This window comes from Zea mays, chromosome 1, assembly GCF_902167145.1.
Source record: "Zea mays cultivar B73 chromosome 1, Zm-B73-REFERENCE-NAM-5.0, whole genome shotgun sequence".
Classification (NCBI taxonomy): Eukaryota; Viridiplantae; Streptophyta; class Magnoliopsida; order Poales; family Poaceae; genus Zea; species Zea mays.
Window position 1 is genome coordinate 19,439,690 of NC_050096.1, and position 71,353 is coordinate 19,511,042.

The 71,353-nt window shown below is 46.5% G+C and overlaps 4 protein-coding genes, 1 long non-coding RNA gene and 1 pseudogene across 6 annotated transcripts; 4 read left to right on the forward strand and 2 right to left on the reverse strand.

Moving 5' to 3' along the window:
- Window positions 1–21,224: 21,224 nt before the first annotated feature.
- On the forward strand, window positions 21,225–23,162 carry LOC100283435 (homeodomain-leucine zipper transcription factor TaHDZipI-1). The gene is made up of 3 exons (NM_001369664.1): window positions 21,225–21,580; window positions 21,804–22,225; window positions 22,395–23,162. The coding sequence occupies exons 1-3, from the start codon at window positions 21,529–21,531 to the stop codon at window positions 22,899–22,901; spliced, it is 981 nt and encodes a 326-aa protein (NP_001356593.1). The 5' UTR covers window positions 21,225–21,528; the 3' UTR covers window positions 22,902–23,162.
- An 8,191-nt stretch (window positions 23,163–31,353) lies between these two features.
- Window positions 31,354–32,432, forward strand: LOC100275925 (uncharacterized). The gene has a single exon (NM_001165450.2). The coding sequence runs from the start codon at window positions 31,628–31,630 to the stop codon at window positions 32,159–32,161; it is 534 nt and encodes a 177-aa protein (NP_001158922.1). The 5' UTR covers window positions 31,354–31,627; the 3' UTR covers window positions 32,162–32,432.
- A 4,878-nt stretch (window positions 32,433–37,310) lies between these two features.
- LOC103644464 (L10-interacting MYB domain-containing protein-like) lies at window positions 37,311–38,593 on the forward strand. The gene is made up of 2 exons (XM_008667667.2): window positions 37,311–37,701; window positions 37,775–38,593. Exons 1-2 carry the CDS (start codon window positions 37,381–37,383, stop codon window positions 38,318–38,320), a joined length of 867 nt encoding a protein of 288 aa, XP_008665889.1. The 5' UTR covers window positions 37,311–37,380; the 3' UTR covers window positions 38,321–38,593.
- Window positions 38,594–39,013: 420 nt separating this feature from the next.
- On the forward strand, window positions 39,014–39,985 carry LOC103631836 (protein ALP1-like). Its single transcript, XM_008653619.2, has 2 exons — window positions 39,014–39,427; window positions 39,512–39,985. Exons 1-2 carry the CDS (start codon window positions 39,106–39,108, stop codon window positions 39,940–39,942), a joined length of 753 nt encoding a protein of 250 aa, XP_008651841.2. The 5' UTR covers window positions 39,014–39,105; the 3' UTR covers window positions 39,943–39,985.
- A 797-nt stretch (window positions 39,986–40,782) lies between these two features.
- On the reverse strand, window positions 40,783–41,050 carry LOC109943599 (uncharacterized). The gene is made up of 2 exons (XR_002266638.1): window positions 40,983–41,050; window positions 40,783–40,846 (listed from the first exon to the last, which is right to left on the reverse strand). It is a non-coding gene; the product is annotated as an uncharacterized lncRNA (long non-coding RNA).
- A 254-nt stretch (window positions 41,051–41,304) lies between these two features.
- Window positions 41,305–41,677, reverse strand: LOC103631837 (zinc finger pseudogene; annotated as a pseudogene). The gene is made up of 2 exons (NR_156463.1): window positions 41,588–41,677; window positions 41,305–41,481 (listed from the first exon to the last, which is right to left on the reverse strand). The product of NR_156463.1 is annotated as a zinc finger pseudogene (transcript).
- Between the last annotated feature and the right edge of the window lie 29,676 nt (window positions 41,678–71,353).

Here is a 71,353-nt window from a genome sequence, read left to right on the forward strand (position 1 = left end):
AAGCCAACTGAAGTGTGCCCTGGTCTGGCGCACCGGACAGTGTCCGGTGCACCAGGGAACTCGACGCTGAACTCGCTACCTTCGGGAAAATGGAGGCCGCTCCGCTATAATTCACCGGACTGTCCGGTGTGTCAGCGGAGCAACGGCTACTTCGCGCGCAACGGTCGACTGCAACGCATTTAATGCGCGCCTACGCGCGCAGAGGTCAGAGCACGCGCAGCAGGCGTACCAGACAGTCTACAGGACTTGTCCGGTGCACCACCGGACAGCCCAGAGGCCCCACCAGTCAGAGCTCCAATGGTCGAACCCTAACGGCCGGGTGACGTGGCTGGCGCACCGGACTGTCCGGTGCGCCATTCGACAGCAGCCTCCACCAAACTAGCTGGGGCTATAAATACCCCAACCACCCCACCATTCATAGCATCCAAGTCTTCCACCTTCCAACACATTACAAGAGCTATAGCATTCAATCCTAGACACAACCAAACAGATCAAATCCTCTCCCATGTCTGGAATCACTCCAAATCAATAGTGACTAGAGAGAGTGACATTTGTGTTCATTTGAGCTCTTGCGCTTGGATTGCTTCTTTTCTTTCTCATTCTTTCTTGAGATCAACTCACTTGTAACCGAGGCAAGAGACACCAACTGTGTGGTGATCCTTGCGGGGACTTAGTGTCCCGTGTGATTGAGAAGAGAAGCTCACTCGGTCCAAGTGACCGTTTGAGAGAGGGAAAGGGTTAAAAGAGATCCGGTCTTTGTGACCACCTCAACGGGGAGTAGGTTTGCAAAAACCGAACCTCGGTAAAACAAATCCTTGTGTCTCACTCTTTATTTGCTTGTGATTTGTTTTTCACCCTCTCTCTCGGACTCGCTTTTATTTCTAACGCTAACCCGGCTTGTAGTTGTGATTAACTTTGTAAATTTTAGTTTCGCCCTATTCACCCCCCTCTAGGCGACTTTCAGGTGATATGAGTAATCTTGCAGAACATTGTTTTAAAATCTCATTATTAGCCAAACAACTTCTAGATTTTGTATTGGATTTTGTACCATAATCTTGCAATCTCAATATAAATTTATAATAGAATTTGTATCCGAATTTGTGCAGTATCCAACTGCTCAAAATATGTGGAAAACCAAACACTGCCTAGGATCGCTGGAGATAGCCTGTGCGGAGATCCAGGAGGAAGTAGTACTCGTGTGTTTGTCTGCTCGGTTTTAGTGAGCCGTACCATCTTATGTGGTGCGGCCTTTCCTTTCCCTTTTAGAGCTTGTATAATAAGATGGTGTAGTCGGGATGTAAGGAAACTAGGAAAGTCACATCAAATTTGTGGTGATGTGGAAGAAAGAAAAATAAAGAGAGAAAAAGTTAGTTGTTCACTGGTAGCCTGATGACCAGGGATGGATCTAGAATTTTTTTACTAACGATGTCACACTATAAATAATATAATAAAAAGATTCTAATTTCATGTCAATGTGTAACCCCATATAATACAACATTAAATTAAAATATCATTATTTAAATAAAGTCAAATATTTACCCCCAGAAGCATTATGCAGTGTGATTCTTCATCTTTTGAAGGTTATCAATTATAACATCATCGGGAATTATACTACTATAGCGGGCTCAACAAAACATATGATGCAGTCATTCATAGTCATACTTCATATAAAATTTGTCAAGTTAAATTATTAATTGTCTACACATGTACAAAATAAGCCACTAGGGCACGAAAAAGAATTAAATACTCAGATACTGAAATATTTGCATCTGCCATGATGAACTCAACCAGCAGAGGCCAAACTGGTTAATGTTTGCAACGTGTGTTGTTTAGTTCATTTAGAAGAATTTATATCTGCCTCACCATGTGTCCATGTCAAAAATCACTGAGACCACGCATGCATTGTCAGCCATGTTCATAACATTTTGAACATGCATTAAGTACTACCATCCGTATTCAGAACAGTCGTGCGGTAACCAGCATGCAGAAGGCAAATTGATCCATAGGAAGAAGGCAAATTGATGCGAGAGGACTGAGGTCCAGCTACATCATGAACTGTTGTCATCTACAGTAGGTGCCAACAAATATCATGAGTTTTGTTAAAACCATTGCTGTTCTTGGACAGCAATACGGCCAACGTGGCTCCGTCCATGCTGATGACAATGGATTGCACACAGATTCTAAGACTCCATGTGAGAGGAAGAGGTGGACTAGGTATTAAATATGTAGCTTGTATTATTATAAAGTTATTATATGTATAGGCTTCTATTTGGGTATATATAAGACATGATAATATTATAAAGTTCACTAAAGATTATATTATTAAACTAGCTGTGTCGATCAAATCCATTTTGCTGGTACGTCGGCGGGCCCTCACTCACACACTATGAAAAACGACAGTGGAAACGTAGGAGCACGCAGGCACAGCAGTAGAACTAGCTCGCACGGAAAAGCAAGCCTACAGAGCACAGTAGGGTCACGGCATCTCCTTCGTGCTCAAAAAGCTCGGACAGTTGCCGGTACCACTTTTATCAGTAACGGCTACAGGACGTGGGCACGTGGCGAGTTTTGCACGGTCTCCAGCGCCTAGCGCAAAAATCCAACCATGCACTCAATGACACGCACGTTTCTGAAGCGCGGAGCGCAGCAAAGGTCAGGAAAGCAACCACGCGTGGCCAGTGGCCGGCGAGGAGGAGGATAAGACTCGAAAGCTGCACACTGCGATGGTCGTTTTCGCTAATCTGGCCTTTGTCGTCGCCTCGTCGGCGTCTGAGATCACTCCAGATCAGTGAGATGAATGGCGCGCGGCTCCAGAGAATGGTGCCATGTCTGACTTTTCCACGCATGTGAAAAATACGTCCAAAGGCTTCACTGTGCGTTATTTACACACGGACTGTTGCGCGCACGGCGCATCCGTCGTATGTGTGAGTGTGACCGCATGGGTTGGGTGGGCCGCCGACACGAACAGCTCGGCTGGCTCGGCACGGCACGCCGTGGCCGTACCCGTAGTACGCCGCCTGCGGCCGGAGATCGACAAAGCAAGGCACGCACGACGAGGCAAGGAAGCGGGTGAGAATCGCGTGTGTCGTCCCGTCCTCTAGGCTCTCACAGCCTCTGCCTGTTTCCCCGGACGACGCCAAAACCGAGTCCGATTCGTCTACTCCGCGGCTGATGCCTCTGCCTGTTTCCATTCGGCGCGTCTGCTCAGGCATCTGAACCGGCCGGTGACACCTAGGCGCGCGCCCTTCTTCCCTACTCCCTAGTATCGCCCCCGCGCGCTGTGCCTCACCTCTACCCGTCCGCCTGTGCGCAACTGCCGACGTGTTCCCGGGCGCGCGGGCTCCGGCGCTCGTCCACCACCCCACCCGGCGTCGCGGCCACGGCGTCGCGGCTGTCACGGTCCGAGACCGACGCACCACGGGGCCGGTGGTCAGTAGCAAGGACCCGGCAGCGGCACGCCGTGTCACTTCTAAAACTGTGGGCTCAGCAGCGGCGAAGGGGAGGGAGGCTGCGCGTGGCTGGCGGTGGACCAGTGTAAAGCCCGCCGCGCCGATGCAGCAGGAGAGTTTTTTTTTTTAGTGCGCGTGGCCAGAACCGGCCAGAAGACTGGTGGTGAGCGAGACTAGCGGGGCAGTGGCAGAGCACTAGCGAACACCAAATGTCCGGTAGCGATCGAAAGCTGCCGTCCTGCATGGCATGCCAGCCACGCCGTCGCGTCGTGCATGGATCCAGACTTCCAGAGCAGCACAGGTCGAGTCAACACAACAGCCGCTCCTTTGCCTTTATTACCACGTGGCATGTCCGTTCCTGTAGCCTGATAAGGCTGGCGTCGGGCCCGGGGCGGGACCAGATTTGACGACGCCCTACAGTTTGTAGTAGCGGTACTACTGGACGTTGCAAACGGTACTGTGTGCGTGCTCTGACCGGAAGCCTGCCCCACCCAGCTATGGTCTCGGGTCACCGAACGTGGGGCATCGCCAACCGGTGTGTATACAGGATTGGTATCCACACCTCCGAACCGATAGACGCCATGGGCTATGTATGCGGCGTCGACTGTCCTCTCCTTTTTCTAGTTGGTGACTGCCGGTGGCGGTGGTTCTCCGCGCTGCCGTTGGTCCTCCCTCCCCGTCCGTGAACCCTCCCAACCTGATGCTGTTCTCTTCTTCGGGGTGGCGAGGCCGTCGTTTCCCCCCGTGTCCGTGATTCCGTGAAGGCCGGCTGCAGTGGCAGACAGGCGCAGCGCGCCGCTTTCTTTCGATCGCACCCGTCGTCTCAGCAGCAGAAGCAGCAGCAGCTTTTCCACTGTCCTGACAGGATCACTCACACTCCTGCCCATGCCATGCACTGATGACCGATGCACGCACACCTCGTTTCGTTTTCCAAAGTTTTCTACTCCGGGCACGGGCGGTCTGCTGGGCAGGGCTGGGCCTGGGCATGCGCAGAACTGGTGGATGGCATCGCAGCACGGCCGAACCGAACGCGAACCGGAACAGAGCTCCGTCCCCGGCGGCGGCGCCGGCCCGGCCAATGGAGAATCGTCGTCGGGTCCGAGCCGAGGGACGTGGGAAGAAGACGACACACACACCCACACCCACACGTCGCTGCCCGTCTCAGGTCCTGGCACTAGGGAGTGGGAGTGTGTGTTGGCACTTTAGCCATCCATCCATCCATCAATCAATCGGTGTCAGTCAGTCAGTCGGTCGGCAGTGCCCACGACTTTTTTTTCTGCGTGGGGTGGGCCCAAAAGAGGTTGCTTCTCCCTCCCTCCCTCCGCGCCCTGCTTTTTTCAGAGGTCTAGGAATAGATTCCCCGGCTACCCCGTTCTGAGGGCGCGGGAAATCGGACGCAGTGGCTGGCGTTTCGTACAAGAGATAGGAACTCGGATAACAGCGTCCATACATTGAAATGTTCGGGCTTCCGGAACACGTCGTTCGGATGTTGGGCAATGCTCATCTGTTCAGGTTGTGCTCGAATAAAACGCAGCAGCCAGCGGGACAGTCTTCACCTCACTATCTTTTTGCGTCGGTGGCCTGTTCCTTTTATGAGGAGACCGATGGTTTGGCAGGGCCCCCGATCTCGATCGAACCGCCAGCACGGCACCCACACCGTACCCCATGTCGAGAAGCATGCAGAAACCATCATCGTCTTCGTGCACCCCTGCGAAGAGTTCCGTTGTTGTGCTGTGCCTGTGCGTCACCCTCACCCTGATGTTGATGAAACCAGCCGAGCCGGGTAGATCACGGTGTTGACAAAGCGGCCGGGCCGGATAAGGTAGCCTTTGGATCATCCACGGTCACCCCGAAATTTAATAAAAGCCGCCCTCTCGCCGTCTCGCGTGCATGCATGCATGGCCATGCAGATGCACGAGCACGACACGAGGAGAAAATCTTGGCCGAGGCCGCCGTACCGAAGCATTCAACTTTCAACATCGCTACGCCTACGCTAGCTAGCTAGCCTGCCTTGCTGCGTGCCGTGCCGTGGGAAAAGATGAACACGAGAGAGCATCGCATCTAGAAGAACGTCGATCGAGAGTGCAGCAGCAGGAGGAGCTGAGGAGCGCCGTGCCTGGCGTCTGCCTAGGCCCTAGGGTTTCGAGCCGTAGCCTTTTAGGCTGCTAGCTCCAACTGCAGCAGCATCAATCGCTAGGTGTATAGGTTGAGCCGCCGCACTTTAGGACCTCGCGCTCGCGGTCCTCCTTTACTTTAATCTGTCCGTGGGTCCCGGGACGGTTCCTAAAGCGCTGCTCTGAGCTGGGCTGCCGGCTCGGTGGTGCCGTCTCCGCCGGCACAGTGCCTGCCACGTTTCGCCACCACACAACACAAGAGCTCTGCTCAGCTTCGGCATACGGCGGCTTACCGTACCGTCTCTTCGATCCTGTGCTGTGTCTGAATCTGATGATGAGCTCCAGCCAGCACCCCCAGCCGAACCAAAGAACGTGGCTCTGCCCCCGGTAGCGGTAGCGGTAGCTCCTTCATCAGTTCCTGCAGAACATGGACATATGCACCAGCACCATTATTCGCGGCACAGTACAGTACAGCTGCACCTGGAGGAGTATTCTATTTAATTTACGGGGGTAGGAGCATGCATAGAGAATAGAGATTGTGTTTTAGATGTCATGCACATGCATCTTACATACACCACGTCGCGGGACTACTGCACAGATAGGTTTCCAACTCTAATATTTATTTAGTATCCGTTGTCCTAGCCACCAATAACGATAGATGCCTCCAACAGACAGGTAGTGTTTAAATGCAATATAGCTAATAGTTAATTGACTACAAAAATATTAGTAAACTTAGCTAGCTAACAATATATTAACTAATTATTAGTTAATTTACTAAAAATAGCTAATAGCTAAACTGTTTTGATGTATCCAACTGATTTTAGCAGCTAACTATTAGCTCTAATACATTCAAACACCTCATAAAACTCAGATAGTAAAAATAGGTTAGCAAGTCGATCATAGAAAATATCTATTTTTAGTTTTTTAAAAAAAACTTCAAATATCTAATTATAGGGGGAAAAATGGCAACTTGATATTCTGCTCTTATATGGTTACAGAGTTTTCTTAGTATTTTTGGAAATTTTGCATTAGGCGATTTATATTTAACTAGGTGCAAATGAATATATGTACAAACTTCATCTTTCACATATTTGTAGAATGCATGTGTGTTGTGTAAATGAGTTCAAGTACAACGGAAGAAGTTTTTTTTTATCAAAATCTTAAGGTAGATGATATATAATAATTGTATCAAATGTGAGGCTAGCTCCAGCAATACACCCTAAAGGGTTCTGTACCCTAAATATAGAGGACCAAATGGTTCTCTACGCTCTCCAGCAGCGTCCTCTAAACGATCCTCTAAATTTAGAGGACACTGCTGGATTCTCTATATATAGAGTTTCTCTAAACGGTCCTCTATCCATTTGAATACTTTAAATTACCGGTTTAGCAAAACTAAAATATGTACAATACATTTGAGAGCATGACAAATACGTATGTACAAAAAATAAAAATAAAAAATGTCTCTAATATATATATTTGAGTATAGAGGACGTGATTTAGAGGACGTTGTTGGAGAGGAATGAGATATAGGGGATAGAATCTTTTAGAGAAGACTGTAAAGTACGGATATAGAGGATGGATATAGAGGACGTTGCTGGAGACAGCCTAAGTATTTAAATATGTATTAGTATGTTATAATTGATATGAATACACCTAGACAGTATATTGTTTTTTAGTACCAGTTGATCGCCAGAACCGTACCGTAGGGCGTGTACGTGTACCGATTAACGTGTGTGAAGAACGGTTCGTCAATTCCGTGGAAATGAAATTGCCGTGACGCCGACGTACGTACAGCTAGCTATTGGTAGTCGACTATGGTGACCCGGGTTCACATTGAAGGTCTGCATTTTCATATACTGTATCATGTCTGTATCATACTACGTGCCAGTTGGCGTTGTTTAACATCAGGCTTTAACTTGTTTGAAAGGGCAACATGTCATCTGGATGAAACGCAAGTCTTTCTTTTTCTTTTTGCAAAAGGAAAGGAAAAGGTTGCATAGCCGGGAGAATTTTTAAAAATATTTGGTTTTTGGACGGTTCACTTGCATTGCTAACTAAAGTGTGGCAAGTAACCCTGGTACGGTTATACTACCATGGATACTCTGTGGCTGTGGCTACATGTTCTGGATATGATGGGTGTGAGGTTAAATACTATGACATCGTTTTCTCTGCAGGGTGATATTACTGTAAACAAACACTACAAGTGTATTTGGGAGGAAAGAAATGGGAGGAGATTTAGGGTGTGTTTGGCATGGCTCCAGAGCAAAGCTCCAACGAGGAGCTGGCCAGGGCATGCCAAACACCGTAACTCCAGAGTTGTAAACTCTATGGAGTTTTTGGAGCTGCAGTACAATTTTTTGGAGTACCTCTTTTGCTGCTCTGAAAACTCCAAAAAAGCAACCTAGTCATGGAGTTTGGACTTATTTACCCACCACTGCCACCGGTTATGAGAAACAATCTAAACTCTGGAGCAGAGCTGCTCCACCTAGAGTTTTGGAGTAGAGCTACTCTGGGGTGGAGCAGAGCCATGCCAAACACGCCCTTAGAGTTTGTTTGGAAGCAAGGGGATGGAAGGGACCAAAATCTCCTTATTATTTTAATAGCAAGGAAATTTTAACTCATTCAATCCCCTCCATTTCTCCGGCTCTCAAACAAACCCTCAAGAGGCTAAAATTCTTTTACTATAAAAGAGATTAGAACCCATTCATTTCTCTCTAATTCATTGCTTCCAAACAAGTCCTACGATATTAATTTTTCCCGCAATACAATGCTAACGTTGAAATGCTGTTTTTTTATCTTGTGCATCATGCTTGCTTAGTTGCGCCCATGTACTTGTTGATGCCTCATCGAATTCTACCATCACACGACGAGTCCATATGTTACATTTTTTAAAAAAAACTTTTTGTTCACTCTAGCTTCTGCATGCGATGGTTGTACACACCTGTTGTATTTCGTGTTGGGTGGCGCATAATATTTGTACTCTATGAGCAATTTTCACTAGTACAAATAAGTTCAAAACCTGCGGCACGTTGAACTTTTCACTGGCGGTTTCCGTTATCAAACGCCAGTGAAAGAAACAGGTGGGCCCGGCTTTAAAAACCGCCAGTGGAAACCTATTTCCACTGGCGGTTATCTTAACACAACCGCCAGTGGAAATAGGATGTTTCCACTGGCGGTTGTGTAACACAAACCGCCAGTGAAAATTGATTTCCACTGGCGGTTATCTTAACTTAACCGCCAGTGGAAACATCCTATTTCCACTGGCGGTTTTTAAAGATAACCGCCAGTGGAAATCAATTTTCACTGGCGGTTTTTAAAGACAACCGCCAGTGAAGTGTCTGTTATAAATACCCCTCTTCCCCCGACAGTGAACTGTATGCTCGCAGCCAACTTCCATTGGAGGCGATTTTGGAGGTCCAGAATTCACAAAATACATGGGGAGAGGTTTTGATCTTCATTTTTTGGAAGAAGATTGCTAAGAAAGGTTGGTTTATGTTGCTAATGTCAATTTTTATTCATTTTTGCTCAATTTTAGCCACATTTTGGATCTAGGGTTTCACCATTGGAGAGAGAGTGTATCCTCTCTCAATTTTAGCCACATTTTAGCCACATTTTTGCTCTATTCGCTCAAATAAAGTTGTTTAATATGGTTAGATTTTGTCTATCCTCTCTCCTTTTTCATGTTTAGTTCTCAAATCAGTTTATCCATGACATATTAAGTTGTTTAATGAATGGTTCATGTGTTGTGTGGAGAGAGAAGAAGATAGGTTTGATAATTAAGATTGTTTTTATTAGTTTCTATGGTTTAATTATGTTTTAATTGCCAATTATTGTTTATCTTTGCTCAATTTTGGAACTAGGCCTTCACCATGTGTTAAAGAGAAGAGTATGGCTAGGAAAGTTTAGTTTTATGTTCCTCTTGCCAATTTTTGTTCATTTTCCTTAAATTTAGCCACATTTTGGATATAGGGTTTCACCCCTTCATCCTTCCCAACAGGTGGTGATGGAGAGGACATCCTGGATGTATAACTTATCAAGGCTAGATCCATCATACATATCCGAGGTCCATAAGTTTATTGATGTCGCTACGAACCATGCTTGGAGAACAAAGACAAAACACATATATTGTCCATGCATGGACTGCAAAAATGCTACTGTATTTAATGACACAGAACAAATCATATCTCATCTGGTATGCCGAGGATTTATGAAGGATTACACAATTTGGACAAAGCATGGAGAGGGTAGCTCTTCGCCTTATACGACTGGAAACCCTGAGAACATCGACGACAGATTTCAGTTCGTTCACGAGACACACCAACCTCTTCCACAGAGCGAACATGTAGTGCAAAATGTTACTGATCATGGTTACGCTCGAGGAAATGAACATGATAGACCTCATGTTCTGCCAAGTGTTATGGATGAGGAAGATGTAGAGTTGCTAGAGGCAATGTTGCGTCGTCATACAGATCAATCGATGTTCTTAATGAAAGGTATGGAGTCCCTGAAGAAGGCAGCAGAAGAGCCTTTGTACGACGAGTCTAAGGGTTGTACCAAAGAGTTCACGACGCTCCGGTCTGTGCTAAAGCTGTTGATGTTAAAAGCTAAATATGGTGTGTCTGATGCTGGCTTCAATGCGTTCTTGAGTATTATCGCAGACATGCTTCCAAAGGAGAACAATGTGCCTGCTAACACGTACTATGCAAAGAAACTAATCAGTCCGCTCACTATGGGTGTGGAGAAGATCCACGCGTGTAGAAATCACTGTATCCTTTATCGAGGTGATGATTATAAAGACTTGGAGAGCTGCCCAAAGTGCGGTGCAAGTAGGTACAAGACGAATAAAGACTATCGAGATGACGAAGAGTGTGTTGCATCCGTGTCTAAAGGGAAGAAGCGAAAGAAAGCCCAAAAAAATACTTCAAAATCCACGAGCAAAGAAAAAGAAGTAGACTATTATGCGCTCAAAAAGATTCCTGCTTTGGTGATGTGGTACCTCCCCGTCGTCGATCGATTGAGGTGTTTGTTCGCTAATCCTGAGGATGCCAGACTTATGAGCTGGCATGCTTCTGATGAGCACAAAAACGATGGGAAGCTTCGACATCCAGCCGATGGGAAGCAGTGGCAAGATTTCAATGACAACCACCGAGACTTTGCCGATGAACCGAGAAATGTTAGGTTCGCACTGAGTACTGATGGAATGAACCCATTTGTTGAGAGGAGCAGCAAGCATAGCACATGGCCGGTGATCCTCACCATATACAACCTTCCTCCATGGTTGATGCAGAAACGGAAGTACATTTTGCTAACCATCCTTATTTCTGGACCTACACAACCTGGAGTTGACATGGATGTATTTTTGGAGCCCTTAATGGAGGATATGAAAATATTGTGGGAAACAGGTGTTCAAATGTTGGATGAGTATCGTAAAGGTTCATTCACGCTGAGAGCAATTCTTTTTGTTACGATCAACGATTACCCTGCTCTCTTCACATTATCAGGCCAGTTTAAGGGAAAGGTTGGTTGCACAGTATGCATTGATGGAACTGCTTACGTATCCCTTGCTGCATCTAGGAAGATAGTTTACATGAGGCACAGACGCTTTTTATTGGAAGGACACAGGTACCGCATGCGAAAGATGGATAAGTACTTCGACAATAATGGTGAACTACATTCTACTGCTCCATCGGGTAACAATAGAGGTCATAGAGTTTTTGAAATAGTCAGGAATATCAAGTTTGTTTTCGGGAAGAAGACAAAAGACGGAAAAACAAGGAAGGATGTCAAACCAGCTTCGGGGGCTATATTCAAGAAGAAGTCTATTTTCTTCGAGTACTTGCCTTACTGGAAAGAGTTAGATGTGCGGCATGCGATCGATGGTATGCACGTTCAGAAGAACGTGTTTGAAAGCATAATGGGCACCTTGCTAGACATAAAGGGCAAAACAAAAGAAGGGCTCAATTCACGCATGGACTTGGTAGATTTAGGCATAAAAAAGGAACTACATCCCGTTCTTCAAGAAAATGGGAAGTACCATCTCCCAGCAGCAAGCTACAATCTCAATGTAGATGAGAAACATGCGATGTGTGTTTGGCTTAAGAATTTGAAAGTCCCATCCGGATTCTGCTCTAGCATACGGAGTATTGTGTCAATGAAAGACCTGACAATCACCAACTACAACTCACATGATTGCCATGTCATGCTGACTACATTCCTACCTATTGCCATCAGGGCTATAAATCCTTTGTTTTTAAAGATGGCAATCACACGGTTGTGCTACTTTTTCAACAGGATTTCACAAAAGGTAATTGGCCGTGATGAGTTGGCATCTCTTCAGGAATTCGCAGTGGAGACAATATCACAGTTTGAGATGTGTTTCCCTCCATCGTTCTTTGATATTATGGTGCACCTTGTGGTGCACTTGGTGCCACAAATAGAGGCATTGGGTCCTATGTACTTGCATGAAATGTGGACGTATGAGCGTTTCATGTCAATACTGAATGGCTATGTATCAACCCGTGCTCGTCCTGAGGCATCCATGATAGAGGGGTACTGTACCGAAGAGGCCATTGAGTCCGGAGGTCCATTCTGCAATAGTATCCTAAAAGACCAGGTTGCAATAGGTCTGCCTCCGTCACGACACGAGGGTAGACTGTATGGAAGCGGGAGGATGGGACGGAAATCTTTCATCCCACCGGATTACGATATAGTACTTGAGGCACATCAGAGCATCCTACATCAGCTAACGATAATGGAGCCATTTATCCAACAACACATCAATGAGCTTCGCGAGCAAAATCCTGGGCATACGGATGATTGGGTAATGAAGCAACATAAGCAGCGATTCAACACATGGCTAATGGCGAAGGACATTCCACGTGGAGAAACAATAGAAGAACAAACCATCAAGGGCTTGGCATCTGGACCATCACGCCAGGTCACAACATGGCAAACCTATGACATTAGTGGATTCACATTTTGTACCAAGTCCAAGGACAAAAAGAGCATGTCACAAAACAGTGGTGTTCGATGCGAGGCCATAGATGATGAAACTGGTGAGATTATAACATATTTTGGCTTTATTGAGGACATATGGGAACTAGACTATGGTACATTTCAGATCTCGGTTTTCCGATGTCAATGGGTTGAAGACAAACATGTCACGGTAGACAACTATGGGGTCAGAGTTCTTGATCTAAGTAAGGTAGGTTACAAAGATGACCCATGGATCCTTGCTAATCGTGCTGCACAGGTCTTCTATGCTGAACAGATCATTTCTAACAATGAGAAGAAAAGCACCGACAAACCGAAGCATGTAGTTTTTCCTGGAAAACAACAAGCTATAGGAGTTGATGGTGTATCTGATTTAGAGGATTTTAACCAGTTCAACGACATGTCTCTTTTCATAGACCATCCAACCAAGATAAGGAACGTTGAGCGAAGCATCCCACGCAATTCGTTGCCCTGGGTACGCCACGATGGACAAGGCAGAACAATAGCTTCCTAGATTATATACTTGTCATGTAATTGATTATTGTTAGGACTTGTCATGTAATTGATTATTGTTAGGACTTTGCACATCCAGAATGCCCGTTCTTGCACTGATTTTACACAGAGCAGAACATCATGCTGGAGCCTACCGATCAATATGTACTGTATATATACATGCATGGTAATCTGACTTGCCATGAAAACTTCGGACTGGAAGGGTAGGCAGCAGATGTCGCACTCCAGCGCGTCCTTCTCCACGGATAGTGTCACAGTCGCCTCTTCCTCATCTTCCAACCCCGTCTCTTTAGAGTGCAGCCTTCTTTAGAGTGCGGCCGACAGAGGAAGCCGTGGTCTTTTTCCCAGTCATGGTTTATCACCTAGAAAGGTAAATAAAAGCAGAGAAGATTATTCGACTAATATATATCAGGCAGTAAGAAACAACCATCTCCAACGGTGACGAGAGACGCAAAGCCAAGAGACAACATAGGATTTAATTCATACAGTGGGAGTGAAGACGAAGATACGCGAAGCAAGGAGACTACATAGGATTTAAACACTGCAATTGAATGCTCTCACTGAGTGGAGGAGCCGAGGAGGCCGCGCAGGCCTGCCCGTCAGCCGTTTCCGACGTCTCACTGAGACGTCTCGACCTCGGATCGAGGTGCTCGAGGATCGGGGTCCACGTGAACCCACCGGCACCTTCGGCGGTTTCTGCTTCCTAGCCCTAGGATTGGAGCCTTCTCTAGTTCTCTTGAGTTGAGCCTCGACTACTCCGGCGGGGGAAAGTGTACTGCTGCAGCAGCACTGGAGCGCAGAAGTCGAAGTCTTCTTTGATCAATCGAGTCAATCAAAGAAGTTGCATTTTGTTGTCGTCTCACCAGGCAGGCTATCTGATCGGCGACATGTCTGAATGTCGTATCAGGCTTTATCGATCATCTCCACAGGTATTATATACTCTACTTCTCATTGAACTCTAGAGGTGCCCACAGCATTTTGTGATAAAGAGGAGAGAGAGAGAGAGAGGAGAGATAGAGGAGAGAGAGAGAGGGAAGAGATAGAGGAGAGAGAGGAGAGATAGAGGAGAGATAGAGGAGAGAGAGAGATAGAGGAGAGAGAGGAGAGATAGAGGAGAGAGTATACTTAATATATAAAAACTATACTAATTAAATATATAAAAAGTATACTAAACAATATATAAAAAACTATGTTAAAATAATAACAAAAAACAATTTCTACTGGCGGTTGTCATATAGAACCGCCAGTAGAAATGGCTTCTACAGTCTGTGGAAGCCATTTCTACTGGCGGTTCTCTATGACAACCGCCAGTAGAAATGGTTTCTACTGGCGGTTCTCGTTGTCAACCGCCAGTAGAAATGGCTTCTACAGTCTGTGGAAACCATTTCTACTGGCGGTTCTCGTTATCAACCGCCAGTAGAAATGGCGCCTATATAAAGGTGGCGCGCGGGAGCCGAAAATTTTACAAGTCCCTGGCGCCCTTTCACTTGAAAGACGACGCCGTCAGGCTGCTGGATTTCGACCCCGAGGGTTTTCGCCGGCGATTGTCCCCGCGCCCGTCCCCACGCCGCCATTCCCGCCCCAGCACCGCCGTCTCCAGGTTTTTTCTCTTTCCCCTAATCTGTACCGCCGCCGTCTACTACCGCGCCGGGCCGCCGCCGCCGCCGCCGCGTTTTAGTACCTAGGGCACGCGCCGCCGCCGAGAGGGAGGAAGAGAGATGAAGGAGAGGGAGAGGGAAGAGAGAGGAGGGAGAGGGAGAGGGAGGAGAGAGGAGGGCGCACGCGCCGCCCGCCGCCGAGAGGGAGGAAGAGAGAGGAAGAGAGAGGGAGAGAGATAGAGGGAGGGAGAGGAGGGTGAGAGAGAGAGAGGAATTTTATACATTGTAATTTTATGTGTTCAAATGTATGTTGAATTCATATGTGTTCAAATGTATGTTGAAATGTATGTTGAAATGTATGGTGAGAGAGATAGAGGGAGGGAGAGGAGGGTGAGAGAGGGAGAGGAGGGTGAGAGAGAGAGGAATTTTATACATTGTAATTTTATGTGTTCAAATGTATGTTGAATTCATATGTGTTCAAATGTATGTTGAATATATACATTGTAATTTTATCCGTCACAACTCGATAATATACGTATCCGATCCGATCCGAATTCGATCTGAACTCGATAATTTCCGTACGACTCTCCCTCTCTCCCTCTCTATACGTCCTATGCGACTCTCCCTCTCTCCCTCTCCTCGTCCTATACGACTCTCCCTCTCTCTATACGTCCTATGCGACTCTCTCCCCTTCCTACACGATACTATACGACTATACGATACTATATGGTTAGGGTTTAGGGTTATGGTTAGGGTTAAGGTTAGGGTTAAGGGTTATAGTTAGGGTTAGGGTTAAGGATTAGGGTTAGGGTTAGGGTTAGGGTTAGGGTTAAGGGTTCGGGTTTTGGGTTAAGGGTTCGGGTTTTGGGTTAGGGTTAGGGTTTAGGGTTAGGGTTAGGGTTAGGGTTATGGGTCAGGGTGTTAGGGTTAGGGTTAGGGTTAGGGTTAAGGGTTCGGGTTTTGGGTTAAGGGTTCGGGTTTTGGGTTAGGGTTAGGGTTAGGGTTAAGGGTTTAGGGTTAGGGTTAGGGTTAGGGTTTTGGGTCAGGGTTAGAGTTAGAGTTAGGGTTAGGGTTAGGGTTAAGGGTTCGGGTTTTGGGTTAAGGGTTCGGGTTTTGGGTTAGGGTTAGGGTTAGGGTTAGGGTTAGGGTTAGGGTTGTGGGTCAGGGTTAGAGTTAGGGTTAGGGTTAGGGTTAGGGTTAAGGGTTCGGGTTTTGGGTTAGGGTTAGGGTTAGGGTTAGGGTTAGGGTTTTGGGTTAGGGTTAGGGTTAAGGGTTTAGTGCCCGCGAGGATGTATTTAATTATACTATTTGTTAAGATGAATTTAATTATTGCTTACGTTAATATGTGTTAATATGTATTTAATTATTGCTTATGTATTTGTATATATATAGCTCAATGAGTTCTCCGATCAAGGACCAAGGATTAGTGCCCGAGCACATGGACAAGAGTGTTGCTCAAGAACAATCTAGCAGTGAAGGATATGAAACGCCTAGCGACCCTTTTCCTACCACTAGCATAGATAGGGCCGCTCTCCGTGAGTTGCAACGTGACCCTACTTATGATCCACGAGAAGCTGAGGTAAAAGTACGCATCTTTAGCTTCGTATGTGTACCCTACTGATTTCACATGCATGATCTCTTGTGCATTTTATTACATGAATAGGAGGTCGTGTCTGAATTTCGTGCGATACTCGAAGAAGCCGTGGCACGATACGAAGACGTACCAGAGCCGACCCAAGACGCACCGGAACAGACCAAGACAACAACCGAGACATCAAGGAAAAGGAAGCAGAGCGATCGAAAAAGAGGTGACAGGGGGCTGAACAAATTTCCCGACAAAACATACAAAATCTCAGACGTGAGCCCGAAAGGTCAGCCCCTAGCTCCAGAAGAGGCACTACCTAAGTTTCGGAATGCACTTGGGTTTTTAGTTAGAGATAATCTTGACATAACAATACGACAGTGGAGAGATGTGTCAGATGATGTCAAGAATCAAATATGGAATAAGCTATTAATGAGGTTCGTTCTGCCTCGGGGTTCAGAAGAACTCGTGAAGGAATACACGATGAAGCAGCTTGCAATAAATTTCCGAAACTAGAGGTCTGAGATGAACACAAAGTTTGCAAAGAAAGGTCTGGACCCGATCAAAAAATATAAAATCTCAGCAGGTCAGTGGGCAGTATTTCTAGAGCAGAGGAGCAGCCCTGATTTCATATCTCTAAGTGAGGCAAATTCAGAACTATCAAAGAAGAACAAGTACCGCCACCACCTAGGCACAGGTGGTTACAAGCGTCAGCTTCCTAAATGGACACAAGAAGACGCCGAGAAGAAGGCTGCAGGGTTGCCGACGCTGTCCGAGCAACTTGGTGAAAGGGCGGCAAATTGGCTCCGTGCTAGAAAACCAAGGGAAACCGAGACCGGTGTATCTTTTGATGATCCCATTGTCGAAGAAGCGGCAAAAAACATATATACAATGGCAGCTAAGCAGAGCGAAGGAACTTTTAAGCCACAAAGGGAAAGAGACATCCTAACGGCTGGTCTCGGTAACCCGGAGCATCCTGGTCGTGTACGAGGAATCTCGTCTAAGGAAGGATGGAAGGAAGGATTCGGACCACAGTGGGAAGGTCTGTACAAGAAACGTGATCGATACAAGGAAGAGATCGCGGATTATTTTAAGGAGGAGGCCAAGAAAGAGTTCAAAGCCATGATGTCTCAAATGCTATCGAATCCTCCTCCAGAATTGATGCAACAGTTGGCGAGTGCGATGTCTGTTCAACAGATGACCACTCCACAGATACAAATAATTCCAGCAGCTCAACCGCCGGCTTCCACAGATTGTACGACATTACCAAGCTCTGTTGCTTCAACGGGAAATAAGGACCGTTATCCAGTTGATGACATCACAAGGCCTGTGGCGTGCACACTGGTTATAAGATATGGTATTAACAATAAACGTACAAAGATAGTAGCCACAGGCCTTGCGATCCCAGGACGCAAGTACCATGGAAACGATATTCCAGATGATTATTGCAAAGTAGAAGTGACGACAGTCGTCCAAGGATACGAGGACGACATGCTAGACATCCCTGGGCCCGAAGATATCGAGAAACTTGGACAAGCTATTAAGAATTTTATCCTTTGGCCTCGAAGGGATGTCGAATTGCTTGATTTGTCGAATTTGTCGCAGGCGTCGCAGGCCCAACCGTCTCCGCCTTCTCAAATTGCTGTTCCTATTGTACATCCATCCTCACCTCCTCAAACTTCACATGCTGCTCCTCATCCTTTTTCTGACCCACCGTCTCCGCCACAAGCATCACCATTCAGGGCTCCACCACCTTCTCCTCCCCATCCTCTTGGTGACCCACTGTCTACGCCACCATCAAGGGATCCACCTTCTCCACAGCCATCAAACGATCCACGGCCATCAAAGAAATCTAAACTTCCTATACCAAAATTGGTGTCCCCGTATCAGAAAAAGAAGAGTAAAGCTACTACTGCTGGCACAGTTAGGTTTTTGAAAGGGATTGGACGGAGCCTCACGTCACAAACTGTTGATTTGGCCGAGCACGAGGAGTCTGCAAAAAAGGCTGAGGCAACGGCCGCAAAGATAAAGAAGCCAACTAAGGCAGATTACAAAAACGTGCCTAAAAAATATGTGCCGGGCAGACCTCTGCTACCTCTTGACAAACTAAGAAAGGTCCCGGCTGGTGTTAAAAGGTTGCGTGACTGGTACATGCGGGCATCATCGGTTGGCATCGACACCATCAGTGTGCATATACCAGACCATGCTTTTATTGGTTCGAACCAAAAGGCCGTTGTTACATTCGAGGACATGTGGTTAATGATGAACCTTCAGAGACTCGGCGTGCAACTTGTAACGATGTTTGCATTGTAAGTGTCGCTCATACTTCCACATATGTGTGTTATTATTAGTGAGCTGTATAAAATTTCAATATCTGACATGCACGTGTGACTTGCAGAATGCAACATGATCAGCAGGAGATTCTTTACGGTACCAAGCCCAATGCTAGTGCCAGTAAAAGGGTTGGGTATCTCAACCCAATACTTATATCCGAGGAAAGCCACACTTTTAGAATCGGGAAAGACAACGATGAAATAAGGGGAAAGACGGACGAAGAAGTTGAGAAGCGTATAAAGGAAATGAAGAAGGATTTTGAAGCTCGATACGCCACATACATAGGACATGCAATGCTTCAATTTCAAGACAGGGAAGCCATAATGGCCCCGTACAACTTTAAGTAAGTGTGATTTTGCATAAATAAAATTAATAATTTCAATACACATGCATCACAAATTTGATTCGTACAGGGACCACTGGATATGCTTCCTCATTTATCCTAAGGTTGGAAAGGTGCTGGTGCTCGACTCCTTGAACTTCGACCCTTCGACATATGCAACATTCCTCAGCATCTTAGAGCTGTAAGCCTTTTCTATGCATGCATACTTTTATCGATTAAAATTTGAGAATAACATGGTGATTCTATTTGAGATCACAGTGCTTATAGATTCTATAAGATGAGAGGTGGAAAGTACGACCTGTCGAAAAAACTCGTGCCACTAGACATCCATCATCACTGGCCGGTAAGTATGTGATTTTATGAATACATATCATACACAATGTTGCAACTAAATAACCAATCTCCCGTTATGTAGTGCCACAAGCAACCACAAGGATCGGTCCTATGTGGATTCTATGCGTGCGAGTTCATGAGAGTGAACGGACGATACATCACGAACCCTGACAAGGTATTATTAGTAATAGTTAAGTATGTATTTATGTCATTAAAGATGCAAATGTGTTATTATTGAGTATAAATAGATGATGTTTATAAAATTCCTTTACAGCAATTTCAACGAGGAAACCCGGAGAACTTGACCGAAGCTGCATTGTATGGCATAGTCGAGGACCTCTGCACATTCATATTGAAAGAGGTCATTCCCGCAGAAGGAAAATATCACGATGCTTCCGGGACATTAGCTTTGCCAGAGTTCAGAATACTAACAGAAATTAGTAGATTATCTCTTAGCCGAGATAGTTATTAGAGCTTAGGTGAAAACTTATGATGTATAGAATGCATGAAGCATATATGGTTGTAAACAGAATACTTTGATGTATATAAATGTATGATAGAATTTAATTTCATGTTGCTTTCAATATCAATATAGATATATATATATATGTTTGTGTGTGTGTAAATAAATATATATATAATTCAGTATTGTTTGAAATTTTGAAAAAAGGCGGGAAAACTTCCACTGGCGGTTTTATAAAGAAAACCGCCAGTGAAAAGTGCATTTACACTGGCGGTTTGCTTTATAAAACCGCCAGTGTAAATGCATTTCCACTGGCGGTTTTCTTTATTCAGCCGCCAGTGGAAATGCACTTTTCACTGGCGGTTCGTTAAGAAAACCGCCAGTGAAAATGCACTTTTCACTGGCGGTTCCAAAATAACCGCCAGTGGAAATGCTGATTTCCACTGACCCCTAGCACTGGCGGTACTGAAAAACGCCAGTGTAAATATGTTTAGAACCGCCACTATAGAGCTTCTGTGTACTAGTGTTTTTTTCACTTGTACACACCTGTTGTATTTCGTGTTGGATCTCCCACTTCTTCTGATCTCCTCGTAGCAAAACTCTATCCAACGCATAAGCATGGAGATATGCTTCCATGACTTGTTTTCCCATATATTGCTAATGAGAAGTGAATTAAAACCAAAAACACCACACGGTCACCAACATGCATACACACCAAAAAAATCATATTTATAAGCACGGTTTTGAAAAAATACCTAGAATCCTAGATAGACTTCTATTTGGTGACAACAACCTCGGTCACCAATATAAACCATCTTCACCGAGGTTGGCCAACTAACTTTTATAGATTAGCTAGCGTTGTCTTCGTTGCTAACATGGATTACAGCTGAAAGGGAAAATATAGTTTCTCGTTTAATCTTGTCCTATGCTCAGGGCTTGTTTGAGAGCCACAAAACCAGTGAAGATTGGACGGACTAAAATACTTAAGGCTAGTTTGGGAGCCACAAAACCGGAGGGGATTGAAGGGACTAAAATTCACTTCTTATTCAAAATTGAATAAGGAGGGGATTTTAACCCCTCCAATCCTCTTCGGATTTTAGACTTCCAAACTAACACTTAGAAGAGGAATTTAGCCCATTCAATTCTCTCGGTTTTTTTGGCTCCCAAACTACCAATCAATGGTTTAATGATTTTTCTTTGCCCTAAGCTTGTCTGCTGGAACGGGAATGTGTCAAGATAGGCTTCTTAACAGCTTTGATTCTTTGGCAGAAAACTCGTATTGTTCAAAGGAAAACGGGAGACCAGGTTCACTTCTAAAAACGGAGGAACCGGCATTGGCCCCAACCGGCAATGCCAGCACAACACATGGATCCTACAAAAATCTCGGGCACATGGCATCGCGGCGCTGTCCAACCGGGGGGTGTGCCCGGCCCGGCGAGCCGCTTGCTTTTATTGTATTTATATTTATACGAGCCCCATGGGCGCTTGCCTCAGTCGTTTGCCCCTTTGGTCCCTCTCCCTCCCCCGTCCGCCCTGCACTCTCCAGCTCAACAAGGAAGAAGAGGGGGCCTTCACCACACCACTCGATTCCTCTTTAGAGCACGACTTACGAAGTGTGCCCAGGCCGTCGCCGCCGACCAGCAAAAGGGCTGGAAAGCCCCCCTCTTTTGTGCTGTGCGTGCAACTCGGCTCCTGCCCTGCCATCTTGCTTTCCAAGACCCCTGCGCCCCCAGTCCCATAATTAGTTAGGATTAGGATCACCACCATTTCCAAATCCTTGCAGAGCTGCCGAAGCGCGGATCACAGATGAAGAGGCAATCCAAGAGGCCCACCGCCAGCCGCGAATCCCCAGAAACAGGTATTGCGTCCGTGATGTCCGTGACAGAATACCAAATGGAGTATAGTAGTTAGTGAATAGAAAAGTACGTATGCGTGCTTTTGACATCTGATCAGTGTTGCTTCTGCCTGCATTCCATTTTTTGCATTTGGTTAGCTTGCTGCCACAAAGCTGCAGAAAGAACGGGTCTCCCCCCTTCATTTTGGGGAATCCTCCAGTAGCTAACCGCACGCGCGAATTGCAGGGGAGAAGCAGAAGCTGGCGTTCGCGGAGGAAGAGGCCCCGCCGGCGCGGAAGGTGGAGCCCGACGACGAGGCCGAGATGGACGAGGACGAGGACGAGCTGGGCCCGGGCCTGGGCGGCGGGCGCGCGGCGCGGTCGCCGTGCGGGCTCGGGGAGAAGAAGCGGCGCCTGGCGCTGGAGCAGGTGCGCGCGCTGGAGCGCTGCTTCGAGACGGACAACAAGCTGGACCCGGACCGCAAGGCCCGCATCGCGCGCGACCTCGCGCTGCAGCCGCGCCAGGTCGCCGTCTGGTTCCAGAACCGCCGCGCCCGCTGGAAGACCAAGACGCTCGAGCGCGACTTCGCGGCGCTGCGCGCGCGCCACGACGCCCTCCGCGCCGACTGCGACGCGCTCCGCCGCGACAAGGACGCCCTCGCCGCCGAGGTAATTAACCGACTGCTCTTGCTCTGTCATGTCATGTCATGTCACCGCCGGTCATGGTCAGCAACCGTCTACGTACTCTCCGCGTCTTGTCCGGTGCCACTTCCAACCTGCCGTCACTCACTGATGTCGTTTTGGCGCGCGCGCGCGCCCGCTCGGCGCTTCTTATCAGATAAGGGAGCTGAGGCAGAAGCTGCTGCCCAAGCCGGAAGCCACGGTGAAGCTGGAGGCGACGACGGGCAATGACACGGCGGAGGAGCGCCGCCAGGCGACGGCCGGCGCGCCGCCCGCGGGGGCCTGCAAGGACGGCTCCTCGGACAGCGACTCCAGCGTGGTCTTCAGCGACGTCGAGGCGTCGCCCTACTCCGGCGGCGCGGCGTTCGAGCCGCCGGCCTTGGCCGGGCTCGGCGCGCCGTTCCTGGACACGTCGGTGGCGCCGACGGGCTGCTCGTCTCCCCCCGTTTTCGTCGAGACCAAGTGGCAGCAGCACGGGCCGACACAGTACCCGTTCCCATTCGACTCGTACAAGGCCTGCGCCGGCTATGGCTTCACGGAGGAATGGCTCGCCAGCTCGGACCTCATCGGCAGCGACGGCGGCGCGGCGGGGTTCTTCTCCGAGGATCACGCCTCCAGCCTCAACTTCAACTGGTGCCCGAGTGGCATCCAGGGCTGGGAGTGAAGAGGGGTTTTTGATCTGCACGGCTAGTGTAAAAAAACCGATGTTACGGTGGCATTTGTACATGCATGGAACTGGAGTCTAGTGACCTGGCCTGGCGAGTGTGGTGTGGCCAAAGCTAGAGGACATCCAGCGCAAAAGGCGGGAACAGGAGCAGTAGTAGCCTGTAACAATAACGGAATAACTTGAGCCAGGCTAGTAAAAAAAGAGGATGTAAATGTAAAAAGAGGCTGTCGCACCACTACGGCACTATCACTTGGATGCAACATGCAATGCAGCAAATCGGCGACGAGAGCGTCTGAAGGGGAAACTGGTAAGCAGGCTGCAATTTACGGTGCCGGATGAGATACGTCAAACCTCTAATCAAAATAAATGTTCTTTGACTCGTTTACATTTGAAATTAACGTCTTCAGAAAAACAATTTTAGTGTTAAGGTAAAACCGAAGCCGAGCGACGAAGGCTATACTACAAGAGCCCTGCGGAGCGGTTTGCTTTTTCCACTTTTTTTTTCTTCCTTTCCTTTTCCTACCACTTCTTCATTCTCCTTTTAAAAAATAAAAAAAAACGGAGGGAGGGCTTAAAAGGGGAGCACGGAAGAAGGTAGAGGGGCAAAAGCTCCGCCTGTTCTACCACTACATCCGTCCTTGCAAAACTCAACGAAAGCTCGATGAATAGGCTTAGGGTGTGTTGGTACCCTCCTATATTATATAAGTTGGATTATTATAGTAAAAAAGTAGAGAGTAAAATATCACTTTGTGACCATAAATAAACTAAAATAAGTTAATATTAGGTAGCTTATTTGTGATCATAAAGTGATATTTTACTATTCTACCTTTACACCTTAATCCAACGTTTGTTCGGTTAGCTCTCAATCCATGTGAATTGAGTGACACTGGGTGGATTTAAATTCCAACCAAGTCAAATTTCTTCACAATTTTTCTTAATCTCATCCAATCCATATATGACGGGATTAATCGAACAATGTCTTATATAATGTACCATTAATGGCTTTTGGTGAATGGATGACCAAAAGCTCGATGAATCTTGCCAAGTTTTCAGCGGGAACGATCTTCATATTCATTTTCTGGATGTATATGGCGGATAGCTAGCTCTGACACGCTTCATAGGCACCTCATCTACAAATGTGATGACAACAAGCTTCGTCTGCTATTTTGCACGATCAAGTTGCTCTGGCTAAATGTTTGAATATTTCAGCGTTAAGTCCTACACATGAGACTACAAAATGTTCACTTTTACTTGGACAGTGGCCAACAAGTGAGAAGATTATGAAAAGATGATATAGTCAGCCAAGTCAAAACTTCACATCAGAATTGAAGACATACATGGCTTAGTCGGGGTGATAAGATAATTACATGTCATACATTAGTGTTTATGTAGAGCCCAAAAAAAATCCCCTTTTGTAGTTATAAATGATGGAGTTTTAAGGGCTATAAAAAAATTAAGGGTTTTTAAGGGGATGGTTAGAGACAAGTTTTTTGTGTTTATATATATATATATATATATATATATATATATATATATATATATATATATATATATATATATATATATATATATATATATATATATATATAACTTGAGTTAGGGAAGATTTTTGTGAGCTTCTAAGTAGGCGATCGTAAGAAATCAACATTAGATCAGCTAAATTTAGTTAGCAGAATGGTGGCCATGCTCTTCGCTAGTGCATTGTATCGCGGTATTCACCTAAAACAACGGAGATATTTAGTTAATACAATCTTCGTCCAAAACTATAAAAACGTTTTGTTTTTATAAGCCCGTAGATTTCACTACTTGTTTATGGAATGGCATATCACAACTTGGGTGATTTGAAAATGAAGATTAGTTAGGAAAACAATCATGGTTGGCAATCCAGGCCTAGAGCTAGCGGTGTGAGTGGAGAGGATCCATGGCATGTGAGGCAGCTTGGATTCCGAGGCTACCCCGGCTGGCCAGGATGGCGGCATGTTCCCCTTCCACCGCGCACAAAGCAGAACCGCATCCGCTTTTTTTTTTAAGAAAAAAAACTCGAGAAAGATATGAACCTCCGAACCGTCGCTAAAACATCGAAAATATTGTACAGCCTGCTTTAGAAAAGATGGCCAATTAAAAGCAGGCTGCAAAGGCGCCTCTAATTCAGGAACCGTGACGCTCTGTTTCCGTTTATAGAAGCCCCGAGTGCATTTCCAAATTGCAAGTGGCAGTCGCCAAACCGAAAAGTCCAGCTTTAGTTTAGAAAAAAGTGTCCGCCGATCGTGTCGATGCACCTCCCTCACCCTCAAAGCTAGTTTAGGGACACAAAAACCGGAAGAAATTGGGAAGCTAAAATCCGCTAGTTTGAAAGCCTAAAAATCACAGATGATTAGATGAGCTAAAATCAATTTTTTATTTAATTTTTAATAAGAAGTGTAGATTTTAGCTCTTCTAATCCACTCCGTTTTTGACACTCCAAAACTAACTAGTCCTCGGAGTCGCCGGCGGCGCCAATCAGAGCCTGAGAAAGTTTTGGCAAGGTTTGGTACGCGTCGTTGTCGGCTGTAGGGCCGGGCACGTACAACAGTACAGGCACAAGCATCGCAGACGAGAAGGCGTCGTCAACGTCGGTCGAGCGAGTCACGGTTAACGCTATTTCTTTCACACGGTGAAGACGTCACGGGAAGTAAGAGGAAAGGGACAGCAGGTGGCTCGCGGTCGCGGCACACCACCACCTCTTGGCCATGTGGGCACAGTTTTATATTGGCTCCTGTTGGCGACCCGCAACCTGGCAGGGTACGCCGCTGGGGGCCGTAGAACCAGAGCTATCTCTGTCTGTCTGGAACTGCCTTCTTCTTGCCACAGATCATGGACGGTACTAGGCCTGTAGCGGTGACATTTGAGGGCAGAGCGCTGTAGCTGCAGTTGCGGAAACTACTGTGGGCGGCCGGGGGGTATATGCATGCCACGGCAAGGGGGAAAACCATGCAAGAGGAGAGAGAGCGACCAAGATGCTCAGCAGATTTGCCGGGAGCGTGAACGAACGAACGAAGGACGAACACATGGAGTTATTAGCTGTCGCGTACCCCGGACGCATCGGCCGGTTGATGTGCCGTCAAGGTCGCGGGGCCCGTGTTTTTCTCCGCGAGTCCCGTGTGCTGGCGTTTGGCGGGGACGAACGGAGGAGGAGTCTTTGAGAAAGAATTGGAGCGAAACGGGACGACGGCGAGCGCCGAGTTGGCCCACGGCAACGGGACCTTCTTCTTCCTGGAGCGTTCGAAGCAGGGTATCGGAAACTGAGCTAGCGCGCTCAGGAACGGCCGAACATGTCGGTGTCCAGATGGATTGCTGCGCTGTCTCTTGCGCGGCGCAGTTGTCATGCGCTGTACGCTGCTCTTCCAGCGGGAAGACCGGGCTGGTGACGCGTAGAGAGGGGGGGCTGAGCTGTTCGTCGCGCATCTGTGTGGCACTCTGCTGTGACCGCAATGCAACCAGAGCCAGCCAAGGACCACCACCATGTCGGCTCAGCTGCTCTGGTGCCGACCTGGCTCCAGCAGCCAACAACGGCTGGCAAGTTCCGAACTAGTAGTCACAAAGTTGGTCGCAACGCGCAAGATGGTGTTCTGAATGTACTTCGGGCGTGACATCTTGTCGTCCATGGAGTCTACTTTTCGGGACGCTCCCTGCAATTCTATCTCCAACCAATTCTTGGAAAGTTTAAGCCTCATCTAGTTTTATCTAACCATCATCATTATCATCATCATAAGACGTACCGTGCCAAAGTACCTTTAAGGTTCAAGTTTGGATTAAGTCAGTCAAACCCATTTAATTTCGTTCGCCGTTACAATAACCAACACGAACATTTATAGCACCAAATAAGCACAATATTTTTTTAACAATATATTAGGTTGGTAGTCTAACGTTTTATTTGGGACACCTCCAGCTCCATTAAATTCGGTAGAGCAGGTCATTAAGTGCTCTAGGAAAACGTGAAACTGGAGATGTAAGCCTTTAGAAAATATTTAGATAAGTCCTTTTATTTATTATTTAGATTAAAAATATTTTTGAAACTATTTAAATTGATATTATAAACTACAGCTCCACAGTGGAAAACTGTAACCTAGAGCCATTCTAAACACCGGCTAAGGGTTATTTGCTACAAGTTTTTATATATATTTAAACTCTTGTCTGAATGCACATATGTCCACCTCAATCCACATGTGTTTAAAGATGACATTCTCACAAACTTTATTCAAACAAGTTGACATGGTAATACTATATGTTGTTTTTCACTGACGATTAGATTGCTTAACATCTTTCCTAATAAATAATATCAAATATATGTTTTACTATTGTTGGTTACAAGTAGTAAAAAAAACAACAAATCATAGAAATGTGTTAGTGCACAATAATTAAACAGTTTTAATAAAATACATTTTTCTTCACAGTTTCCTATTATGATAGAGTTAAGTCTAATTGATGGAAGTTTATAGATATATTTTGACCAGCTTCAAATCTTTTTTTTTGTTTCTCATGTACCAATATATTTGTAGCATTTTCATACTTTTTAAAAAGTCTATGGACCTTATGAGCATTATAGTTTTTTTGGTTTACGAACCATATGCGATGTTTAAACTATTTTAAATTAAAATTATGAAATAGTGTTTAAAACCATTTATGAAGACAAGTGTGTCATTTAGTTTCTTTTTAGAGTTAAAGAGATTTTTTAAAAAAAATTAAAGCTCATGAAGGGAAACTAGACTATGGAAATAATCTAGAAAGACAAAATGATGGTTTGATTCCTTCGTTCATTATGACATTATTAGGCCTGCACAACTAGGGATGGAAGTGGGTAAGGTACCCAATGGACATAGAAGGTCATACCCTTGCCTACTAGAGAAAAATGTCCCATACCCACTACCCACCACGGGTACTAGGTAGCCATCGGGTACCCATACCCACTAAGATTATAATAGACATGATCATTTGAATCGCAAAAGTAAGTACAAAATACAATATGCTGAAACTCCTAACCTCATCAATAGTGAAAGATTTTAAAATAACATACTATCTTTGTGCTAACACGACAAATTCATCGAACCCAATATAATTTTATCACAAGATCAACAACATTCAACATTAAATGACAACTTTACACAAACCCATGCATCAAAGAGAACAAACTCCTTAATATGGACCAACATATCATATATTAGTGGGTTTCCCATCGGGTAGTGGGTAAGGGGTAAGAGAGAACATACCCACATGCACCATGCCCAATGGGTATACACATATGACCCAATAAAATACTCATGGATCTCAAAATTTACCATGTACGTGCCCTGATAGAGTTTTTACTCATCGAATATCGGGTTTCGGGTATCAATTTCCATCCCTAAATATCGCAACTGATAATAACCTAACGGCCTGAACGGTGATCTACTGTAGACCTTTTCTTGTGTTAGCCCAAGAGAAAAAGCCCATTTGATACTGTTTCATTGGCACCTGGCCCAGAATGTGGTGGAGTAGTGGAGTCACGTAAACATGGGCTTGAGGATTTAGTTTGTCACTAACTGGATCCATGGACCATATTCTAGCCCGAAGATCGTACTTTGCACAATGCTTTTGGACGGAAACCCACTTATCTTCTATTTTGGGCCTTTTGGGTTGTGTGATCTATGTACTAGCTTTATATCGGTCCGTCTAGAGCCCTACATACAAATGTACAGTTAGTGCTATACACGCAAGGAAAGACGCACCAAAACTGTTCGTGGCGACTGGCGAGAAGCCGAGAAATACAGCATATATTTATTTATTTTTCTTCTTTTTTTCCTGAAAAGAACGGCAGGAGATTTTACGATCTATGTATTGACAGGGTAGAAGTGCATCACAGATGACAAATGAAAAATGTACTGATGAAATACTACTACTACTAATAATAATAATAATAATAATAATATCTATTACCAATAAATATTTAATGTACATAAAATTGATTTTAAAAATGTACTAAAATTTTGCTTCTAACGTCTCATTACATAACGGTGCCTTACATAACTCCTCTGGATGATGTTATAACCTTATCAGCTTGTTTTTTCTTTTTTTTTCTTACATCTATATGGATATCTTCTACAGAACATGATTGCACGATGAAATTAAAATAGAACAATAATTAACTGAAAGCTATTGCGTGCTACTTGCTAAGTTAAAAAATTATTAAATTCATTTATAAAATATTATCAACTTTGTAGAACTTATAATTTCTCAAGATTCTTCGGTAGATGATACCGTTCGAAGAGTGAGGCTTAAATTAGGTGATGAGCTAAGAAATGAGATAGAAAATCTGATAGAGATGGCCTTAGGTATTTACTCCTAGGTGTTAGAACACGGTGCAATACATATGTAGGAGACATAACGGTAATATCAGATTAAAGAGACAGAGAACGATAATATCAGATTAAAGAGACATAGGGACTATAGATGGCTAAACGGGCCTGACTCGGGCCAGCCCAGTCCGTTTTAGGCATGGTCCACCAGGCCTGGCTAGCGAACCGTGCCATGCTGGATGGGCCCAAGTGCCGCGGTAGCAGCCCAGGCATGGCCCGTTGCCTTGCTCGCCGTGCCGGCCCGGTAGCACGTTAGCTCATCTAAGTATATTGTATAATTTAGCAATAAAATATGTAGCTATGGGCTAGAGCACGCACCCAAGTGTATAAAAAAAGAATTAAACACACCTACCTAGCCAATGTGGCTGCAATTTTATTGTGTTATATGTGAATTCTTATATTTAATAATGTAAATATTAATTTTAAAATAAAAAATATAAGCGTATCGTACCTGTATCAGAACTACGGGTCGAGATGATAGCTCAGTCATAACACTATACAAGTTGAATGTTTCCAATGTTTCAATTTGCAGATACATAGGGAAATTAAGTAAGGGTGATACTGAAGCCGAGCATCAAAGCCTCAATCCTCGCCCAAGCCGGCTCTAATGGAGAAAAGGTGATGACGGTCACAATATTTAGCCATTTATTCTCGTTTTAGACATGGTTCTAATCCTGTGTATTTGTCGTGTGTTTCTATTCTACGATTTAATTGGTTGTGTGATAAATATTATACGACCTAAATCTTTCTATGTTCTCCGTCGCTGGAGTGACCAGGCACGACTTAGCGCCGAGGGCACACACATTCTATCCGATCAATCTCCAATCAAAATCCCAGGACACTGATCACGTTGTTTTTCTTGAAACGAACATGAATGCACGTCACTGGGGAGGAGTTGGGAGGCAGGCAACTGGTAGCTCACCGACCAAAAGGCCAACTGTGCGGGACGGCAGGGCGAAAGCAGCCCAGGTACCGCTAGCACGGCGACAAGCGAGCGAGAGAGCACGAAAGCGGCGGCTTCGCCCTTGCACACGTGCTACCGCATCTGCATGCCCCGCCCCGACCGACCGCACGCGTCCTTGTCTCGTTCCCGGCCGGCGGCCTACCAAATATCCAGCGGTCCAGCCGACGCGAGCGCCACCAGACGCGGTGCTTTGCTGCCCCCCGTACTACTAGTGATCGGTGGCCCCGGTCCCGGATGTCTGAACCCACGCCGAGCACGCGGCACCGGCGACCAATTTCTTGCCCCGCCAGCCCGACCCGTAGGGCGCACGCGCACCGGCCGTGCGCGAGGCACACGCGCGCATCGGAGAGCTGCGTGCCGTGCGTGGCTGCCTGCCTGCCCGCGGTCAAGTCCACCGTGCGAGTGACGCGACGCCGACGGCACGCGGTCGGCGGTTGCGCTCGCGGGCCATGGCCGCTGACTGTCTCGCAGGCAGCACCAGCCCTCGGTGGCCATATCTTTCGAGCACAGAAGAAAAAGGAGAAAAAAAAGTTGGAGGAGGTCGCGAATACCAAATCCCACTGCGGGACGGGAGACGTGCAACGGAAGGAAGAGTACGCTAGGAGACCAGCTTGCTTTGACCGTCCGCCGGGCGGGCGTGCGTGCGTGCGTGGAAAAAAAAGAGCTGTCTGCGTTTCCTTTGAGCGGGACGTGTGTGGCGAAACAAGGGACGGGAGTGGCCGGAGACTGCAAACATACGCTGGAAACTTCGCCACAAAAATAAAATAAAATAAAATAAAGCATGCTAGTCGTCGCCCACCTTTTCTTCCCACCTGTAAAAATCATGCCTGCTGATTAGTGGAATCATAGATTGGTTTCCTCAAGGGTCAATCAGGAATTCACCTAAGCTGGTGGTAACTTGGCAGAAAAGGACAAACTAATGCTCCTTTTTATCGGCGACAAATGGGAACATGTGGAATTATTAGCCGTGCAGTGCAGGTATCTATCTCACTGCGCTGCGCTACAACTGCGCCCTCGTTTAACAGCACCATGCTCCGCTCTTTGGTTTGGTAACCGCTGAGTGTGAGTCCATTTCGTGGCTTCTATTTATTTTTAATAATTCAAAAACGGAAGCAAAATGATGCTCCGATATATTGGCTCGCGTAACGCGGCCCCGCCCCCTTTTTTATCTCAACGACCCTTCCCTTACCTTCCCATCCCCCATTTCCTCAACGGACCCCGCCCGCGATTTCACTCCTTCTCTCCCCCGCGCGCGCGGCCTCCCCGTGCCCGTGCGTGCGCCAACACCGCGCAGCCACGCCACGCCACGCCCGTCGAAAGCCCCAAGCACCCGGCCAGCACGCGCAGTAGGCCGCCGAGGCACAGAGCCGGCGGCCGGCGCCTCGGCTATGCGGCGGTCAGAGTGGGAGGACCGGTGCAAGCGGCACCCGGAGCACCGGACGTCCAAGGGCGTGTGCCCCTACTGCCTCCGCGACCGCCTCGCGCACCTCTCCGCGTCCTCCTCGGCGACCACCACCACGCGCGCGTCCTCGTCCTCGGCGCCCACGTCCCCGTGCTCCTCCGGCGGCTCGTCCCCGCCGCCCCAGTACCGCGCCGCGCTCTCCGCGGACGTCAGCTCCGTCCACGTCGTCGTTGCCGGGTCCTCCTTCGCCGACGTCGCCGCCTTCTCCCAGCCGCTCATGCCGACCTCCGCCAACAAGAAGCCGCCGCCCGCGAGCCAGGACGAGCCGGCCAGGGGGAAGGGCGAGGCGAAGAGGAGGAAGAGCGGCAAGAAGAAGAAGATCGGGAGGTTCCTGTCCAGGCTCGTTGGCGCGGAGAGGCGGCGGCACACCGGCGACGGCGGCGGCGACGGCGACGGCGCCGAGCTCTTCCACTCCAGAACCATGAAGGAGAAGACGGCGTCCAAATGGGTGTTCTTCTGAATCCCCTCGTCAGATCAGATGCCAGCACCATGCTGCACACACACGCGCGCTTGAGGGCCGGTTTCCTCGATCGGTCGGTATGGAGTTTTTTCCCCCCACTTCAAGTACTCCTGTGCTTCAATCCGCTGCAGTTAGTTAGCATGGTTTCTCTTTCCGACTGTGTACACGAGACAAGCCAAAACTATGGATCATTATAAGGTTATTTGAGAAATATTGTATGCTTATTTTGTAAAATTAGAAGAATAAAAAAAAGAAAACAGCTACGAAGTGTATATTGTGTGGCTGCCAGTTCTATTTCCAGTATCCAACAGTGTTTAGTTTGTATATATGGCTTGTGTGCCATGATAATTTCTTTGGATTGGCGACGAATCCAACCGGTTTTCTTCTGCTGAAACAGTGAGTTAGTATGAGGTTATCTAATAACCTATGTTTACTCTACGTATAAAATCATTTTCATCTATTTGAATTGTCTACTGTAATTGACCGGCGATATGTAATAAGATACAGGCGTACACGTATATGGACATCATCCGTGAAGTAGGCAAAATCGATGAAGCAAATGGTCCGGGCATGCTTTTACCAACCATCAGTTGGTCTTGGTCATGGACTCATACCAGAGCCAATTCCTTTTCTACTTACTAATCGCTAGCACTTACCATCAATTGGTCTTGTCATAGCTACACGTGTTTTGTTTGTATTGCAGTACTAGTTTCTTTTTTCTTCTTCTTCAAAATATTCAAAAAAGGGGTCTCTTATTTCATTTCTTCATTTGTTGTTTGGCTGCTTCTTGCGTGCTGAATCATCTGCGCGTCTCTTTTGCTTTTTTTGAGCTCCTTTGCTGGTGTTACATCATTTTGATGCGAAGGTGGCTTGTCCTGATCCGGATTTGTTTGCTCTTAGCCGGACTCCATCTACCTTCCCCCATCGTGCTTGGTTGGGCACGGTAGCTCAACAACAACAAAAAAAAAGCAGCTTCATCTGCTGTTGCCGCTGAGGAATCGGGGTTTCCTAGGTTGTTCTACAGGAATATAGGATCGAGAGCATTGTTTCGTGTGGAATGCATCGTTGTACGTGGGGTGGTGTACTTTGAGAGGAGAGCCTATACATGGAACGGGATAATTCGCCACATGCGCGGGCAAATCTCAAAGTTCGCTGCACCTCTGCGCTGCGAATCACATCAATTAGTTTATTTATACTCCTTCCACCAGTTTAGAGTCTTAAGAGCTAAAATTTGGTGGCTAGCTATTTTAGATCATATGATCCAATGCAAATAGAGCGGAAGGTGCAAAGCAATAATAAAAAATATGGATGTAAGAGAACCTTTTGAAAAATACCATGTTCCAAATCAACCCTTGCACCTCCCCTAGATGGTTTTGAAAAACTCCATCGTATCAGTTCTTGCTAACATTTGTTTCCCAAACTTTGGCCTTGTTTTATAGGGCAGTTTCGCTATGGCTCTTTCAAAATAGACCTCTGGCTCCTCTTTTTCCAGTAAGAAAACTGTTTAAAACGGCTTTCTCTTATTGATGGGTGTTTGATTTCTTTAGTTTAGTCATCCTCCTAAGCTTTAGGGCCATTACGTTTTGGTCTTTAAGATTTTTATTTGGAGGCTTCATTTAGTTATAATGTTTGCCAGTTTAGAGACTAAAAACGACTAAACTATAGTCACTAAAGTTTAAGAGGTGGGAACCAAACGTGCACCTTCCATGTTGATTGGATGAGATCGAAAAAAATTATGAAAGATTTTGACTTATTTGAGATTTAAACTCACACAATCTATATAGATTGAGAGTAAAATGTATAAGCCCTAACATGACTCTTGGGTCGAAGCCCAAACAGGAGGGGGACATTACAAATAGAAAACAAATAATTAGAGATATTAAATAATTATTACAGTTGCTAGCAATGTTTTTTCTTAAAAAAATACATTCATCCTTGTTGCCTATATATGTAAGCAGGTAGCAAGACTCGCTGATTTTGTAGTCAAGTTTGTTTGTTTGATCTTTCTGTTGTCCGTTTTTTTTTAATATGACATGAACTGTTACTTGGGGATGTATTCTAGATTTAAAATTAGCTGATTTGTCCAAACGGCTTGCATCTAACCGACTAAGCCATATAGGTTTAATGTAGTGGAGCTCAAATAGTTTTATGGACATGGTTTGGTACAGTTTCTAGGTAACCAAGTCAGAGTTTGATGAACAATTGTTCGTATACGCAACTCCGCATTCACGACGAAACCGGAAGGAATGTTCACACAAACGTATACGAGCATGCGCTCGGTCAAGGAACAACAAGCCAAGCTACAATTATTATGTCTGTGGCGAGGGAATGCTTGCCCTTCGTGCAAGCCTCTAAAATACGCATGGACATCACAAAACTGAGTTGACCGTGTATTATCTGACCAGACTGACTAGGCTTTGATTGGATGAGATATTCACGGATACTATGCGATAATAATTTACGTACTAATGATTACTAGTATTTGGCAACTGTCACAACCAGCTCGATGGTAGAGTACATGCAAGGACGCACACCGGCCGCTGGAACTGGAAAGTAATAGGAGTGCAACTGTGCAAGGGCAAGCTATAGCAAGGCTGGAGCGCTGTTGTTCTTGTGCCCGGGCCCTGGGCCCTGGGCACCGGGCCGGGCTCAGACTGTCGGCTACGGAAGCTGCACACCTGAAACTGAAACTGGGACGTGTCACCACCGGTCTAAAACGGATGTGGACCAGTGAGCGACCTGCCGGCCTGACAACGAAAAGCGATTCCCTCCCCGGATTAGAAAAGATTAAATATCTTGCTAATTAAAATTAAATAAAAAATTTACTCTGTATAATTTTTTTTTTGATCTTCATGCAGGGTTTACTAAACCTTTTCCCACCTAAAAACCGCTAGTCACCGGAAACAGAAAACCGCTCATTTCGAACGGTTTGTGATTTTAAATTTTAAAAATGGTTTTCCGCTGTGGCTTGAGCGGTTTTCGATGTTTCTTGGCGGTTTTCCATTTTCTCAGCAAATTTCAGTACACATGTTTTTTAATTTGAAAAAAAAAACAATGCAAAACAACCGAGAAACTGTTTTTCCGACGAATTTTGTTATTTTCTTTACCGACAAATGATATTTGGTTTTTAAAAAACTAAGAAAATAAATGTAACAATACATAATAACACTCAAAAAGTATTTAGTATTTTACTAGGTCTATGTCCGTGCGTTGCCACGGGAAATACACGAAATCGTTATATGTGTGGTACCGCAAATCAAATAAAGTGAAAAACATGAAATATTTATACACACGATATTGTAAATCAAACAACATATCGCGGCTGTTTGGTTCAGCTTCCGGGCGGCTTCTGGCCGCCAGAAGCAGAAGCTGGAGCCAAACGCGCCGCTTCTCGCGCCGCTTCTCCACCACGCGCTTCCGCTGGAAGCCGTCCGCGCACTTAACGCCTGAAGCGCCCGTCACTTGGCTTCGGTTCGAAGCCGCGCCCACTTCCCTAGGGTTGTAGCCCACGCGACGCTCCCCCGCAGCCGCCAAGCCATCGCGCCGCCGCCGCGAACCCATCGCGCCGCCGGCGTTCCGTCTCCTCCCCGCATCGTGGTACGTACGGCGAACCTCCGCCGCGCCGGTGTGATTTATCCTACGACGCGTCTCATTTCCATCTTCCGTAGGTTCCGCGCTCCGAGGACCCAGCCTCATCCCCGTCGCGAAAGAAGCTCTCCCCCCGTCGTCGTCGTCGCAGGTACGACCTCTCTCCTCGGTCCGTGTACCATCTCATTCACCACCGCCGCAACCGTCGTTCATTGACAGTCAACTGTTGGTAGGGTTGCCGCACCTAAACCGGCGCCGTGGGTCCGTCGTGAAGCTTCCTCTGCTCCACCCTTTGCGTCGTCATCTGCACAGGTACGGTGGTGCTCGACTCGATCCAAACCCTCGCCTCCCCCTTCCGGTAGTGTAGCTAGGGTTCGTCGTACCCTTTAATTGAGTACACGGCCGCCTAATCTGCAGTTAATTCATTGGACGAAATAGGGTATCGATGGTTGCACTAGCTAATTGTATGTCCAATGTTGCCTGCAGTTTGCCCTTATCAACTCGCTGTCTTCGTCTTAGGTTCCAATTTGCAGTGCAAGCAAGGTACTCTCATACACATTAGTACTTGTTCCGGGACTAGTTCTTTGTTTGTTTCGCACAATACAGTTTACGAAAATCATGTTTATGTGATGTTCAGATCTCGGGGTGTTACCTGTTTGTCTCTCTGTTGCATCACAGAATCTCCACTCGAACGAAGGTGATGTTCACATTTAATTATTTTCCCCTTCTTATCATTACCATTGTGTATGTTAAGCAGTAATTGTTCATATGTTCACGTTTTTTGTTTACTCCATTCAAACTGTGTTTGTAGTGTCAAAAGTACAGAAGTTAGTAGTAAATGTTTGGTATAGCCTAGGCACTGGAAAAGTAAGCCAAATTTGTGTACATAGTCCCCATGTCTGCTATACTAACGACCTAATAAATCCACATCAGATGGATTCAGCTGACTCCATAGCCGACAAGGCAATTGGAAGGATGCAAGAGATTTCGGACAAGATATTTTCCGTAGCGAGGGAAACAATCCGTCCTGGGCGCGGATTGACCTCATTTGATGCTACCAAACTACGTGTAGCTTTGGAGGAGATAGCTTGCATGCTGGAGCAAGACTCTCTGGTGTTGCAAGAGCATTTGGACATCGTGAACAACTTTAACATCCCGGTTGACAGCAGCTATGAACCTTCTACCTTGTCGTCACCACCCCCCTCTGACGACGACCTGACTCCACATTGGGACTTTGCTGAGCATTTCCAAAACTTCTGGGGGGTTGAATATGACTCCGATCAGATGCCTTCGTTTAGTGACAACGATGTTTAAGGTAGAAGGGAGTGAACCTTGGAGTTAGGTGTTTCAATAACATGGTTGCGTCCCTTAGCTTTTGTGCACTAAGTGCGTAGGGAAACAGGGAATCAGTTAGTTCTTTTGGTTCATGGGCTCGTGTACATGTGTTCCCTGTCATTTTGTCTCCAGTACCAGTTTATTTATGGTTCTCGTTGTGTAATTATGCAAATTGGAATCTTAGTACTTATGGTATTATGTCAACATAATATGGCCAGTATATTCTTCATCTTTGTTGTTGTTTTTAATCCGAAAACAGTACGGATTTTGAACACTATACACTTCTTATGCACTAGATGGACAAGTCCGGCAAAGTTATTGCAAAGTGGGATAGTAGAGCAACAAAAATTTACACAGAAATTTGTGTAGAAGAGGTAAATGCTCGGAACAGGCCACAACAATTCCTAAATGCCGAAGGGTATGCTAACCTCATAAGGAAGTTTAAGGAACGCACTGGGCGCACTTACACCAGGGATCAAATGAAGAATAGGTGGGATTCGTTGAAGAGAATGTTCACCCAGTGGAAAACTCTGAATGATAGGGCTACAGGTCTTGGTCGAGACCCTCATACTGGTTCAATCAGTGCCCCAGATGAGTGGTGGGCCAAGCAAAATGAAGTAAGTTCATCTTTGTTTTCGTAGAGTAACATTAGTATTGGCCATCTAAAAGTAGGACTACGAATTGGTGCAGGCAATGCCAGGCTGTATTATGTTCAAAACAGCCCCCCTAGAGAATGAGGACGAGCTCAAGGTTATGTTTGGACCAATTGTGTGCACAAATGAAAGAACCCTGGTGCCCGGCGTCGAGGATGCTAATTCTTCTTCTGATGATCATTTGGAATACACTTTAGGTGGGGGTGAAAACAGCACACCTGACCCCTGCACTAATGCTACTGGCAAGCGTAAGTTGCGACATGATTCCCCTAAACCAAAGAAGAAAAAAGATTCGAGGGAAGAGTACATGAAAAGACTTGTGGCGGCTTTTGAGTCCCGCTCAGTTACCACAAACAAGTCTATTACCTCTTCTGACAATGACCCGGTTCGCTTAGAGATTAAAAAGCAGCTGATGCAAGTGAAGGAAGATGGATCACCTGAAGGGAGCGAAATACATTTGTTTGCCACGCATCTTCTGATTCATAAGAAGTATAGAGATGTTTTTGCAAACTTGGAGACAAAGGAAGGAAGAATCGCTTGGCTTCGCAATGCTTACGAGTTAGAAACTAAAAAGAGCAACTAGCTGGTGGACGTCGGACAACTGAGTCGTACATGTTTACTATTATCGTTGGTTGTGTTTGTCATCGGACACCTTCAGCCGTATTTGTTGAGTATGTCAGTTGTGTCTGCTTAATGAGTCCTGTCGTGTCAGTTTTCGTTAGTATCATTTTCGCTTTGAAACAGTTTTCCACAAATTCGAGTTGAACATGTATGACAATAATGAGAGTTGTAACTTTGTTACCTATGTGAATCTGTGAACAATTTCGTATGACTGTAAACTGTTCGGCTTCTTTAATATGTGTTTATAAACTGTGCTTACATATGTAATTGTAGCTCTTGGTTGTCTGCATGCAGATGTGTGACCGTTTTGAACACACATCTGATGATGACAAAGATGCACACACATCTGATGATGAAATGGATGCACACACATCTAATGACGAAACAGATGCAGAATTGCTTGTTGCTCTTTATGCTGTTGATATTTGGGGCGGTCATTTCAGTCGGGCTCCTAGAAGAACATTGGTCGAATCTGGTATTCAATGGGTACAAAGAACGTTGGAGATTAGTAACGACTGTTATGACATGTTTCGGATGCGAAGAACTGTTTTTCGACGATTGCATGACACTTTGGTACAAAATTATGGGCTGCTGCCAAGTAGGGGTGTCAGTACTATGGAAGCTCTTGGCATATTTTTGTGGGCATGTGGGGGACCACAATCGTTTAGGCAGATCAGAAATAAATTTGGTCACTCATTGGAAACAATTAGCCGCAAGTATAGTGATGTCCTTAATGCACTTTATAAGATGTCATCTGACACAATCAAGCCAAAAGACCCAAATTTTGTGGAGATTCATCAACGTTTGCGAGAGGCGAGGTTTTGGCCACACTTCAAGGATTGCATTGGCGCAATAGATGGTAGTCACTTCCCAGCGGCAGTGCCGGCTTCGGAACAAGCGAAATATATTGGCCGACACGGTTACACGTCGCAGAATGTAATGGCGGTATGTGACTTCGATATGAGGTTCACATTTGTGGTGACAGGATGGCCAGGTTCCGTACATGACACAAGAGTACTACATGATACTTTAATTACTTATGCGGACAGGTTCCCCCATCCACCGGAAGGTATAAAAATATTTTGTTCATTAGTATAGTACAGTAATATTTTATGGCATATGTCCGTAACATTTGTATTTTGATTGTATGCAGGTAAATACTATCTTGTCGATTCGGGTTATCCAAATAGAAAGGGGTACCTTGCACCTTATAAGGGTCAGAAGTACCACGTTACGGAATGGCAAAATGCGAGGCAACCTATTGGGAGTAAAGAAGTTTTCAACTATGCGCACTCATCGCTGCGAAATGTTATTGAGCGATCATTTGGGGTGCTAAAAATGAAGTGGAGAATTCTATTAAGTCTCCCTTCATTTTCGCTTGAGAAACAATCGAAGATAATTATTGCATGTATGACACTGCATAACTTCATTAGAGATAGTGCTCTACACGATAGAGATTTTGATGACGTAGGACCTAATAGCCTAAGTCATGTTCTACCTGCAGGTGAGAGTAGTACTAGCACATCTGATGAGTTAGACATGAGTGATTTTCGAGATGCAATTGCAAATGCATTAGTGTCGTAGTTAACTTAGTGCAGTTGTAACGGTACTTATGATGTAATCAACTCCACTAATTAGTTTGTTATTACCTTTATCTGCGTTATGGGTTTCATTTTTTCGTTTTTTTCTAAGAGAATCTGCAATTTGAGAATCTGTATCCAAACACGTAGATTCTGACGAACAGCTTTTCTGCACAGCTGCCGAACCAAACACCTAAATTCTAACCACCAGCTTTTCCCAACAACCAGCTTTTCCCCATAGCCAGCTTTTCAGAAAAGCTGGCCAGAAAAAAGCCGAACCAAACACGCCCATCATAGCAACAGTGAGAGATCCATCCATGCCACAAACGAGCATAGGAGAGAGCCGGAGTGTGCCTTTTCATCACCTTCTTGACACTGGCAGCAGCTACTAATAAACGACTACTAATTAACTACTACTACTACTACTATTTATGCCTACTACTCACTTACTATCATATACTTATCATAGGCCTAAGAGCTAAAAAAACAACCTGGACTTGTTTCTTCTCTGTTGCTATCTTCACTGTCCCCTCCTTCTCCCACTCTGAAGAAGATTACACCTTTCCAAAGGTATTTCTTTTTTCTTTGTCAAAGCTTCTCTACGCACGGTTGATGGGGCCGGCCATCATGTAGCCATATTAGTATTTCCCTGCGCACAACAGCCCGTCAACACACAGATTATGACCATCATGATTCAGGATCTATGCTGGCATATACATGCATCATGGTCATGGGAGCAGCAGCTAGCTTATTATTAATGGTTACAACACTATCAGAAAGACAGGCACAAGGAGGGCTGTTGTTGACACTTACTCCCAGATTAGAGGAATGGAGGGCCCCCCTCCCCCTTTTTTTGCTCTGTGCACCTCACACATCATAGCCCAATGGCTTCATGCCCAGGAGAAAACCTGGAGAAATTCTAAACAGATGTAACAACAAAAAAAACAATAATCTTTGATTTCTTTTGCTCACCCCACATGAATTGCTTACAATAAGAGAAACAACACGCAGGAAAGATTTAAGCTAGCTACTGAGAACGTTTACCTGGGCACATGAAAGAAGCAGGAGGGCGTAGGGGTCCCTGGAATCCAGCAATCCAGTGGGCGACGCACAACCGGCGAACTCGGCTCCACCATGGTGCGCGTGCTGCAGCTTCCTACAACCAGGCAAAACGATAAAATCGAAAAAGAAGCTTTTTTAGGTGGCAACTGAAGCTATCGAAACAAACAAGCAACGCAACCCAACGTGCAGTGCAGTGCAATTGCAATGTGACTGAAGAGAAGCGCGGATGTGGATGAGAATGCGATGCATGCAGGCAGGCAATGGGCAATGCAACAAAGAAGAAGGGAGAACGAACCTGAACCTGCCGGGGACCTTGCCCTTCTCCTTGTAGGGCTTGACGAGCACGCGCGCGTCGCACACGAAGTGCGGGTTGCCCTTGCTCAGGATGGCCTTCACCGTCTCGGCGTACACGAAGGTGACGAAGCCGAACATGCGCTTCTGCTGGTACGGGATGCACACGTCCTGCACCGGCCCGAACATGCTGCTCGGTCCATCGATGGCGGGGCAACATTATTGGACGGCTAGTGGAAACGAAAAAGAACGAGCGGAGCAGGGGTGCCAATAATGGCGGCGCGTGCTCTGGGTACCTGAAGTAGTTGGACACGATCTGCCGCGCGGCGGGACTGCGGATGAGGTCGCCGCGGTCCATCCGCGGGGAGCGCCCCGGGAACCTGTGCATGTCCTCGCCGCCGAGCAGCATGCCCACCGTCGCCCTGGAGCAGGCAGCAACACACAGAGAATAAAATGGGAATGGTGAGACCAGAGACAAAATGAAGACAGCGCCAACGAACAACATGTGTATTAGGAGCACCATGAATCTAAGTCCCAGCGTCGACCTCCTCGCTGCGCAAAAGTCTCCAGAGGCCCAGCTCAAAACCCCCCATGGACACAACGAAGCACCGAATCGAGTAGAGCCTAATAATCGCTGAATTTTCAACCCACAAACAATATCAAGCGTAGGTAGCGTACCTCGATCAGAGAGGCGGGAGCTGGGCTCAGAAGGGCTACTACCGCTACTCGCACCGCTACTCGCATGGGTGCCAGGCCGACGGAGCACAACCCGGACGCACACGGCCACCTGCATATTATAACAACTGCGCTCGAATTTGGGATTTTCGGGAGCATACTTTAATTTCCACACAAAGGATATTATAAGAGAAATGGTACTGCCAACTATGATTCTAAAAAGGGTAATCTAGAATGCTCACATCGAGATATGCCGACAAGTGAGGTTTAAATTTAGATTAATTAGGATACATATTTGTCGGCTTTTAAATTTTCTGGTTAATAAATAGAAAGGAAGATATAGCAAAAAAATAAATTATAGCAAAAAAATAAATTATAGCCACCACCTGACTACCCTATTACAGACACCAATGACATATGACAATGCAGAGAACACTGAAATCATTAAACAGTTTGGCGGTAATAACATATTAACAAAACAAACAGATTATCCACAAATTCATAACTACCTATCAGCTAGTGTAGTTGTTAGTATTTCAGTCCATTATTAGTCCACACACGAGCAAACAAGCATATCTAAACCACACAACCTTCAACGAACCCATCAGCCAAGCTTCGGTGCATAGGGAAAGACAAGTCATTGCATAACACTTATAATTGGGACACAAAGCTATCAAAATAAGCAAGGGGAACCCTGATATGGAGGACATGCCACAATAGACACCAGATCAAATGTAAGTGTTTGAGAAGAACATCTCACAGTGGCGCATAGCATCAATTGATAAGTTCATCAGAAACAAGCACTTACTGCTTCTATGTTGAGAGTGGGAGTAAGTAACATATATGTACGAAGACCAGGGTGTGTCTCCTCTGCCACATCATCGTTCCAGAACTTGACCATCCAGAAAAACTACGTGTTGCTCTTGGGCACCCCGCCGCGGTCTGCCTATAAATGACCGCCACAAATTTTCCTGACCAAATCAGCTCAAAAGTAGTCAGATCAGGCGGTGGAGGACAAGATCTAGTGTGAGTAATAAGACTCAATTAATTATAGTTTCTGTTGCTATCAGACTACTTCACAAATTTTTGATGCTATCGGACTACTTCACAAATATAATAATGACATTTATATTCAGGTTTATACGATACAAATGCAATTCCAAAATCATGCAGGACATCATCTATCATTTGATCTAAACCTCATAAGTAAATACAAATGGCCCTGAAATATTTACCTCAAAGTAGCCATCCGTTTCTTTTCTTCTTGTTTTCTTGATAATACCTGACTATATTAAAGCCTTTGTAGAACAATACAAGGAAGCTTACAGAGCAGGTAAGCCTCCTACGCTACACAGGATTACAGGAAGGAAACACTCAGATTACGTACAGATCCGGGAAGCTCATCTCATATGTGTTCACCATTCCGATTTCCGAACTGGGACAAACTGGATCCATTCTGCACCCTGCATGGACGCCGAAACGAACCATCTCTTACTAACCAAAAACAAAAACAAAAACGTCTAGTAAAAATAGCAGAATAAAGCCGCATATAGTAGCAATAGTACGATGCCCGTGCGTTGCAATGGTACACCACTCATACTTGATGGCATAGATACACACAATTCAGAAAGCTATATGATGTTATGCGTACGATTATGATCGTCTTTCTAGGAGCAAGCCATTGATGGGCTTAGATTTCTAGCAAGCATATACCTGCCTAGACAGATAATTGAAACCCAACTACAAACCATCAGCATCATATCGAACCAACGCCAAATTTAAACATGATGCATTTGATGAATAGACAAACATCCCTATCAATAAAAAGGCATCCATTGTTTAGGCCCACAAAACATCACCTAATACAGGGGTTAAGGTCAACCGTGCGGGCATAATAGTACTTGATATAAGTTATGCTTGTTTCCAAGTTGTATCAAACCAGAGCACCCCAGGTGTCACAAAAAAGAAATTGAGAACAAAAAGTGTTGTGAAGTTTGTTACTCCAGGAGTATTACTCCATAATACCCCATGAGTGTTATGGAAGAAACAAGTAAATGTTTTAGTACCCATAACCTAGCTAGAGTTCCTTCTGTTTAGCACAAACAAAACAAACGTTTTATCCAAGCATTACATTCGTTGGACAGAATCTAAATGGTGACCATGCCAACCAGCAAAGAGACAAGGCTACAAGGGTAAGACATCACAACATGTTGCAGCTTACCACCGATTATTGGCAAACATAACCACTTTATTACCGTTCTTCAAACTCCAAACCTCAAGTGTGATGGCCTACTTGTGACACCCAAAAACCAATTTGAGGCACACATCCCCAAGTTCCCAAGTTCGACTTGGGCAACAGGCTTGTGCGCAGCACCTATAGGCCACACACCTAGAACCAACAACATGGTTTAAATGTCCTGTGTGAAACAGCTAACGACATACCCTAAGAAAAATAAGAGAAATACAAACTAAAAGCAGAGCATGGTCTAGGAATAAGCACCTAGCAATATACATTACTTTGTGCCTAATGTGGCAGTACATTTCCCTCATTTCTGCCTAATAGTGTCAGCATGACAAGGTGACCAGAAAAGTCAGTTGCCTCATCTCAAGTAGAATTGTCTCTGATGCACTAAACGAGATCAACACCACAAAACCTGCACATATGGTCGAGGGTCAACTCTTTTCACATAGTGGCTCTTCCCATGTGCTTATACACACTAAATAAACACGATCAACTGAAATCTTGCAGGTTAAAAGCCAAACCAGTGCCAAGGTTTCTAGTTACCTCCGAGCTTCAACAATCGAACATTAGTGTGAAATGATGTTAAGAATTTGAAGTTTGGATTTAGACTTTAACCATTGAAGTTCATGAATAAATAATCTATATTAACAATCAACGCTCAACTTTGCCACTATGCAAATGACAAGGTAGTAAATCTGTAAAGCAGATAAAGGAAGTTGATGGCTCCTTGGAGATTTGGATAAAATGGTAAGAACACAATTGTCAAGTATTACGTCTGATGGACAAAAGGTAGATAAACTAATAACATTTTATAGTCAAACAAAAAAAGAGGCCCGTGCTTGAGAAGAATGAACAGAGTGCATTATGAAGCGTCTAGAGCTTGAGTGTGCTTCTATATAGGAAAACGCTATCAGAGAACAAAAAACATGGAGACATCTATCTAAGTACTGCTACCTATCTTTGCTCTGTACTAACCAGAAATTGAAACCGTCGGAGGTATAGTGGATGGCCCTGGGGCGTGTGGCCAGATCGGCCGAGTCAATCTAGTTGTGACCGATGAGGAAGTTTCAGGCGAAGGACAGCTCCCTGATCTCGTCATCGTCGAGCCAGGCGAGAAGGTGGAGGAACGTGTGTAACGCCCCGAATTTTTGCAGTTGAATTTTTTTCTTTTCTTTACTCGCCAAAATTCGGGCGTTACCTTTTCCTTTTCTTTTTCCCTTCGCTAAACCTTGACCTTTTCCAAAGTTCTAGCGGGATTCGGTTTGGAATTCCCGTACGTATAAAAACCCTAAATGCTTTATGTTGCTTGATGCACCATGCCGAACCTTGCATTTCTTTTGATTGCTTTGAAAGTGCAAATGCATTCATGTAGAAAGATCGGATTTCGAAAATGAGAAGAAGATCTTTCTTTCTCTTTTCTCTCTCTCTTTCTCTCTCCCCTCTCTCTCTCTCTCCCGCGCCCTGGGCCGACCCCGGCCGGCCCAGCCGCCCCCTGGCGCCCCCCCCCTTGGGCCCAATAGGCCCAACCGCCCCCCCCACCTCCCCTTTTTCCCCCAATTCTTTCTCCCTCCCTCTCATTTTCTCTCATTTTCTCTCCCTCTCCCTAAGCCGCCGCCCCTACCCCTGCCCTAAGCCGCCGCCGCCCCCTGCCCAACCGCCGCCCTCGGCCGCACCTGCCGCCGACCGCCCCTCGCCGTCGCGCCCCTCCCCGGTGAGCTCCCCCCTCCCCCTCTCCTCCCTCCCCCATCCCCTCTCCCCTTTCCCCATGGCCGGTTCGGCCGCCTCCCTGCCCGCCCGGTCCGGCCGCCCGCCGCCCAGCCCAGCCGCCATGGCCGGCTCGGCCGCCCCGCCCCCCTGCCTCGCCCGGCTCGGCCGCCCCACGGCCGGCTCGGCCGCCCCCTGCGCCGCCCCCTGCCCCGCCGGTTCGGCCGCCCCCTGCCCCGCCGGTTCGGCCGCCCCTGCGCTCCGCCGGTTCGGCCGCCCCGCCCTCGCCAGCCCGGCCGCCCGCAGCCCCGCCCGCGCCCCGCCTAGGGCCGGTTCAACCGCCCTAGGGCCGGTTCAACCGCCCCCCCCCCTCTGTTTTTTTTATTTTTTTTATTTTATTTTATTTACTTTCTGTGATCATAATTACTGTATTTTAAGTAGGCTAATCACTGTTTATGCTATGGGAAAATAGGAAGTTTAATTTAAAATTCCGTTATGTTATTGATTCACGTAGTTAATTGTTTACCCTGTGCAATGTTGATCAACTAAAAGTGATTATGTTTCCATTAGTATATATAAATATATATAACAGAATTATTTTGTTAAAAACCAATTGTGTCATTAGTGCATAAGATTTAACCCCCCTGCGAGACCTTTCCCGTTTCTTTCTAACCATAACAAATGCGTTATCGAATGTCATACTTGATGCATATTCACTTTATTTGTTATCTTGTATGGTGTACTGTTCTTTTGTATTAAATATGTGGATGGATGTATGTATGTTTGCGCTCGCATAGAGAACGATCCGGTCGAAGAGCCCGAGGAATTCGCAGGAGAAGCCCCTGAGCAGCAGTCGTTTGGTGGAGGCAAGTGTCCTTTGACCTATCTATGTCCTATTCATTCTTTAATTCATCTCCCGCATTACACATTTATACCTAAGGATTGACTAGCTTTTGTTATCCATGTCCTTGTTTACCTATTTGGGTCGGATTATTACTACTTAGTCTGATGCTATTGCTCAACTCTAATCAATGAACATGATGTGATTATCTATGATACGCTGTTTTCCCGTTATTCTTTATGATTATACTTGTGGTTTTCAAGGGGGCTCGAGCGGTTTCTCGAGTGCCTCTCCGTAAGGACCTGTTCTATGGATGACCGCCCGGGAAAACAGTGCAACCATGAGGGTGGAATGGGGTGCCCTTAGCTGAATAATTAGAGGATCCGGGGTGTAGTTCACTTAGCCGTCGTGCCATCAATGGGGCTCGGTGTATGCGGCTCGCTCTGCCAAGTTTGGGTTCGCCCCTTGGGGAGGAGTGCGGTGCATTTAGGAAACCTAACGGGTGGCTACAGCCCCGGGGAATCTTTGTAAAGGCTTCGTAGTGAATCCCTGGCCATTCACCTCGGGAGTGAATAAGGGTCTTGCAAGCCCGGGCTAGAGAGGGAATCACGGCTTGTGGGTAAAGTGCACAACCTCTGCAGAGTGTTATGAAACTGATATATCAGCCGTGCTCGCGGTTATGAGCGGCCAAGGGAGCTCCAGTGATTAGTGGTACTTGATCAGAGACATTGTGGTACAGGTGGTTATGAGACTGTTGATTCTGGTTATGACTATGATGCTGGTAAGTGGTATTCTTTCCGTTTGGAAAGGGTACATTGGGTTAATAACTTGGGTTAATGTTAAAACCTGGCTTTCTACTAGTAAGTAATAACCTGACCAACTAAAAGCAACTGCTTGACTTATCCCCACATAAAGCTAGTCCACTACAGCCAAACAGGATACTTGCTGAGTATGTTGATGTGTACTCACCCTTGCTCTACACACCAAACCCCCCCCCAGGTTGTCAGCATTGCAACCACTACTCAGGCGAAGATGAAGCTGTGGAAGGAGACTTCCAGGAGTTCCAAGATTACGACGAGTTCTAGGTGTGGGTTAGCGGCAACCCCCAGTCGGCTGCCTGTGAAGGCCGCGTTATCTACGTTTCTTTTCCGCACTTTGATTTATTGTAAGAACTATATGGACGTCTCAGACGTATGATGTAATCAACTATTTCCCTTATTAATACTATTTTGAGCACTGTGTGATGATGTCCATATTATGTAACTGCTGTGTACGTGAATAACTGATCCTGGCACGTACATGGTTCGCATTCGGTTTGCCTTCTAAAACCGGGTGTGACATAAGTGGTATCAAAGCCGTGCTGACTGTAGGACCGCTAACCTAGAGTAGAATGGCCGTTCTAAGGACTATAGACCTCTGTCTCTGCCTTGACTTTGATATCTCTTCAAAAGTTGGTCATACCGACCAAACCTATGTTCTACTATATATTATACCTTGCTGAAAATCATGTTTTATTCTAATCCTTCATCTATTTATGATTCATTACTTGCTGGTCATATTAATTCTGTTCTCACCCTTTTGCTTGCGATGTCTTTTGTAGATGGCTCGACTTAGACACACTGCACGAAAGTCAGTCATCCCCTTCTTACCTTCCCGCCTTGCTGAGCGTCCGCTTCGCCGTCCCGTGGCCGGACAGTCCAGCCACTTGGAGAGACTACACCACCGCCTGCGTGAGGAGCAGGAGCGTCGACGACAGGAGCAGCAGAGCTCTTCCCTCTCGCTCCACCAGGAGATAGAGTCTGTGAGGAGCTGCTCCCCTGTGCTTCCTCTGGAGCCGCCCCCTGCACCACCACTGGGCGCCCCAGCTTCTGGAGTAGCTGCTGGAGGAGACCCAGACGACGGAGATGGCGACGACAGCTCGAGCCACGACACCGACTTCTCTGCTAACCCTGAGCCGGAAGGATGGGTTGCTCGACCCATCACTCGCGACGCTGCTCGCGGGTGTCACTTCCATGATGCGCTCGACACCCTGCTACGTCGGGCATTTGACCGGCATACTTGGTCCGTCGAGTATCGCTGTGTGGTCTACCAGCATAGTCGCGGGGTCTACCCGGACCGCTGGGAGGCGACTTGCTTGGTGCGCTGCCCGGAGGACAGTCTCCAGGGTGCAGAGGCCTGTTCAGAGCACTATTCTATCTCTGAGCGGGACTCAGCTGAGGCAGCCATGCAAGATGCTGCACGGCGTGCGCTTTCGCACTACTGCTCGGTTTTCGGTGGGGCAGCTGACGGTCTTGACCTGAAGTATTACCCCCGCCGTTCATCTGGCAGCACAGGAGGCGTGATTGTCTCACCTGTCGGTGAGGGCAATCCTAGGTTGAGCAGCACAGTCAACCTAGCCGCCGTGCTAAACACGGAGCTGGACCATGCACTAGACGAGCTGAGTAGGGCTCGTGCTGAGATCGCCCTGCTGCGGGCTGAGCGCGCGGAACGTCGTTATCTGGACGGTGGTTCCCCCGCTCCCGTTGGGACTCAGCACCCGTACCGCTCACCTCAGCGTGGACACCAGTCTTATGGCAATCCCGCCTGCAAGACCAAGATAAACCTAGAACCATAGATCGTTAGAGTTGGATCTTGTAATTAATACGAAATAAATATATACATAGAAGCTTCAGTCTTAGCGTTAATCTCGGTCTTAGTTAGTTTTAGTTAGACAGGGTAGTTTGCTATATCCTGTGCATTTATGTTTGTCATGATGAACTATGTTTGGTTTGGATCTTTGTAATGATTGTCACCAGAGTGTGGGTATCCCCTGCATTTTGGTTTACATATTATGTCAATAAAGTTAGTTATATAGTTGGGAAACCCATTATTCTCCTTTCCTCCTTATCTGAGAAGCTGTGTGGTCTGTGTTGGAGATCAGTGAAGATGCTCATCTGTTCAGTGCTGTTGGAGAATTCTATACTCTTTTCTTATGCTGCAAGCTTCGCCAGATCAGTTCTGATGTGTGGTTGCGTTCTGCAGATGTCAGAGAACAGGCGCAGAGGAGGAAGGCGTGCTCAGCAGGAGCGAGCCGCTCCGCAGGATGAGGTGCCCCAGCAGCAGCACCTGCCGCCCCCGCCCCCGATGTCGATCGAGCAGATGTTTCTGATGCAGACTCAGGCAGTTCAAGCCATCGGTCAGACTCTGGCCGCCATTCAGCAGCAGCAGCAGCAGCAGCAACAGCAGCAAGCACCACCCCAGCCTCAGATGCCTCAGATGCCTAGAGACAAGCGTGCTGAATTCATGAGAGGTCATCCACCAACGTTCGCCCACTCTTCTGACCCCATGGATGCTGAAGATTGGCTGCGCACTGTGGAGCGGGAGTTGCATACCGCTCAGTGCGATGACAGGGAGAAAGTTCTGTATGGTCCCCGTCTGTTGAGAGGAGCAGCCCAGTCATGGTGGGAGTCTTACCTCGCCACCCATGCCAACCCCGACACCATCACCTGGGAAGAATTCAGATGTAGCTTTCGTCAGTACCATGTCCCTGCAGGTCTGATGACAGTGAAGAAGGAGGAGTTCCTGGCCCTTAAGCAAGGGTCATCGTCTGTCAGTGAGTATCGGGACAGGTTTCTGCAGTTGTCTCGCTACGCTCCTGAAGATGTCAACACCGATGCCAAGCGGCAGTACCGTTTTCTGAGAGGTTTGGTTGACCCTCTGCAGTACCAGCTGATGAATCACACCTTCCCGACATTCCAGCACCTGATTGATAGAGCGATCATGACAGAGAGAAAGCGCAAGGAGATGGAAGATCGTAAGCGCAAGATCAGTGGACCCCAGCCTGGAAGCAGCAGCCGTCCCCGTTTCTCAGGCAATCAACCTCAGCAGTTCAGGCAGAACCAGCGTCCACCTCAGCAGCATCAGCAGCGTCAGCAGTATCAGCAGTTCCAAAGGCAATATCCTCAGCATCAGTACCAGAATCGTCAGAGCAACCAGTCAGGAGGTCAGTTTCAGAAGCAGAATCAGCAAGCACCTCGTCTTCCTGCCCCAGCAAATCAGCAGAACAGTCAGGCAGCACCAGCTCAAGTTGGAAACAGGGCATGTTTCCACTGTGGAGAGCAAGGCCACTGGGTGATGCAATGTCCGAAGAAGGCAGCCCAGCAGCAGTCAGGCCCCAATGCCCCAGCAAAGCAGAATGTGTCTCAGCCTGGAGCAGGCAATCGCTCTCAGCAGCGCTATAATCATGGAAGGCTGAACCACTTGGAAGCTGAAGCAGTTCAGGAGACCCCCGACATGACAGTAGGTATGTTCCCAGTCGACTCCCATATTGCAGAAGTGTTATTTGATACTGGAGCAACACATTCTTTCATTACTGCATCATGGGTAGAAGCACATAATCTTCCAACTACTACCATGTCAACCCCCATTCAAATTGACTCAGCCGGTGGTAGAATTCGAGCTGATAGCATTTGTTTAAATATAAGTGTGGAAATAAGGGGGATAGCGTTTCCCGCCAACCTTATAGTAATGGGTACTTAGGGAATAGATGTCATCCTAGGGATGAATTGGTTAGATAAGTATCAAGCAGTTATCAGTTGTGATAAAAGGACAATCAAGTTGGTGTCCCCACTAGGAAAGGAAGTGGTGACCGAGTTAGTCCCACCTGAGCCGAAGAAAGGAAGTTGTTATCAGATGGCTGTCGATAGCAGTGAAGCAGACCCAATTGAGAGTATCAAGGTTGTGTCTGAATTCCCAGATGTGTTTCCAAAGGATTTACCGGGTGTGCCACCAGAGCGAAAAGTTGAGTTTGCTATAGAGCTTCTTCCTGGAACCGCCCCTATCTTCAAGAGAGCTTACAGAATATCTGGACCAGAGTTGGATGAACTTAAGAAGCAGATTGATGAGCTGTCAGAGAAAGGTTACATCCGGCCAAGCACCTCGCCTTGGGCCGCCCCTGTCCTATTTGTGGAGAAGAAAGATGGCACCAAGAGGATGTGTATTGATTATCGAGCTTTGAATGAAGTCACGATCAAGAACAAGTATCCTTTGCCCAGAATAGAAGATCTGTTCGACCAGTTGAGAGGAGCCAGTGTGTTCTCCAAGATCGATCTGAGGTCAGGTTATCATCAGCTCAGGATCCGACCTTCGGACATTCCGAAGACGGCATTCATTACCAAGTATGGTTTATATGAGTTCACAGTGATGTCTTTTGGTTTGACCAATGCGCCAGCATTCTTCATGAACTTGATGAACAGTGTATTCATGGATTATCTTGATAAGTTTGTGGTGGTATTCATTGATGACATTCTGGTTTATTCTCATAGCGAAGAAGAGCATGCAGATCATTTGAGGATGGTATTGCAGAGATTGCGAGAGCACCAGTTGTATGCAAAGTTGAGCAAGTGTGAGTTCTGGATCAGTGAAGTCCTGTTCTTGGGTCACATAATCAACAAAGAAGGATTGGCTGTGGATCCGAAGAAAGTGGCAGACATTCTAAACTGGAAAGCGCCAACGGATGCTCGAGGAATCAAGAGCTTCATTGGAATGGCCGGATATTATCGGCGATTCATTGAAGGGTTTTCGAAGATTGCGAAGCCAATGACAGCGTTGCTAGGCAACAAGGTTGAGTTCAAGTGGACCCAGAAATGCCAAGAGGCCTTTGAAGCGCTGAAAGAGAAGTTGACTACAGCGCCTGTCCTAGTCTTGCCTGATGTGCACAAGCCCTTCTCGGTGTATTGTGATGCTTGTTACACAGGTTTGGGATGTGTGTTGATGCAAGAGGGAAGAGTTGTGGCTTACTCGTCCCGACAGCTGAAGGTTCATGAGAAGAACTACCCAATCCATGATCTAGAGTTGGCAGCAGTGGTTCACGCACTGAAGACATGGAGGCACTATCTGTATGGACAGAAATGCGATGTTTACACAGACCACAAGAGTCTGAAGTACATATTCACTCAGTCAGAATTGAACATGAGGCAACGAAGATGGTTAGAATTGATCAAAGACTATGAGTTGGAGATTCATTACCATCCCGGCAAAGCAAACGTAGTGGCAGATGCTTTGAGCAGAAAGAGTCAAGTCAATCTGATGGTCGCTCGCCCGATGCCTTATGAGTTGGCCAAGGAGTTTGACAGGTTGAGTCTCGGATTTCTGAACAATTCGCGAGGAGTTACAGTTGAGTTGGAACCTACCTTGGAGCGCGAAATCAAAGAAGCGCAGAAAAATGATGAGAAGATCAGTGAGATTCGGCGATTGATTCTAGATGGCAGAGGCAAAGACTTTCGAGAAGATGCAGAAGGTGTGGTATGGTTCAAAGACCGCTTGTGTGTTCCCAATGTCCAGTCCATTCGGGAGTTGATTCTCAAGGAAGCTCATGAGACAGCTTATTCGATTCACCCTGGCAGTGAGAAGATGTATCAGGATCTGAAGAAGAAATTCTGGTGGTACGGAATGAAAAGAGAAATCGCAGAGCATGTGGCTATGTGCGATAGTTGTCGAAGAATTAAGGCAGAACACCAGAGACCAGCTGGATTGTTGCAACCGTTGCAGATCCCTCAGTGGAAATGGGATGAAATTGGTATGGATTTCATAGTCGGATTGCCTCGCACTCGAGCCGGCTACGATTCCATCTGGGTAGTAGTGGACCGTTTGACCAAGTCAGCCCACTTCATACCTGTCAAGACCAATTACAACAGTGCAGTATTGGCAGAGTTGTACATGTCTCGGATCGTTTGTCTTCATGGTGTGCCAAAGAAGATAGTGTCAGACAGAGGAACGCAGTTCACCTCTCATTTCTGGCAGCAGTTGCATGAAGCTTTGGGCACGCATCTGAATTTCAGTTCAGCTTATCACCCGCAGACAGATGGTCAGACTGAAAGAACCAATCAAATTCTTGAAGATATGTTGAGAGCCTGTGCGTTGCAAGATCAGTCCGGATGGGACAAGAGATTGCCTTATGCGGAGTTTTCCTATAATAACAGTTATCAGGCCAGTTTGAAGATGTCACCGTTTCAAGCGCTTTATGGAAGGAGTTGTAGAACTCCGTTGCAATGGGATCAGCCTGGAGAAAAGCAAGTGTTTGGGCCAGATATTTTGCTTGAAGCCGAAGAGAACATCAAGATGGTCCGAGAGAATCTGAAGATAGCGCAATCGAGGCAGCGAAGCTATGCAGACACAAGAAGAAGAGAGCTGAGTTTCGAAGTCGGAGACTTCGTCTATCTGAAAGTGTCACCGATTAGAGGAGTCAGAAGATTCGGAGTGAAAGGCAAGCTAGCACCCCGCTACATTGGTCCGTATCAGATTCTTGCAAGACGTGGAGAAGTGGCCTATCAGCTCAGTTTGCCAGAGAATTTGTCTGCTGTGCATAATGTCTTTCATGTGTCTCAGTTGAAGAAGTGCTTGCGTGTGCCGGAAGAGCAGTTGCCAGTGGAAGGTCTTGAGGTCCAGGAGGACTTGACCTACGTTGAGAAGCCAGCTCAGATCCTTGAGGTTGCAGATAGAGTCACCCGAAGGAAGACCGTCAGAATGTGCAAAGTCAGATGGAATCACCACTCTGAGGAAGAAGCAACCTGGGAGCGTGAAGATGATCTGATGGCTAAGTACCCGGAGCTCTTTGCTAGCCAGCCCTGAATCTCGAGGGCGAGATTCTTTTAAGGGGGATAGGTTTGTAACGCCCCGAATTTTTGCAGTTGAATTTTTTTCTTTTCTTTACTCGCCAAAATTCGGGCGTTACCTTTTCCTTTTCTTTTTCCCTTCGCTAAACCTTGACCTTTTCCAAAGTTCTAGCGGGATTCGGTTTGGAATTCCCGTACGTATAAAAACCCTAAATGCTTTATGTTGCTTGATGCACCATGCCGAACCTTGCATTTCTTTTGATTGCTTTGAAAGTGCAAATGCATTCATGTAGAAAGATCGGATTTCGAAAATGAGAAGAAGATCTTTCTTTCTCTTTTCTCTCTCTCTTTCTCTCTCCCCTCTCTCTCTCTCTCCCGCGCCCTGGGCCGACCCCGGCCGGCCCAGCCGCCCCCTGGCGCCCCCCCCTTGGGCCCAATAGGCCCAACCGCCCCCCCCACCTCCCCTTTTTCCCCCAATTCTTTCTCCCTCCCTCTCATTTTCTCTCATTTTCTCTCCCTCTCCCTAAGCCGCCGCCCCTACCCCTGCCCTAAGCCGCCGCCGCCCCCTGCCCAACCGCCGCCCTCGGCCGCACCTGCCGCCGACCGCCCCTCGCCGTCGCGCCCCTCCCCGGTGAGCTCCCCCCTCCCCCTCTCCTCCCTCCCCCATCCCCTCTCCCCTTTCCCCATGGCCGGTTCGGCCGCCTCCCTGCCCGCCCGGTCCGGCCGCCCGCCGCCCAGCCCAGCCGCCATGGCCGGCTCGGCCGCCCCGCCCCCCTGCCTCGCCCGGCTCGGCCGCCCCACGGCCGGCTCGGCCGCCCCCTGCGCCGCCCCCTGCCCCGCCGGTTCGGCCGCCCCCTGCCCCGCCGGTTCGGCCGCCCCTGCGCTCCGCCGGTTCGGCCGCCCCGCCCTCGCCAGCCCGGCCGCCCGCAGCCCCGCCCGCGCCCCGCCTAGGGCCGGTTCAACCGCCCTAGGGCCGGTTCAACCGCCCCCCCCTCTGTTTTTTTTATTTTTTTTATTTTATTTTATTTACTTTCTGTGATCATAATTACTGTATTTTAAGTAGGCTAATCACTGTTTATGCTATGGGAAAATAGGAAGTTTAATTTAAAATTCCGTTATGTTATTGATTCACGTAGTTAATTGTTTACCCTGTGCAATGTTGATCAACTAAAAGTGATTATGTTTCCATTAGTATATATAAATATATATAACAGAATTATTTTGTTAAAAACCAATTGTGTCATTAGTGCATAAGATTTAACCCCCCTGCGAGACCTTTCCCGTTTCTTTCTAACCATAACAAATGCGTTATCGAATGTCATACTTGATGCATATTCACTTTATTTGTTATCTTGTATGGTGTACTGTTCTTTTGTATTAAATATGTGGATGGATGTATGTATGTTTGCGCTCGCATAGAGAACGATCCGGTCGAAGAGCCCGAGGAATTCGCAGGAGAAGCCCCTGAGCAGCAGTCGTTTGGTGGAGGCAAGTGTCCTTTGACCTATCTATGTCCTATTCATTCTTTAATTCACCTCCCGCATTACACATTTATACCTAAGGATTGACTAGCTTTTGTTATCCATGTCCTTGTTTACCTATTTGGGTCGGATTATTACTACTTAGTCTGATGCTATTGCTCAACTCTAATCAATGAACATGATGTGATTATCTATGATACGCTGTTTTCCCGTTATTCTTTATGATTATACTTGTGGTTTTCAAGGGGGCTCGAGCGGTTTCTCGAGTGCCTCTCCGTAAGGACCTGTTCTATGGATGACCGCCCGGGAAAACAGTGCAACCATGAGGGTGGAATGGGGTGCCCTTAGCTGAATAATTAGAGGATCCGGGGTGTAGTTCACTTAGCCGTCGTGCCGTCAATGGGGCTCGGTGTATGCGGCTCGCTCTGCCAAGTTTGGGTTCGCCCCTTGGGGAGGAGTGCGGTGCATTTAGGAAACCTAACGGGTGGCTACAGCCCCGGGGAATCTTTGTAAAGGCTTCGTAGTGAATCCCTGGCCATTCACCTCGGGAGTGAATAAGGGTCTTGCAAGCCCGGGCTAGAGAGGGAATCACGGCTTGTGGGTAAAGTGCACAACCTCTGCAGAGTGTTATGAAACTGATATATCAGCCGTGCTCGCGGTTATGAGCGGCCAAGGGAGCTCCAGTGATTAGTGGTACTTGATCAGAGACATTGTGGTACAGGTGGTTATGAGACTGTTGATTCTGGTTATGACTATGATGCTGGTAAGTGGTATTCTTTCCGTTTGGAAAGGGTACATTGGGTTAATAACTTGGGTTAATGTTAAAACCTGGCTTTCTACTAGTAAGTAATAACCTGACCAACTAAAAGCAACTGCTTGACTTATCCCCACATAAAGCTAGTCCACTACAGCCAAACAGGATACTTGCTGAGTATGTTGATGTGTACTCACCCTTGCTCTACACACCAAACCCCCCCCAGGTTGTCAGCATTGCAACCACTGCTCAGGCGAAGATGAAGCTGTGGAAGGAGACTTCCAGGAGTTCCAAGATTACGACGAGTTCTAGGTGTGGGTTAGCGGCAACCCCCAGTCGGCTGCCTGTGAAGGCCGCGTTATCTACGTTTCTTTTCCGCACTTTGATTTATTGTAAGAACTATATGGACGTCTCAGACGTATGATGTAATCAACTATTTCCCTTATTAATACTATTTTGAGCACTGTGTGATGATGTCCATATTATGTAACTGCTGTGTACGTGAATAACTGATCCTGGCACGTACATGGTTCGCATTCGGTTTGCCTTCTAAAACCGGGTGTGACAACGTGTCGGTCTGGGCGCTGACGACCTCCGAGGTGAGCGGGACCACATTATTGGGGTGGCTGCAGTCGTAGAGCACCATGGAGGACCAGTTCTTGCGCGTATACACTCTCTGGATGGCACCATCCATCTTGGTGACCTCGGCGGGCTGATACTCGTGCTTGACACAGGTCACAACAATGCTGCCAGCACCAGCGCCGACGACGCGGTTGGCCAGGTCTGCAAGTTAGAGGAAGTCGCAGTTGACGAAGAACGCCCAGCTGCGGTTGCCCAGATCTGCACAACACACATTGTGGTAGCTTTGAATGCGGCGGCGCTGGCATGGCTAGACGTGTGGGGCTGTGGTGGATCTGGTCAGTGGGATGGAACGGAGGAGCGCTGGCGTGCACGTCTGTTGGGGAGGGGGCGCACGCTGCCTCAGCGGCGGGCGCGGCGGGAGTTGCGGTGCAGGGGTGGGCGCGGTGGGCGGGGGCTGGCAATGCGAGGGTGGCGGCGGCGGGGCTTGTCCTCCTCCTTCCAGGCGGCGGCGGGGCTTGTCCTCCTTATTCCAGGCGGCGGCGGCGGGGCTTGCGCTTGGCGGGGTGGTTGTTCGGCACGTGGTTGGCCTGCACGGATGGGGCGAAATCGACGGGCGGGATGGTTGGGGATGAAAGTTGGGTGAGGGGAACGCCGGTGGGCGCGTGCTCCGGTGTGGAGGGGGAGGTGCGACCGCCATGCGCGACATGTGGATGGCCTGCGCGGATGGAGCAGTTGGGACGGCGAGGGGCGCGTGCGAGGATTTGGCTGGAGGAGTAGCGGGCGATTCACGGGAGATTGAGGAGCGGCTCCGCAGGCGGGGTGCGGGTTCCGCGGCGGGGGAGGCGGAGCGGCGGGTGGGATTCGCAGGCGGGGGCAGTCTACACTGCCCCCTTAATAGTTAGTACAGATTTATAATTTTTCTATTTTTTAAAGATTCAAAATTTTGAAATTTTACACAGAAAATAAAAAACAGTTGGGAAACTTATCCCGGACCCGACCAGGAACGGGGAAAACCACCCGTTTTCGTCGAATCCTGACTTGGATTTTGAATTGTGTCTCCATATAACCAAATAAGACATGGCATTGAAAGTCCTCAGACAAACCCGACGTGTGCAGCTTAGGCTTGGGATTATGGCGGATCACGTTCATGGCATGTTTGGTAGTTAAGGGAACTGAGAGGATTGAGGGGTTAAAATTTCTTTTCTATTTAAAATTAAATAGAAAGATGATTTTAATCTCCCCAATCTTTTCTGATCCCCTTCCCCAAACAAGCCGGTACCGGGTGGGCTCCCCGCTCCCATGGGTACTAGACTGGGCAACATCCATCGTGGCGCGGTGAGATCTTAGAGTCTCTTCTCATGCCTGTGAGTGTGTGACCATATATTACACTAGTGTATTGAGCGCGCTCATGCGCGCGTGGCGGAGTGAACCTCTATATGTATGTATAGCACGATATTGTGGTGGATGATGTGCTACGATGGTGATTAAGCAAGTGATTTTGGTTGTAGAGTAGATAAATGTTGTAGCACACTTAACACAAACTTGAGAGTAGTTTGATAAGACATGTATCATACATGAAGTTTGGTTGTAACGTAAACATATAGTGTAATATTCATTAAAAAGGAATTATGCGTTTTCTGATACGAGGTGCAGCAACATACATAAAATTGTAGGAGGTTGGTCGTACGTACACGAAAGTAGATTGCTTTTGCCAGCATGGGTAACCTTTGTAGGCACACAGAATAGAATCTTGTGAGACACAAAAAATGTTAATTGAGGTTTGGTTCTTTGTTTCGTACTGAAGATGTTGTGTATCATTCATAGAATGTAAAATTGAGTAGTTTTATATATTTTAATTAGTGTGTCAATGTTTGCAGTAGTATGATGGGAAAATTGAAAAAAAAACATATATGTTAGGAAGGGGGAATTAGCATGTCAATGTTAGCAATAGTATGATGGGAAAAATTGAACATGTAGGTAACTATGAATATATAGTTTAGGAAACATGATATAAGTGTTAAAAATGAATATTAGATGTGCATAGCAAGGAAGTATGTTATCCTTTTTTACATACATGTTGTAATACACATGAGTTAACGGGGTATCTGGGTTGAAGTACCACTTAATTATACTTGCCCTACATTAGAAGCAGCATTGTTGGTTGTCACACCCGGTTTTAGAAGGCAAACCGAATGCGAACCATGTACGTGCCAGGATCAGTTATTCACGTACACAGCAGTTACATAATATGGACATCATCACACAGTGCTCAGAATAGTATTAAGAAGGGAAATAGTCGATTACATCATACGTCTGAGACGTCCATATAGTCCTTACAATAAATCAAAGTGCGGAAAAGAAACGTAGATAACCGCGGCCTTCACAGGCAGCCGACTGGGGGTTGCCGCTAACCCACACCTAGAACTCGTCGTAATCTTGGAACTCCTGGAAGTCTCCTTCCACAGCTTCATCTTCGCCTGAGCAGTGGTTGCAATGCTGACAACCTGGGGATGGGGGGGGGTTTGGTGTGTAGAGCAAGGGTGAGTACACATCAACATACTCAGCAAGTATCCTGTTTGGCTGTGGTGGACTAGCTGTATGTGGGGATAAGTCAAGCAGTTGCTTTTAGTTGGTCAGATTATTACTTACTAGTAGAAAGCCAAGTTTTAGCATTAACCCAAGTTATTAACCCGATGTACCCTTTCCAAACGGAAAGAATACCACTTACCAGCACCATGGTCATAACCAAAACCATCAATCTCATAACCACCTGTACCAAAGCATCTCTGATCAAGTACCACTAATCATTGGAGCTCCCTTGGCCGCTCATAACCGTGAGCACGGCTGATATATCAGTTTTCAAACACTCTGCAGAGGTTGTGCACTTTACCCACAAGCCGTGATTCCCATTCTGCCCGGAGATCATGACTCTCCATTGATCACTACCAAGGTGACCCAGCAGGGCATCACTACGTAGCCTTTACAAAGAATCCCCGGGGCTGTAGCCACCCGTTAGGTTTCCTAAATGCACCGCACTCCTCCCCAAGGGGCGAACCCAAACTTGGCAGAGCGAGCCGCATACACCGAGCCCCATTGACGGCACGACGGCTAAGTGAACTACACCCCGGATCCTCTAATTATTCAGCTAAGGGCATCCCATTCCACCCTCATGGTTGCACTGTTTTCCCGGGCGGTCATCCATAGAACAGGTCCTTACGGAGAGGCACTCGAGAAACCGCTCGAGCCCCCTTGATGACCACAAGTACAACATCATCATAAGAGAAGGGAAAACAACGTATCATAGATAATCTCATCATGTTCATTGATTAGAGTTTAAGCAATAGCATAAAGCTAAACAGTAATAATCCAACCCAGATAGGTAAACAAGGACATGGATAACAAAAGCTAGTCAATCCTTAGGCATAAATGTGTAAAGCGGGAGGTGAATTAAGTAATGAATAGGACATAGATAGGTCAAGGGACACTTGCCTCCACCAACCGACTGCTGCTCAGGGGCTTCTCCTGCGAGTTCCTCGGGCTCTTCAACCGGATCGTTCTCTAAGCGGGTGCAAACATACATACATCCATCCATTGAAATTAGGAAACCAACAGTACACCATACAAGAGAACAAGTAAAGCAAATATGCATAGAATACCACATACGATAATGAATTTACCTTGGTTAGAAAGAAACGAGGGAAAGTTTCGCAGGGGTTGAGGCTTATACTCGAGGAACACTACGGGTAAACGAAAGACTAGACGTCACGTGCTCTAGTTTTAATTAGTTTTAACAAAAGAATTAGCTACATGCACTAATGTAATCGCAACCACTTTTAGTAGATTAACATTGAACGAGATAGATGATTAGTTATACGAATTAACTAACGTAACCAATTTCCAAATTGAGACTCCTATCTTATTAATATAAACGACATGATTAGCGCATATAGGAGACGGGGGGGGGGGGGGGGGGTAGACGAGGGGTTAGGGGGTAGACGAGGCACGACGAGTCGTGCCAAGGCACGCGCACTACGCGGGCACGCACGCGAGGCCGCACGCACTCGCCACGGACTAACCGTACGCACGTCGGGGCCGTGCGCTAGCCGAGCTCAAAGCCGCGCGCCATAGGCACGCTGGGCCAAGCTCGAGGCCACGCAGGGGCCGACATGACGCGAGCAAGGCACGGCGGGGCGAGCGGACAAGCACGCCGGGGCCAGCGAGCGCGAGCGAGCGAGGACGCGGCCGGACGAGGCCGAGCGCGGGGACGGGCGGTCGAGCCGGGGCACGGGGGCGGTTGAACCGGGGGGGGGGGGGGGGCGCCGAGCTCGCCGGGAGGCGGGCGCGCGCGGGCGGCTCGCCGGAGCGGGCGCGAGGGCGGGGCCGAGCGGGGCCGGGCGAGGGCGGCTCACCGGACGGCGGCGAGGCGGGGCCGACGCGGGCGCGGGGCTCGCCGGGGGCGAGGCAGCCGAGGGCGGCCAAGCCGGGGGCGGGGCCGAGGGGCGCGGCCGAGCGCGGGACGGGGCGGGGGCTCGCCGGAGCGGCCGGGCGCGGGCTCGCCGGAGCGGCCGGGCGCGGGGAAGGGCCGGGGTCGGGGACGGGCCGGGCGGCTCGCCGGGGGCGGCCGGGGCGGCGAGGCGGGGCGGGCCGGGGCGAGGCGAGGGCGGGCTCGCCGGAGCGGCCGAGCCGAGCGGCCGGGGGCGGGGACGGGCCGGGCGGCCGGGGTCACCGGGGCCGGGGCGGACGAGGGCGAGGGCGGCCGGGCGCGGGAGGCCGCGGGCAACCGGGGGAGAGGCGGCGCGGGCGGGGCCGAGCCGGGGAGGTCGGGGCGCGGGCTCGCCGGGGGCCGAGGCAGCTCGCCGGGGCCGGACGGGGTCGGGGCGGGGGCGGCTCGCCGAGGCGGGGGCGGGCGCGGCGGCGCCGACCGAGGACGGCGCGGGGGCGGCCGGGGGAGGCCGGACGCGGGACGCCGGGGCGGGGGCGGCCGAACCGGGTGGCCGGGCGGGCGAGGGAGGAGGGAGAAGGGGGAAGGAGAGGGGAGGAGGGGGGCCTCACCGGAGGGGGGCGGCGCGGCGGCGGCGGCGCTAGGGCAAGGGCGGCGCGGTTAGGGTTTGGGGAGAGAGAGAGAGCGAGAGAATGACGGGCGGGGCCCGCGGGGGGGATTTTGGGAAAAAAAAGAAAAGGGTGGGGGGGGCGGCTGGGCCGGATGGGCCCAAAGTGGGGGAAGGGGGGGGGGGGGGCGCGGCTGGGTCGGCCGGGGGGCCCACGCGGGAGGGGAGGGGGGGAGGCGCGGCTGGGCCGGCGCGCAAGGGGGAGGGGGGCGGCTGGGCCGAAATGGGAAAGGGAGGGGGGGAGAGAAAAATAAAGAGTTTTCTTTTTCTAAAATCTAATTTTCTCGGGGTGAAAGCTTTTACGTTTTAAACAACCAAAAGTATGCATGGTTCGGCATGGTGCATCACACGAAATAAAGTGTTTTAAGGTTTTGCTTTACACGAGGTCTAAAGCCAAAACCCGCTGCGACTTTGGAAAAGATCAAGGCTTAGCGAGAAGAAAAGGGAAAAGGAAAGAGTAACGCCTGAATTTGGTGAGAGAAAAGAAGAAAAAAATCTACCCCCAAATTCAGGGCGTTACATTGGTTTCATGTTTAATAGGAGAACTAATGCAGAAGTGAAATAAAACTTATTCAGAGTTTAACCTTTAAACCGTTTAGTTAAATAGTTGACAAATAATATGATTATTGGCTTGGTTTCTTTGTTGTTGTAAACCTCGTCAATAAAAAAATTGGTGTGTAGTCTTCGCATAGTGCAATTTTTAAAGGTGTATCGCTGATGTAGTAGATGTAAGAAAAAAATATGTGATGGTAAAAGCAGTATTAAAGAGTGTTGTGTAAATCAATGCAGTAGCTATACGTTGTGGTGATAACAGAAATATACATACCTTGTCCCTAATAAAAATGACTCTGACACTACTTGGGTTGTTGTGACCAGCAATGGGAATATTATTAAAAGTCACCTACAATGCTTCAAAGTTAGCAAAGCTTATGATGAGCATATAGAAACGTCACTGAAGATCTTAATGTGCATATACGAACATGACTGCAGTACAAATGACAAGGCAAATGGAACAAAATAAATTAAGAAAGATACGATATCCAAACAACTGATCATATCATTCTATAAAATAGGCTAAGGGATGAAGTAATTGCCTCGCTGATGTCCTTGAGGAGCAGGGGTACTACTTAACGCTAGAAAGAAGAAGCCAAAGCACCAACTGAATTGGTGGTCTATTTATTGTTAACATGGTAAAGCTAGAAGGCATGTTCGAAAACAAAGCTCGCAAAATACAGGAATGGTTGGTGCAGTGCTCATCTTTTTTTTACGAAATTAGGTGGGCCATTGATATTTGAGCAGACTGAATAATAAGGAGCTATTCATGAATATGTAAAATCTAGAAAAATTGAACTGATAAAAGCAAATATGGAACAGTGCCGCCTAAACTCGACAGCTTGGTGTCCTCAACATGTTGAATCTCGCACACAACCAGATCTCAGGTCTGATTTTGACGACGGTCACAAAACTGAGCGGTCTCTATGAGCTAAATCTGTCACAGAATTACCTGTCCGGCTTGATCCCTTCGGATATCAGCAAGCTACAGGAGTTGCAGAGCCTGCTGGACTTGAGCAACAACAATCTCGGTAGCCACATCCCTGAAAGTTCAAACTAAAAAAAACTAGAAGCATGAAGCAATTAGTCAAGAAAAAAAGTGTCCCACTATAGAATCGGACTAGGATACAGCCTTAAACTTTTAGTTTGACATGTATTAACGCCATTCTTTCATCCTGGTCTACTAATGCCTCTCTTTTAGTTCAACACACATTGATGATCGATAAAATAAATAGTCAAAATTAGATGAAGGCGGATATTGTGGGGCGAGAAGGTGAAGGAAAATAAGGGCGAGTAGTGCGTACTGGGTAGTAGCAATTTTTGAGATATGTATAACTCATGTGATATGACATCGATAACAATGTTTGATAAAAAAAAACTTCACATAGAAAAAATACCAGTACATGTTAGAAAAAATATGGGGCATGGCTTGTATCGCAGTAAAATACCATTATTGTAGGCCACAATGCTTGAGAGCATGTGTTAAGGAGTACAACATGGAAAGGGTTTTAACAAACAACCATAATTAATTAATAAATTCACTGCATTCTGTACTTTGTTGAATGGACGGCTGCCCAAAAATAGTATGTTTTTATACAGAGTTAGCCAGATGGCTATTGTTGCGATTATTCTTCATTATTATTATTCTATATAATTATTGGGATGTAAGAATGCATGAGAAAACACAACTGTGCAGTTTTTATTTTGAACAGTCGTAACAATAAGAAACAAATATAATAGTAGATGAATATATATGTGAAAAATGTATAGGTACACACATTTGCACCGAAAAAAACATTTCATTTAAAACATATCTAATGTTTTGGAAAAGGAATTTTAAAACTAATGCAAATTTAATTAACAAGAGACTACGTAAAGAAAGAGACATAATTCTAGAAGTAAGGTTCAAATACATACATATCTTTCAGTGAGTTTTTTTTCTTTGAGAGTGAATAGGATGGTCATTAGAGTAACAAAATGGTCATTTGATAGAGAGGAAAGGGAAACAATAGTTGTGTAATTCCTCGTAATGAAGAAACACACACTAACGTAAGTGGTTCAAAGATGAATATATATGTGGAAAATGTATAGGTACACACATTTACAACGGGAAAAATGCACAATTCATTTAAACCATATATAATCTTTTTTAGAAAATGATTTGGAAAATTAAATGTAATTTAATTAACAAAAGGCTACGTAAAGGAAGAGGCATAATCCTTGAAGGTTGAAATACATACCTATCTTCTAATGAGGTTCTTTCTATTGCAGAGTGAATAGAATAGTCATGAGAGTAATGAAATGGTCATTTGACAAAGAGGAAAGGGAAACAATAGTTGTTTAGTTCCTTGTAATGAAGAAAAACACACACTGATGTAAGTGGTTTAGAGAATTCAGTGGTCCCTCGTATGGAAGAAGAACACACACCCTAATGAAGAAAAACACGCTATTAACAAACACATGTTCAGAGAATTCAGTATGTAAAATTGGGTAGAAAACATAAGCGTTGATACACCCCTGTGAATTTTTAAAAAGGAGCAGTCTTTGTTATGAATCGAGGTGTGCATCTTCTGATATGAAGTGGGTATGTTTCGATAAAGAACATTTTCACATTTTTGTAGGAAAGGAACCCTTGGAGGACCTGGTGTTATACGAAATCTGTACCTTTGGAAGAGAGATACCTCAAATGCGACTTGAAAGAGCCCCACCGTAAGAAGCTAATATGGAGGGCACTCATATATATAAATGCAACATGCAAAGTCAATATGAGTAATGAACTTAGTAACCTAATTATTTCTTGCGCGTCGTGATGAATATGTATGTACGTGTGTGGATATAATCACCAGAAATTGCATGTGTTGTATACATGCATATGTATCGATGGAACATGAATAGGAAAATGAATATATACACTTTTCATATGTATCAATGGAACATGAATAGGAAAATGATTATATACACTTTTCACATGTATCAATGGAACATGAATAGGAAAATTAATATGTAAGCTTTTCATAATGTATATATAGAAAAAATGCAGCAAGGGAATAAGTGAATGCATACATGACTTAATGGGACATAATTAAAATAGGAGGGGTGTCAATGTATTATGTAAACTACCTCTTGTAATTAAAGTCCAATTTTCTGAAAATTTAGAGATGCTTTTGCTCAGTGCACGGGACAAACCTGCACAGTCGGTTAGAAAGTATGGTAATAAGCGATCGTTAATCTTAGTAAATAAATATAGAATGGGCGCATTTGTTAGGAGCAAATGTGGATTTCAATTGTCAATATCCAAATTCAATGGCACAGTCAGTTAGAAAGTAGGTTAATAAGCAATCATTAATCCAGTAAACAAATATAGAAAGTGGAGGGGGGTGCGGCAATGCGAAGGGCACGCGCTGGCCGTGGACCGTGGTGGAGCACGACGGCACCAGCGACCCGCCCACCGGCCGCGTCCTCACTGGATCCTAGCTGTGGGACTCGTCCCTGTTCATGGACGCCTACTTCACAGCGGACTCCCCCGCCAGATGCCGCATCTGTGGTGCCACCGTCGTGGGGCTCGGTGCCGACACGGTCTGCCTCGGCGCCGCACACTACGTGCTCGCAGGTGTGGTCGCGCTGCTATCGAGCCTCAAAGCCAACATGGTCGCCAACAGGGTCAACGTCGCCGGGCCCACATGCGCATTGTGAAGGTGGGGAATGCAGATTCTTGGCGAATGAATAGGGGAGAGGGTGGGGTTGGGTGGCAATGACGGGCATACCTTCCTGCAGGTGTGAGGCAAGGCGAGGAAGTCTGGAAGTGGACACAGTCGGTGTGGATCTGGAGCGCCTCCTCCTCCGGCATCAATGGCGTTGCGGCGACGCCCACGATAGTGGGAGACTCGATACCGCCTCGGCCCGCGCGGTCTACTGCGACGGCGTGACCGCGTGAGGGGATGGGGGTAGTGTTGCTGGCGGCACGACAGCGGGAGCGGGGCATGTGTAGATTCGTCTGGAACATTCATGGGCTAGCTGCTGTACGCGATGAAGGATCCAGAATTCGAAGCGGTGGCGGCTGTCACCGGAGCTGCGGGCAGGCGGGGGAAGGTGGGGGTGGAGGGGGGAAGGGGGAGGGAGCGCGCTTACCTAGACCTTTGCGGCGCCGGCGGAGGGAACCAGAGTTCAAAGCGGCTGTCGCCGGAGCCACAAGCGAGCGGAGGAGGGTGGGGTTTCGGGGAGGAGGGAGCACGAGATGTACGGGAAGGAGACGCAGAGAGGATGCGAGGAGTCGTCATCTGGAAGCATCTACACACGAACGCACAGGAGAGAATGGGAACCAACGATCCACAATCGAACGGCCAAGAAAATTTTGTCGACGTGGGCGCATGTGGGAGCAGATTTCCTTTCTGCTTTATTAATAAGGAAATTACCGTTTTGTTTTTTTTTCGAGAACCGCTATGTTGACCAAAAGTTGAGTTTCATATTTTTACATATGAAACTGAAATAAATACAAAACTATGGTGGTTTTCGTTTTTCGTTCATTATCAGTAATGGTAAATTTTATCGGTTACCGGTAAATGCTTGGCGAGAAACACAACACTGCCTGTGACATCGTGTGCGTCTGTGCCGAAAGCTAGGACGCGGGACTGAGGACGCGGGCTTGCTACCTACTAGTCCAATTGAGGTCGAGGAGCCGCACAGCAGGGCAGAGCCAGAGCCCATTCAGGTCGAGGAGTAGGACTGGACAATCGATATTTTTTAAACATCGGTTCAGTTTTTAGGTTTTATAGAAACTTAGAACTGATCAATTTACTAGAAAATAAAAACCTACGAGTCGATTTTGGTTTTTTTTACTTTGATTTTTCGACAAAAGCCAAACACCAAACTTATAATCAAGAAGGTTACAAGGCAGCACATACACAAATTTACATGATAGATTTTACACAATTTTAAAAAGTAAAAAATATATATGTATAAGGATTTAGAGATTCATCATACATCACATACAAATAATTGAATAACACTTTTTATTGTAGCATACATTTAGTTTACATAATCAAAGAGTCAAATTTCAGAATTGGTAAAGTTTGGTATTTTAGTTTTTTTAACATTTCAGTTCGGTGTATGGCAAAAACTGATTACAATTTCGAACATCAAACTTCGTAAACACAAAAACCGAAACTAAACCGAGTTATAAAAAACTGAAATTTCGGTTCAGTTCGGTTGTTTTTTGTTTGTGCTAAAAAAATACCCACCCCTATGACGAGTTTTTTTGGTTTGTGCTAAAAAAATTACCCACCCGGCCACCCCTATCGAGGAGTTTTGCTCTCCAGCGGTAACCAGGGACGTTTTGGGTAGACTTAACTTGTGATTGGATACTATTGAGAACTACGTTACCACGGATCACCAGATCCGCTCCCTTCCCTCCCGTCAGCAGTAGAGGCGCGAGAAGTTGTGGAAGACCCGTCTCCCTTCCCATTAGCACAACAGAGGAAACACAATAGACACGATGTAGGGTTGGGCCTCTGGCCTCTTTCTCTTCTCTATTCCATATGAGGGGTACATGTTCTATATATAGAGACGCGATAGCCCTCAGGGCTATATTCGGTATTTGCCCACATAACCCTTCATTAGGGTTTCTCAACACTCCCCCTTGGGCGAATACCGCGACCAACACATGCCTCGTTAAAACTCCAAAAAACCCAGTGGGAAAAATATGGAGAAAGAGTGCATGGTGATACAAATTGCATTTGCACTTTGTTGCCTCGTTAAAAACCTCATGTGAGAAACTTCAAGAAAACTCACCAAGGGAAAAAGAGTACAACAGTTGTCATCGGGACAGATTTCGATCCTCTAGGATCTAGATTCTACCGAATCTTCTACAAAGGCTAACTTTAGAAATGTGCTCCCCCTGATCCTTGCAAAACTGTATCAATATGGCAAAATATTTTCTTCTGGAAGTATATGCACATATAGATTTAGCAAACAGATTGCATATCCTTGCAAAGATTATTTCAGGAACTTCACCTCAACTCACTTCTAGGATACATGAGGTAAGTGCACGTATCAACATAAATAAGCCACTTCAACTAGTGGTGTTCGATCGACCAGATCTACATATTTGATAGAAACTTCCATAAAGGTTCACATATTGATCATCAAGCTAACGCCTTCAGGGCATAGAATATGACATTTATTGTCACACGATTGTGATCAATATAAGCATTCGCTCCCCCTGACGATGACATATGTCAAAGTCGTTATCCCTCATAACTCAAGCATATTCTTCAAGATATATATCTCATTGTTCATCTGGAATAACGAGAATGGATGAGGTTGGGGTGCTATCATTTTCTATCTTACACCACAATTTATACATAGTTGTGCAAAGCAAATAATATGTCCTTCAATAGGACTTAGGGGATAATATAGTTGCAATAGTACATATTCTAAATATGACACATCGCTCGAGGCGTTCATCCATTGCAACATCTATGATGGTGTCACAAAAGTCCATCTAAGATCGTAATCCATCAGGGATTTTTCATCGATCAGATACATCATTATAGTCTGTCATTCTGGCATAATGGGGATATTTTGCCAGTAACACCTAAACCTTATAGGTTTCTGCCATCAGGGCTTTAGAGGATACCGTAATTCCACATCTAGTGGAAATTACCATGAGTAAAACTCATGGAAAGCACATATGCTTATTTGGTGAACTTCAAGTCCTTTGGTACCTCATCTTATTCCTTTTTGGGTCTGTATGGGTCTTTATCCCTTTATAGGGATTATCAAACTTTGGTGTTCAACACAGACTTTGTTTCTTCTGGATAGGTTCCATCTAGGAACGATAGTCTCAACTACGAGATATTCTCCCTACATAAGAGAGTGATCATTCATCAGGAATGTATTATTCGGTATGAGATTTATATGTTCCATATTTATAATTCAAAGATATGTGTCCTCCTAGGATCTCATGACGGATCTTCAGAATCCTATTAACTGCATATTTTAATTCATGCCATTTGCCAGATATATTACATAGCGGAACAGTGTTTATTCAACACATACGTGGGATGGGTCTTTCACAAGACCGCTTGAACCATCGCATTCACCACACATTATTTCAATAGTGCCCATAAATGTCCGAACTTCAAGCTCATGACTTTCATTTTGCGATTATTGGTTCAGCCTCGATTGCATTTATCAATGACCCGATAAGAGAGCTTAAAGCACTCATGCCTAGGACTTTGTTTTGGATCCATTTGCAATCTAGAGGGGTAAGATAGGTGTCGACATATTTGTCTCCCACATTTAATAATGATCTCCGTCATTTCCCAAAACGAAAGATTCATTGTTCCGTATTTCCAGCACAATGATATTGCGCGCATTGCTAGGAACTTCATCATGAAGATGAACCTCTTCGTGAGGCAAATCACCAGCAGGGTGAGTTCATCGGAGGAGAGTTATTTACAGACCACGTGAATCTGCAATCAGAACATATGCTTTGACTAAGGCCAATGGATCATATTCGCAGGCGTCCCCGAGAATAGATCAAATACCGATAAGTCAAATGTGGATATGATATTAATCCCGGGTATATCCACATCTACATCAGGTAGAAGCATTCAGACCAATATGGTTACTCCTCAACGATTTCTGGCAAACTCCATATACACATGAGTACACACCGAACGACAGGTTCAGTTTAGCTTTTGTGCGTTTTATAGAATATTGAGGCATTACACTATATGGGCATTCCTCCCCCTAATGCCGAGATGTTTTAAAAGCATACAGATAAAATCCCCAACCACAATCATCCAGTTGTGGGCAATGTATGCTATTGTGGTGATTTATTTGGGAAATCTTACGCACATTACAGAGAGAGGTTTTATGCAGTGAGCTTTGGACTTAGATTAATGTAGTGGCATGAATACTACATATTTGTCCTTCAACATGAAGGGTTAGTCTCAACATCCAGCGAGACACGCAACAACAAGTTGCTTCATGGTTACAATTCTGCAAACTTATTGTTATTACTACCAAATGCATAGTCAATCTTTAAGATTTAGACTGATATGCGCAACACTATTTTATCCATAAGGGTCCTTCAGGGGCTCATGCATACCATTCGTTTGGAGCCATTAGTTGACTTCAGATCAACAAGTAAAATGACCATCAGGGTCTAACGCTCACAAAGTCATTCACTGGTTGCATTGTGCTTTTAAGCACATAGGAAAAATGTGTGTGTTTATATTGGTAGTGAAGTGCACGGCATCAGGCCAATGCTGCCAAGCAAAGATTTTTATATGCAGAGATGTATAGTCCAGCTCATTTTATTATTGCCCATGGTTTACCCAATTACTCATACCGTTCTGAAAGTGGGTATCGATTTATGCAACATTTTTAGGTATTATAATTTTGAGAGAGAATTTATAACAATAGTTAATAAATTGTGATGCTGTTCGGTAATCTTGTTGGTCCTATGCTCGTGGACCAGATTGAGGGGCTCTCAATCGGTCTTGTACCGGAGGCGTCAACCTGTC

Coding starts and splice junctions, on each gene's coding strand:
- LOC100275925 (NM_001165450.2), top strand. CDS start 31,628: ATGCGGCGGTCAGAGTGGGAGGACCGGTGCAAGCGGCACCCGGAGCAC.
- LOC100283435 (NM_001369664.1), top strand. CDS start 21,529: ATGAAGAGGCAATCCAAGAGGCCCACCGCCAGCCGCGAATCCCCAGAA. Junction 21,581..21,803: donor CCGCGAATCCCCAGAAACAG/GTATTGCGTCCG, acceptor CGCGAATTGCAG/GGGAGAAGCAGAAGCTGGCG. Junction 22,226..22,394: donor AGGACGCCCTCGCCGCCGAG/GTAATTAACCGA, acceptor GCTTCTTATCAG/ATAAGGGAGCTGAGGCAGAA.
- LOC103644464 (XM_008667667.2), top strand. CDS start 37,381: ATGGACAAGTCCGGCAAAGTTATTGCAAAGTGGGATAGTAGAGCAACA. Junction 37,702..37,774: donor GGTGGGCCAAGCAAAATGAA/GTAAGTTCATCT, acceptor GAATTGGTGCAG/GCAATGCCAGGCTGTATTAT.
- LOC103631836 (XM_008653619.2), top strand. CDS start 39,106: ATGTCATCTGACACAATCAAGCCAAAAGACCCAAATTTTGTGGAGATT. Junction 39,428..39,511: donor GTTCCCCCATCCACCGGAAG/GTATAAAAATAT, acceptor GATTGTATGCAG/GTAAATACTATCTTGTCGAT.